Source organism: Gastrolobium bilobum, unplaced genomic scaffold (genome assembly GCF_033153095.1).
Source record: "Gastrolobium bilobum isolate Gb01-03AN ecotype WA unplaced genomic scaffold, APGP_CSIRO_Gbil_v1 utg33563, whole genome shotgun sequence".
In the NCBI taxonomy this organism is placed as follows: domain Eukaryota; kingdom Viridiplantae; phylum Streptophyta; class Magnoliopsida; order Fabales; family Fabaceae; genus Gastrolobium; species Gastrolobium bilobum.
In genome coordinates, this window is record NW_026896599.1 from 158,565 (window position 1) to 230,653 (window position 72,089).

A 72,089-nucleotide genomic window follows, 5' to 3' on the forward strand; every position below is an offset into this window, starting at 1 on the left:
ATTTATAAATTTTTAACAAATTAAAAATAATGGAGTGGAATGCAAGTTTTGTTCTAAAAGAAGGATTTAATGCCTATGATAAAATTATTTTTTATACACATAAAAATAGGTTTTTTTTATCACTGTAGTCCTTATTTAATAATTAATTATTAAATTGACCTTAATTATAAACTATTTCAAAAATTTAACCTTGCTTACAAACATAACATCAATTTGTTCCTGTTTGACCATTGACCATCAAGCTTATCCGGGCATTTCCTTTCTACTCGGATATTTTTTGAAAATTTTATCCGAGTAATCAAAAAAATATCGTGATATATTTCAAAAATCTAAAAAATAATTAAATTATTTACCCGATAACCGAAGTATTAGCCGAGTAAATGTTCTTCTTAGAAAGATCGTTTGTTATTATCTGACCTCTGAAAAATTATCACAAAGAGAGACAAAGTCTGAAGAAAGCATAAAACACATGCAATCAAATCAAAGAGACTGTTTATTTACTTTGCCTTGAAAATGAAATAACAGTGCCTCATTTTCGATGCCACGAAGTCATGTTTTTCCTTTTTCTATGGGCACGGTGGATTTTCCTTTTTCTATGGGCACGGTGGACCGTTGGAAATAATTATTACAAGCTGAAATGTCTAAAATAGTATTTTCATTTTCGATGCCATGAATGAAGTCACACTCTTCCTCATTCAATAAGTTGTGCATTTTACGATTAATTTTTGGGTTTATCATCTATTATTTAATATGATCATAAAAATTTTCTTATACATACAATATTTTGTGAGGCCCGCAACAAAAAACAAAAAACTTCAGCACGCAAAACGAATCTTTATAACATAACACAATCACTTTTCCTACAACATAACTGTTATAAAATCCTAATTTTTGAGTTATCATACAAATGGAAACATTTGTATTAATGTAAAGTTATCTCTATCACACACGGTACCATGGTTCCATGTCACTCCAGAAAAAATATACCAAGTAGTTGAGATGGGAGAGTGTAATATAAGAGTTTTAATGGATTCTAAAGGAGATATTACTGGAATGCTCTTTACCTCTCCTTCAAATCATGTACCCCAAAAAATAAAATGTACGGCCCTTTTAAGTTTTAATGGGGTTTGAAGCCTTAGTTTTAGATATTTCACGAATGAGTTGAAGGAGAGAGGTAAAGAGCATACATTTTACCATGGTTGAACATGGGCAAATAATGTATGGCCCAAATGCTTGAATTATTTACCGTGTCATTCCAATTTTTTGAAATATACCATGGTATCTTTTGACTATTTGGATAGAATCAAATTTTCAAAAAATACTCGGTTAGAGAGAGAAATATCCGGATAGACTTGATTGTCAACGGTCAAACAGGGGCATATTGGTATTATATTTTCTGGAGAGTTTAAATTTTTGAAATAATTTATAGGGTTCGATTTTCTACAGTTGCTGCAGATAAGTTATCTGCAGTAAGCCCAATACGACGTCGTTTTGGGGCAGAAATCATAGTGTTTTTGTAATTTTAATTTATTTCAGGGTTATAATAGTCTTTACATTTATAATTTTTTAAGATTTCAATATCAAAACGACGTCATTTTGGCAATAAATGCAGATAACTTATCTGTAGTAACTGCAGAAATATTTTTCCCTAATTTATAATCAAGGTCAATTTGATAATTAATTATTAAATAAGTGTTATAGTGGTCAAAAAGCCCATAAAAATATGTGTATGATCTATATATTTTTTTTTCTCTTTTTTTCACATAATTCTATAAAAAAAATTTATATATTCAGAAGATAATTTTATCTCGTGGAAAGACCAAACCCTTAGAGGCAGTTTGGTATGGAAATTTTTTTAGAAATCTTGAAAATCATCAAGATTTTGTGACCCGCTACCGAACTTATTCCAATTTAATAACATATCTCAATATTATGCCTTGAAAAATAGGATGGGGCATATTTTTTTCTAACTTTTGGCACGAGGAAACTGAAAATATTCATGAAAAACTTTTTTCTCATCATTTTAGTTTTAATTACAGAATTCCAAATGAAAATATTATCTGATATATGATATTTTTATTTTCCATCATTATAATTAACTCAATATTCCTTGAAAAAATTTAGATCTATCACACATATTTTCGTAATTTACCCCAAAAATAAAATTATCATATTGTCAGAATTTTTTTTTTTTCTCGATAAAAAATATCATCTCTGCCAAAATTCAAATATACTTTTCTTCCTCGGTAAGCAAATTCTCAACTTTGGGACTTGGAAATGAACAACTATCTGAAGACTGAAGTTCACAATCTGATCACATCACTATCTTCAATGGACCTGTCATTGCCAGGCCCAAATGACACAGACGACGACGTTTTCTTCGATTTGCTTCATCACTGCCCCTTTCCCCATTGCTCCGACAACGCCGATAACTCGCCGGAATCTTCCGCCTCTGCTTCCATTGTTTGCGGCCCTGACCCCCACCCTACAACCTCGGCAACCACAATCCGGCGCCGTTCAATTCGCCGTGGATCACTGGTTAGGGAATCGACAGACGCCGATTCCGAAAGCCATTTGATCAACGGTGCCAGCACCAGCTCCCGGAGTATTCAAAATATTGAAAATTTGAAGGAAAATGAGAATTCTGAGGAGAAATGCGACTCATATGAAGGGAAAGTTCGTTCCTTTCCATCTCCAAGTGTTGTGACCGAGGAATCGACGTTAACTACAGCTGCAAACGATGATGGACCCGGCAATTCCGCTGACTCGGCAGCGGAACTCGGCGATTCCCCTTCGAATTGGCTTGAATATGCAGTAGGGTTGTTGATTAGGGCAATTTTGTTTCAAATTAAAATTTTCTTTGTGTTGATAAGGTACCCTGTGCTGTCAATGTTTCATGCTTGCATGTTTTTTATGGACCCATTTGGAACATTGAGAAAGGGCAAGGGTTTTTTGTTGGGGATGTTTGGTAGAGTGTTGTGTTGTGTTGGTCCTTCAGCTCAGAGATGGTTCAGGGAGCACAAGTCATTGTTGGATGTTGCCTTTAGGTGTGGATGGGGTTACTTGTGGTCAATCTATGTTTGCTGCATTTTGTTTGCTCTTTTGGTTTCCTCAATTGTGGTTAGTGTGTTTTTGGTCATGTTCTTGGTGGAGAAGCCATTTCAGATGAGGCAAGTTTTGAATTTTGACTACACCAAGCAGAGTCCTGTTGCATATGTTCATATAATATCATGTGCTGGTGTTGGTGTCGGGCAAGCTTCTGAAAATGACATAATAGTTAGTAAGTGGATGGGTGGAAGGGTTATACCTGCTAAACAAAAGGTGCAGGTCACTGTTTCATTGCTGGTGCCAGAGTCAGATTACAACAAAAATCTTGGGGTGTTTCAGGTATCTATCTAATTCATTTCAATCTAAAGAAGCTTTGGCTTGACATGAACTTCTCTGCATATTTGCTTTTTAGCCTGTCATTGTGAAGTTTTACTAGTTCTGCATCTTCTCTTAATTCAAATGCGAATGGGAAAGTTCTATGTTGGTGTAGGGAACTGTGATGGCGAATAAGCTATTTGTGGTCAGTAGTGTATACTTTTGAAGTGGCAAGTTGGTGCTAGTTCCAACTCCCAATAGAAATAGGTACATCTTCTCTATATGGCAACTTCAAAAGGTTTGAGTGGCAAGTTGGTGCTAGTTCCAACTCCCAATATCTTCTTGTTTGCGTTATTTGAGTATTTTGTAGTGTTGTAAACATGATTTTAGAATTTCACGAATTAGTTTTATTTGAGATGAGTTCAAAAGCTTCTATGATGGCTGTGCTGCTGTGGCTCAAGCGCAGCCATTGGAAGGGTTTCTCAGACATTGAACTCATCTGGAAGGGATTCAACAGGCTAAGAGTCCAATTCTTGGCGCCCTGGTCTAATTGTTAAATTTTAATAGATAACGACAGGGTAGGTAGTTATCAGCACAATCCTCTTCCATAATAAATGTCAAGTGGACTTTCCTGTGAAAGTTGTGTTGGAGACTAACACATTTCTTTGGCCTTTTCGTAATAGCTAAAACCTAAAACTTTTAGCTGAAGTGTTTTTTTTTTTTATTGTTATTTTGTGTGTATTTGCTATGTTTCCTATCATTATGGTGTGGGTGCTTTAAAATAACAGTTAGATTTATTGGACAAAGAAGGGGATTAATTGTACTTGTGGACTGTTTGATCATGATTTCTTTAAGCATATATAGGTGCATTCTATCGAAATTGTCTTTTCCTTGTACTTGTATCTTCCTGCTTAAAGAATTAGAACTATAATGAATTACAGTTCATAGTTTCCCGTTGCTTGCTTTTGAGTTTCTTCTTTGACTTGTATCATTTTATAGATCAGGGCAGACTTCTTATCTTCTAATGGTAAAACAATTTCAAGTTCGAGCCAACCTTGCATTTTAAAATTCAGAAGTGAGCCTATCCGCCTAATAACAACTTTCCTCAAGATTGCTCCTCTTGTTACTGGTTATATATCAGAATCCCAGACCCTGAATGTCAAGATAAGAGGTTTTGTTGAAGGGGATGTACCTATTTCATGCTTAAAAGTAACCCTTGAGCAGCGAGCAGAATATCTACCTGGTGCTGGCATTCCTCAAATATATGAGTCATCTATATTTATTGAATCAGAACTTCCCTTATTCAAAAGGATTATTTGGCATTGGAAAATAATCATATTTATATGGATCACAATGATGGCATTCATGATGGAGTTACTCTTTGTTCTAGTGTGTTGTTGGCCTATAATTATTCCACGAACCAGGCAAAGAAGTGGTTCTGATCGCAGTAGTGGTACCCAAAACAATCTTCAGGCACCAAAGGTGAGCCATCATCTTCACTTCAGTATGCACTGGATCATGATTTGCTTAAGTATTATCTGTTTGATGGTTTCCTGTAGTTATCTTGATTTTAAATATTAGAAATTCTTATATGTGGCTTTCTGTTTTTTTTTGTTTTTTTTATTTTTTTTTTATATATCTTAGTGGGATACTATTCATCTTGTTGTTTATAATGATTTGTTCCTTTTTTCCATTAGCTCCCAAACTATGATTAGTGAAGCAATAGCTAAGATTTTTCTTTTGTTGTTTCTTATACATTTGGTTTTGATTCCTGATAGAATAAAGTGAGTTGATTTTTCAAATGAAAAATATGATTCAATGTTAGATGATGTTTGTTCACTATCCTCTCTCCCTTTTCTCTCTTAAAGGATTATCTGGAGCTACATGATGATGCCTATCCTAATGGAGCCGAGCCTTCTTTCTCTACTTGGAAAGAAACAACAGGTTCCACTGCTGTGGCCGAGAAAACTACCTCTGCTACTGAAACTGATGTACAGGAGATTCCCCCAGCTTCCTCTGTAGTAATGCCATCCAAAAGTTTTACAACAGATGGTTCACCTCCTGTTAGGTCTGCTGATGGATCTACACTTGGTCAGAAGGTTGATGTACCAACCTCCATAAGTTCATCTATCCCTGATCCTACTTTTAAGCCAACAACAGGTGCAGTGACAGTAGCTGCACACACAATTGTGGGTTCTGACAAGTCTAATTCGCAAAATGGATCAGTTGTTAATCCTCCCCTGTTTAACTTTGGGAATGAAGTTGTTCAGTCAACAGAGGTGACTGCTGCTGATGCTCCATCAAAGGAGTCTACTAAATCAGGTCCAATATTAGGTTTGGATAAAGTTGCATCGTCAAAGAATCCTGATGCTGATGCTCCGTTAGTTAACTTTGGCATCAACGAAAATGTTGACAATGTTCCCCAAGTCTCATTTACTTTCTCATCATCAGTTGGTGGTGAATCTGGTGGACTCAAATTTGGTTCTTCTTCTGACTCAAAGCTGACGAGCTCAATCAGGTTAGTGTATGTAATTTTGGCTTGTTTTAAAAACTATCAAAATAACTGTTGTACTCATCTAGATATTTTCTAGTTTAATTATAGATTTGTGTCTGTTCTGCCTGTTCTGTTGATTTCTTTTCAGTAAAAAAAAAAGAAAAAAAAGATTTTAGCTCTAATGAGTTATGGGAGTATATTTTTCTTTCACAATAACTTCTACTTTTCCCCATGTTTGCTATAATAAGTTGTCTTAATTTAATACTTTTCATTCTTCCCTGCTACTGTTCCGGTGTCGTTTGATTTGTAAACCACTTTTTGCATTCACTGTTTTATGGTCGTAGACACCCCTAATTTATCAAGTGGTGATTTATTGTTATCTTTAACTTAGGTTCTCATTTTTAAAGTGAATTTTGAACTTCTTTTGTGTTTACTTTTTGCAATTTGACTGTGATTTCTGTGATGTATCATAATTCTACTGTTCTTATCGACGCACTGTTGATTTGAATTTGTAAAGAGATATAAGGGATCTTACATCATGTTTATTGAAGTGTTACAATGAACAATATATTAAATGTCCCCTTCATTTGCAGCTCAACTACTGTTCCTGTTGCTGTTGATTCAATGCCAAAAGTTCTTGAATCCGATAATGGTGATGCTAAGACTAATATAGTTACTGGATCTTCTGCTCCCTCATCAGAGCCAGCTGTTTCATCTGCAGCATCGACGTCATTGTTGACATCACCTGCAAATACATTTACTTTTAGCAACAGTTTAAATCAAAATAATGGACCTGTTGCTTCAAGCGCTACACTTGCCTCTCCATTTCCATCTATTGGTACAAATAATTTTAGAAGTCAGAGTATATTCAGTAGCTCTTCCCTTGCAGCAAGCAGCAGCATTAGTGCCATTGCAACTTCCTCTAGCACCCCGGCGTTAATTGCATCCAGCAATAGCAGTTCCTCCACCCAAGTGGTGGCATCTTCATCTCCCACAACTTCCTCTTTCAAATTTGGATACACTCCTTTATCATCGACTGGCACAGAACCAGTGGAAACCATGACCAGGCAGGATGGAGGAATTGGTAATCTAGGCAGCACTGTCTTTGTAAGCTCTTCTGCTGCTGTTGGTAGCACAGGGAGTGGCATTCTTGGGTTTAGTTCCCTGGCAATGACCACTATAAAAAGCCAGTCTCAGGATTCTGTCTTTGGCACTACAAGTGGGTCTGTCCTTGGTATGCTGGCACCTTCTGCTACTAGTGGTTTTACAACTTCTACTCAGAGTCAGTCAGTGGGATTTGGTTCATCTGCATCATCCCCATTTTTTGGGTTGACTGAGAATATAGCTTTTTCTACAGGGAGTTCATTGTTTACTTCTTCAAATACCAGCGCAAATATTTTCAACTCGGGTACAACTTCTAGACAAAGTACCCTTGCTTCCTCTTCGGAAGCCAACCCTGTTACTGTTAGCTCCAATAGTACTTCAAGTTCTACTTTTTTTGCACTTTCTAGTTGGCAGCCCAGTACTGGTGGGGGTGACAAGTCTGGTCGAAAATTTGTGAGAGTTAAACATAAGCAGCGTAAGACGTAAGACCATTTTTTATGAAAATTTTCTGACACTGCTGCAGTCTGCACTTAGTGCTACAAATGAATAAACTCTTAAAGGTGACTGATTCCTTAATTTGGCTGTTCAGATAGCAATCTGGACAAATGATGCTATTAAAGCAAATCAACATATGCAAGCTTGTCATTGCTTCTTATAGAATGCAAGGCTTAGCTTTTCACAATTTTGTAATAGTATGATGTGATTGAACATAATCTACTGTACTTGTAATGGTTTTAGGTAGTTCTAGATCAAGATTTGGTCAGTTATGATGTTGACAAAATCCCTGACATTCTCGTTATTTGTATCATGGGCAGAAATAGGCATGAATTTATGGCTTAGCTGGTTGTCGCATAACTTACTTTTTATGGTGTAGCAATTAGTACTCGTGTATTCTGTGTTGTAACTTTGTATAAAGAAGGCCTTTTAAAAACAATAAAGAAAAAAGTACCCAAAAAACAAGGAGGGAGAAAGAACCTACTTGGGATAGTGTGAGACATTATATAAGAAGTTACTTACGGTGATCAATGGTTTCTCTAATTATTTGCAAGACCAAATACCAGATAAACCAACAGGAAGATGCAGAAATGAAACTCTGCAGCGACAGGTCCTGGGGTCAAAGATCTTTTGCTAGGTGAGAGATCAGGCTACCAGTTTCTAAGACAAAACCCTTCAAGCTGCAAATAGAAACTAAGAGCCTGTTTGGATCCTCTTATTTTTAAGCTAGAAGCTACTTATAAGTTAAAGTTAAAAAAAAAAAGCTTAAAAAAAGAAGCTAAAAACTGTTTGAAAATTACATAAAAATTTTAGCTTAAAAATTAGTTAAAGCACATATTTCAAGAAAATTATTTCTCTCTCTATCTTTATCGCTCTTCATTTTAAAAAAAAGCACACAATTCAAGAAAAACAGATAAGAGGTTAAAAAAAAACTCCTAGGAGGAGCTTTTTTCTTCATTATAAAAAAAAGAGTTTTTCGTTATAAGAGCTTTTTCCAAAACCTGTTTGGCCTAGCTTATGCTTATAAGTAGTTTCTAGCTAAAAAATAAGAGGATCCAAACTGACACGAAGAATTGGAGCAGGTCAAAACACAGAAGAATCTTTGGTGCTCTGAATCATCTCCATCACAATAAAAATGTAAAATTTCAAGCTCAAATTTATGGAAATATATTTATGTGTTTTGATGCTACAAGTTGAATATTTAAATTTCATGACTGTGTATCTTTACAATTCTCTTCCAAAGACATTGACTAATTGAAAAATCTTATTTATGCTTTAGTTATCCATACACTAAGTCATGGAATAATTTTTGTCCAGAATTAAAATCACCATAAATCAAAAAAATTAAAATATTAATAACAAAATTACTTTCTTCTTCCTCCACAATCATTCATATCACCATCTTTAATGTGTCCCTAACCCAACCACCGCGTCGCGTCCATTGCAGCTCCAACCAACCTTGCGCCGCCAGATCTGCCAGCAATAGCGCGAGCTTGAACTGAACCGCTGCAGTCTGGTCGCCGCACTGCAGGTTTGTGTTGATCACCATCCATCCAAAGATGAAGCAAACATGTTCTGCTCCACGTTTCCACTTTCTTACTGTTTAGGGATTAGGTTTTTTTCTTCTTTTTGCTTTTCTTCCTTTTTTTTTTTTTTAGTTTTCTAATTTCCTTATTAGCCCAACCCAAACTTTTGAGTGAGTGGGCCGTTTGTGTCTTTTATTATTATTCTCACATTTTGGTTTTTTTTATTAGTTTATAAACATAATTGATCTTCCTTTATTAGATTTAAAAGCTCAAACTAATGGGTTATGATAAAATAAAAGGTTTGATGTTTGTCATTTTAAATGACATAAGTAGGGATGAAACTGGGTCGGGCCGGCCTACAGGGGCCTACGGCTCGGCCTACATCAGGCTAGACCTGACCTAGTATATTTTGTATAATAGGCCGGACTCAGTCCTTAAAAAAGTCTGTTTAATAAAAAGGTCGTAGGCCTACTTTCAAAAGGCCGGCCCTATAAGCTTACAGGCCGGCCTATATTGTAATATTTATTTTAAATAAAATAAAATAGAGTAAATATGCCTTGAAGAAAAAAAAAGATATAAATTTAATCAATTGCAGTTATTTATAACTTAATTATATTCGATTATATTTAATAGAAATCTTACTTTATTTCTTATATAGGAGGAACCAACATCTCAACATGTTAGATTGTGTATATGAATATATTAAAAGATTTTTGGGAGAGGTTATACTTACTACAAATATCATGATGTGTTTGTTTGTGAGATTCATGTAGTTATTTTAATTTACATAGTATGAATTTGTTTGTTGGATCTAATGAAATATATGTTATTTAGTTTGAGCATTTTGCTTTTGAAAATGACTTAAATGCATATTGTATTAGTTTTGTTATGATTCATGATTCTGCTTGGACGTTGAAATTATGATTTCTGGTGTAGCAACATAATTTGAGTACTTTTTAAAGTTGATTCATGGTTCTGCTTAGAAGTTAAAAATTAACAGGCTAACAGGCCAAGTCAGGCCATTTGTTTTTTTATAAACGAGTCAAACCAGGCTAATAGTTAGACTCATACTAGGCTTGGGCCAGGCCAAATTGAAATTTTTTGACGTAGGCTTGGGCTTTTCAGGGCAAAGCTTGGCCTAGCCCAGCCCACTTTCACCCCTAGACATAAGTTATGTCATTTTAGTCATTTTAGGAGAGAGATAGACACAAAGAATAGAAATCATGAGAGAAAAAATAGTTGATTTTTTTAATTTAAATTTTAAATAAAAAAATTATTTGTCTATCTCTCTCTTAAAATGACACAACTTTATGTCATTTAAAATGACAAATATTTTTTCCTAAAATAAAACAATAAAAGAATAAAATTAACTAGTCTAGAATTAAACAAAAGACAAAAAAAGAAGTTTAAAAAATTAGACCGAAGGAAATATATTATGCTGTTATGTATTTATTACCTTTGGTTTATATATATATATATATATATATATATATATATATAGGGTTTTGCATCTATCATTTAACATGACCACAACAACTTTCCTATACACACAACATTTTGTGGGACCCGCAATTTTTGAAACTAAAAAAAAAAAAAACTCCGGCACGCAAAACGAATCTCTATAACATAGCACAATCACTTTTCCTACAACATAACTCTTATAAAACCCTTATATATATATATATATATATATATATATATATATATATATATATATATATATATATATATAATATATTATGATGTTATGCATTTATTACCTTTGGTGTGTGTACTAAAAAGTTTGACATCAAATCTTAACCGTTGATTTTCGTCAATCTGACGGTTATAATTTATAAGATTATATTTATTTATTAATTAATAATTTTCAATAAATTATAACCGTCGATTATTGAAAATTAACGGTTAGAATTTGGTGTCAAGAGATCATATCTCTCTCTCTCTCTCTCAATTGGCGCATGGGAGCTAAGCAGGTATGAATGAGAGCATGTGTTCGAATCTCTCCAGTATCACCTTTGGGAGGGGTTTAAAGCCTTAATCCTGGACCCGCCCCGAATCGAATTAGTTGCGAAGCAATGAACCGATTGGAATATTTTCCAAAAAAATAATAATTTCAATATAGTTATAAATGGTATTATATTATTTTTAAATAATCTTTTGATTATTTAACTTTGAGGATTGTCTTTAATTCAACTTTGGGTAAATTATAAATACCTTTCATTTGGTTTACTCTAAGATCACTTACCTTCTAATCGTTTTTAAATCATCTCCATTTTTTTTCCATCAAACTCCGTCTAAATTCTGATTTATAAATGGGAATATGAAAAAATACCATTGGTTATAGCATATGATCCAACTTTTTCTTTATTTTCAACGATTTGAAATTCAGCCTTGTACAAATATATATGCAATTATGTTGTTTAATATTTAGGAGTGAATATTCGTTCTCTGTTTATGCATGGGAGGAAATGAACAATTTATATAATTTTAAATGACGTTTGGCTCAACTTGGGTGAAAAAAAAAATCGCTAAGAGGTAAGTAATAAAAAAAATTAGAGTAGACCAAGAGAAATATTTAAACTTTACCCTTTAATTTTTAATAATTTCACGTGACAATGAGAATTAAAGAATTTCTAGTTGCGGATAAAGTTTACAATAAAAGGTAATTAAAAAAAATTGAATTTGAAGATGACAAATGACATAGAACCCACATACAGAAATTTTGTTTTATACAAATAGCAAATATTATATTAGATTATAGTTACATTTCACTTCAAATAATATGTATTGCTATAATTTAATCTAAATATTTTTAATGTTGTAGATAACTAAATCACGTTCTTTGGGTCAATAAACTATTGTTCATACTAATATCCAGCAAATATCAACTCATGCATTTTGGGCGCTTATAAGTTTTGAATAGATTTGCATAATTTTAAGAAAAAAGTATTTCTGCAGGCAACGAACATAAAGTTATCCTAGTGGTGAGAGATATGGGTAGCTATGTAATAAGTTGTGTATTCAATTCTGGTAAAGAATTTTTTCAAGCAGTAAAGATAAAGTTATCTCAAGTGAACTCGCTCAAAATGACGTCATTTTTGGATTATAAGATTAAAAAACTATAATGATAAAGACTAATATAATCCTGCAATATATTAAAATTATAAAAACACTTTGATTTTTGCCTCAAAACAATATTATTTTGGGCTCACCGAAGATAACTTATTTTCATTGCCTGAAGAAATTTTTTACCGAAATTGAACACACAACCTATTACATAACTACTTATACCCCTCACCACTAGACTAACGCTAGTCGCTTATCTTTTTATTCATTAAATGTAAAATTGATTGATTGCATTTGACCACAACCAATTTAAGTTAATTTTGATGATTATAAACGATTGAATGCATATCATCATAACCCCACACACACACACACAAAAATGCAAAAATCACAAATGTAGTATTCTTTTGTAGAATTTCGGAAGTTAAATTAAAGAAGCCTGTTTTTGGAGGAAAGAATGATTGGGGTGGTAACGCATAGCATAGATAGAAAAATGCATAAACGTTGTTTTATATGATATATTAGATTATTATTTTTGCTGGCAAATGGAATTGTGTTAGTCACGAAACTTCTGTTATAAGTGAGTGCGTTCCACTTCAGGATTCCAACTCTATTAGTTTACTTATGTTACCCTTCTCCACAAAATCTACGCAAAGATCAAAGACAAGTCTCATTCTTCAACTATGACTACCTTATGTCCTTATGCATGTACATCTTTTATCTTTTTGTTTGAAGAGTAGAGGTCTCCATAAAATTTAAAATTAGAGAAATCTAATACAGTAATTTAATTTTAGAGATGTATATCATAGACGGAAAATACAAATTGAATACTGTGAAAAAACAATGATATATATTTTAATGTTATAGAAATTGTTTTAGTAAATATAGAGAGAAATCAATAACAAAATTAGAAGTTAAATACTTATTTGTAATTACAAATTGCATTTTTAATTGCTTCGAACTCTTGAGTTGACCGATGTGCCAAGTGGCCTATTTTTAAGAAAAAAAAACTACTACATAGTCGTAGTCGACGCGCAACTTATGATTCATGAATTTCCTAGAGTTAGGCCAAGAAAAAAGGAAAAATAATATGTACTAAAAAAGGTGGAAAATAAACCCATAAAAAAATATTTATATAGGGCATGTATATAGATATAGCCCAAAAGTAAATCAAAGTATAACAAGTGGATTCGATATTAAATCTTAATTCAAATTTTTTAAGATATAGGGTTAATGACTTCTTTTATTTATGTGATCTTGTTTATTTTAACCTAACCAAATTATTCAAGTAAAAAATTCAAACCGACGACATATGTTTTAATCCAAAACTTAAATAATTAGGTTTATGGGTTTTTACTTAATCTTCAATTTGATACAGCTTGTTGTGACTGAGGAATCCTTATAGCTAGGTTACGGTGAACCTTAACTTACAAATCTTAATTATTTGGTGAACTTTTAAGAGGTTTATTCGCCATTTTCCCTTATATAATATATCCTTGGTTAATCATTCCCAAGTGACATTCAACTTAATTACTCATTCATAGACACTTAAATATCTAAGATTAATTTTAAGGGGATTATTTCAATGGGAAATAGGTGTGTAAATGGGTAAGACGGTCTAAGAAAACTTATGGCTCTACATTATGCCAAACTCGGCGTATTACATATAGTCTAATAGATAAGGCTCGGGTTTTTAAAAAAACATATTTAGAAAAGAGGCTATAGGTTTTCTTTTACATATCGGGCCTATAAACCTACGGCCGGCCTATATCAAGTTATATATTTTAAATAAAATAAATAAAATTATTATTTTAATAATTTTGAATAATGAAATAATATTATTTTAATTATTTTTTAATTATTGAATATCTAATAGAATTAAACCTATGTCAAGTCTTTTATTTTTAAATATAAATTAGACTAAACTTATAATTTGAGCCTGAACAAAGATAACAGACTAGGTCAGACTAAAGTATTTTACACAAGTCTATTAAGCCAAAGCCTAGTCTAGTCCACCCATTTACACCCCTAGTGGGAAACAAGTTCTCTTATGTTAAGAGACAAACAAAGTGGAGTCCACTGATTTTAAAAAAAGAAAAAGAAAAAGAAAAAAGGGAGGCACATTTATCTATGTGAGAGCAACATGAGACTATATGTAATACCTCAAATTAATAATAACAATATAATAATAATAATAATAAAGTAATAATAAAATTAATAAAATAAAAATTAATTAATAGTAACAATAAAAATTAAAAATTTAAATAATATTATTACGTGTATCTTAATTCAGCAATATCTAAGTTAATAAGAATGAGTCAGCTTTTAGTCAATCATGAGTTGGAGATATTCTGAGCCATACGAAAACTAAAAAGAAAAGGAAAATAATCATAAGAAGAAAAAGAAAATATTTATAAAAATTGTTAGAAATTTTAAAGTGTTACACTGTCATTTCCCTAATTTTAATACATATTGAGTATAAGACTCAATCTTATAAAATCGGACCGACCCCGCCAGGTCGACCCAGAAATCGGTGAACCGGTCATATAACTAGTCCAGTTTTCATATTGGACCGGTCATGTTACAGAACTGGTATGACCCAGTGCGAGCCGGCTGATTTTCGTAAAAATCGATGACCCGATCGGTTCAACCGGTGACCCGGTCCGGTCTATAAAAAAAAACTAATTTATTTTCATAAATTAATGTCTTCTATTTTTTTACTCTAAAACACAAATGATTTGTTTTCTTTTGAAATATTTGAATGATTTGTAGCTTATTAACTTACATAGATTATGTACCTACAACACTGATATTATCTTGATTATGCAATATACAGAGAATTTTGATTTGATTTATAGTTAGAGATGTCGTTTACTGAACTTGAAACACTAGTATCATAAATATTATATGTTTGATTGATCTTTTGTTGGACAATGATGTGTAATTTATTATTTTCATACTAAAATATTTGAAATTGATATATTTTTTTGAGGTAAGATCCTTTGACACCGATGTCAAATTTCAAATTTGACACCTCATCTTATAGTCGTTAGATCAAAAAAGATCAACGACTCTGATTTGTAAGCATATGACTCCATTGATCTTTTTTGATCTAACGGCTATAAGATGATGTGTCAAATTTGAAATTTGACACCGGTGTCAAAGGATCCTACCTCTATTTTTTTTACAAGTATTTAAGTATATTTATAATTTTTTAATATAAATTGTAGATTTACATATACTTACCGGGTTATGCGGTTAAACCAATGACCACTAGTTGAACCAGTGACCCAGTACCTGGACCGGGTTAATAACCGAGCTGGGTTAAATAACATTGGTAAGACTAGTTATAGGGAAAGTGGATTCTCTCATGTTAAAAATTCACATGATATAATCATATAAAAAATTTGTATTTATTTCTCTCTTCACAAACATTAAAGGGGTATATTGGATTGAGATTTTAAAGAATTTTTTTTAAAGGATTTTAATGGATTGATTTTAGACAAAAAAATGCATTGATATTCAATTAGGATTTTAAAGTATTGAAAAAAAATCACATGGAATTCAATTAGGATTTTAAAAGATTATTTTAGAATCTATCCAAATCTGTTGGTATTCAATTAGGATTTAAACAAAGACAAAATAATATTGTGGTACTCAAAAATCTGACTGTTTTGGTGGATTTTTTATTGGTATAGATTTCATAAGACTTTTTAGTGAGAAGTATAAATAGGATGCATTTTTCACAATCTCACCCTAACGCCTAGAATTTCTTGAGATTTATATATTGTAGTGCTTCAATGCTTTTTCTTCCTTTGGCGGGTCAACTCGCTCACAATCGGGTTCTGCCATTGGAGTTTCTTCAAAGCTCAAAAATAACAGATTTTTGAGCCATTTTCATCACAAAACAACCCAGAAATAACAACCCTACAAAATTCTAATCTAATCCATATCAAAAATAGCATATTTTTTAGCGATTTTTGAGAGATTTTGAAAGTTTAAAATATGATTTTGCAAGTTATGGGTCGCGATTTTTTTAGCACGAAAATGTATGATTTTTGTATTAAAAATAACATAAAACAGTGGGTAAATAACAGGTGAATAAAATTCCTCAAACTAATTTTCCTTTTATATCAATCAAACAAGATCGATTTAAAGAAATATTGAAACTTTCATAATATGAACCCTATGTTTCGTAACAATACATTCATGAATGAAATTACTTCGCTATAGGAAACAATTTTAAATAATTTTTGTGCCAATAGATAATTAAAAACTTATTTTTCAAAAGTCTCGAAGCAATTTAAGGTTTTAATGTATCGATTGAAAATAATTTAGTAATTTTCTAAACTTTCATGTAATAAAATCCAGAAATTCATATTCGAAATTTTCTTAGAATATTCAATGAAAAATACATACAATATTTGGTTAGAAAACTCTCATCACGTATAATAAAACCCCTAAGATTTCCAATATCAATAGCAAAAAATTTCAAACGAAATTTTATCATGAACTATAGGTTTTATATGCAAATTTTGAATTATTTTAATAAATAAAAAAATTGTTGGTCTCATAATTATATATGCAAGCTCTTATATCAAATGAAGAAAATAATTTTTAACCCATTGGTCAAATCCAAGAGCAGTAATTAGAAGATGCTAATGTGTGGAGGGCTAGTATAGATATTTGGAAAGCTATTGCTTAATAGGACATAAGTTTTACTGATTGAGAAAATTATATTAAGTTTTACTTTTTTTTATTAATATCATTGCATTTCTTTATTTATTTTTTATTGACTCTTGTAATTTTGAATGTTTGTTACAAATTCATATAATTTTTTAAAATCTTATAAATCTATATTATCATTTCAAATCTTATAAATTTTATTAAAATCCAATTTTATAAAATATTGATTGTAAAAAAAGTAGTTTAGAAAAGTCTTCAAAGTCAATGTTATTAAAATTGGCCCGGTGTTTGATCCGGTCTAGGTATTGGGTCTCTGGTTGAACTGCATGACCCGATAATTATATGTAACTCTATATAATTTATATTAAAAAATTATAAACATAATCAAATATCTAAAAAAAATATAAAAATTTCAAATATTTTAATATAAAAAATAATAAATCACACATTATTATCCAATAAAGGATAAAAAAAATATAATGATCGTGATACAGAGGTTCAGTAAACGACATCTCTAACTATAAATCAAATTAAAATTCCCTAACAGTGCATAATTGAAATAATATTAGTGTTGTAGGTATATAACCTATGTAAGTCAATAAGCAAAAAAAATACTCAAATATGTCCATTATGATTTATTTTTAAAAAAAATTGGATTTTTTTTTGGGATCGGGCCGGGTCTTCGATTTTCACAAAAATTAGCCGGGGTCGCACTGGATCGCACCGATTCTAATACATGGCCGGCTCATTCTTTGACATGGGCCGATTTTATTAACATTGTGTAAAGTCACTACATTTCCACATAATTTTTTGTAAATAATCTCTAAGGATTTTTTATTTAAAAGTAATCTTTTAAAATTCCAATCCAATACAACCCTAAACAAATGAGATTCAATTATAATCTCTCAACATTAATAAAAATAAGAAATATACACAAAATTTTTAGGAATTTGATAGATTAATCAAATTACTCAAAACTAAAAGCATAAAATGAAATAATTGAAATATAATGTGTTTGGTTTTGTTGTCATCTGCATGGCAAGCAGCAACACGGTTGAGGGAGGTTGTATACATGCGCTCCTTTTTTCCTTTCTCTGAAGCCCTTTGAACTCATCCACGCCTTTTAACTTCGTTATTTCTTCATGGTTTTATCACTTGTACAAAATCATGCTGTGTGAAAATCATCACAACTCAAGAGATCTATCTGCATTCTGCAAATCATCATCAGGTAATTGCCTTCTTTTCTCTTTCAAATTTCTTAACAAAACAATGTATCAAGTTAGGTATATTGCTGCCTCTGATTTAGCTTGCTTATATAGCCTCGTGTCGTGTCATTCTTTTTATCCATTATTGCAAATAGGTTATGATTTTTTTCTTTTTTTCAATGCCTCTGCAAAATTTGCTCTAGGTGTGTTAATGGGTATTTTGTTCCTTGAAACTGTTTTCTTTTCTTTTCTTTTCTTTCTTTCATTATTTTTTTTGTGAGTTGTTGTGAATGTTAAATACATTTATGCTTTCATGATTCAAAGTGAGTTATTGAACATTAATAAACTAATAACTCTATTCAGTTTAAATTGCCAGCTTGTTCTGCTATTTCTCTAATGTGGTAAGAAACGTTGCAATTTGTCTCATGTTTAGTTCAGATGCTTGGCTTGTAATCAATAAGAATATGATCAGTAAGATTTCTTTCAATGTCTAATAAGAAAGTTTGTTTCAATCTATAAAGACATTTAATCTTGGATCATAACATGCTTGCTATTTTTCTTGAGTGACAATTTCTCTCATTTGGTGAATAATTGGAATGTGACTGAAACTTTGAAAACAAAATGTGTAACAAATTAATTGGAGTGTGCAATTATTCCTGTATTTGTTTGAGTATGTGATTGAGCATTATCAATTTTTGAGAGATTATATTGTCTTTGAAGAAATCAATTTAAGTGAAAGGACTTGACTTGGAAAATTTTCAGGCCAAGCGTATATGCCAGGGAACAATTATAACTGCACTCCTTTAACACCAAGATCTAGATTGGAAAGGCTTTTGAGGGAAAGAGAGCTAAGGAAATCCTCAAGGAATTCTCAACCGACCGATGAGGCAAGAGATGGCAACAAAGAGGCAGAACAGTTTTATAGTGATTCATTCATAAGTGAGAATGAAATTTCGGGTACTAATAATGAGGAAGAGGTCTCGGAAGTTCTTACAGATAGAAGTCAAAGGCAAGATGAGCGGCCATACAAACAACGTTTGTTGGTGGTAGCAAACAGGTTGCCTGTCTCTGCTGTTAGGGAGGGTGTGGACTCATATCACCTTGAGATCAGTGTAGGCGGGCTAGTCAGTGCACTTTTAGGCAAGAAAAAGTTTGTCACCTTGCATTAATTGATTTTTAATTTTTATTGTTTTGGTGTGGTTCAATAGCTTGTTTCTGATTTATATATGTATTGTAACTCAGCTATGCTAGTCACCTTTGATGATGATCTCATAGAGGTCACGACAATGATAACTATCTTCAGAACTTTCTAATAATAACTGGTTACTTAGAGAAATAGATTGGATTTTTCTACTTTTAAAGTGGAGGTTGAATGAAGTTTGTTATATCTGTTGAAGGTGTAAAGGAGTTTGACACCAGATGGATTGGGTGGGCTGGCGTGAATGTGCCTGATGATATTGGGCAGAAAGCATTGACTAAAGCTTTAGCTGAAATGGTATTGAATCTTCTTTTTTCTTTTCTTTTTTTATAATTGAAGTTTGTGTCAATTATAATCCACATGCATGAAGGTACATGGTCTCCGATCATTGTAGTGATTATCAAGCTGGTCTTCTCTTTGCAATATACAAGACATATACACAAACCATCAAATACATTGTCCTCCTAATTATGCATTGTTAACTGCAGCGATGTATCCCAGTGTTTCTTGATGAGGAGATAGTTAATCAGTACTATAATGGTTACTGCAACAACATCTTATGGCCTCTATTTCATTACCTGGGGCTTCCGCAAGAAGACCGACTTGCTACCACCCGTAGTTTCCAATCACAGTTCGATGCATATAAGAAGGCAAACCAAATGTTTGCTGATGTTGTGAATAAGCATTATGAGGAAGGAGATGTTGTTTGGTGCCATGATTACCACCTGATGTTCCTTCCAAAATGTTTAAAAGAGTACAATGACAAAATGAAAGTTGGCTGGTTTCTCCATACACCTTTTCCTTCCTCAGAAATACATAGGACTCTGCCATCCAGATCAGAGCTGTTGAGATCTGTACTTGCTGCTGACTTGGTGGGGTAAGTTATTCATGCATCTCAGTGTTCGGAAACTCGTGCTATTTATTTAATTTTGATAAGGCAAGTAGGGTGGATTAGCTTTTATGTAGTATGCATACAGAGGGCATTGAAATCCATAAGCCCTCTCCCTAAAAAAATTAATGGAACTTTCTTATTTATACTTGGTGACTGTGCAATGCTTTGGTTGTTCTGGTGCTAGGATCTGTGCCTTCAAACAAGGTTGTTCCGCTTCCTTCAGAATATGCATATTGCATGAGACACCATCATGCTATAGCATTGACTCAATCTGCTCTAAAAGTCTTATGCTTTATAACAATGATGCAACACTTTTGTCTCTGCGTCCATATGGTTCACTATCTCTGAAACAGTTACCATTTGAAAGTGATATGTTTTCGTTATTTGTATTAACAGCTATTGTGAAAGAGTCCAACTTGATGTTGATTAGTGTAGCATATTTACTTGATCAGTTCCTCTTATAAATAGGCATCAACAACATGCACTTATAACAAGCAAATTCTGTTAAACAAAATAAGGTGTGCACACTGTGATAAGTACATAAATGTGTATCTAAATTTATCTTCCAGGTCAAGATTTACTGTTCTTTGCTTATTGCTTGCACTATTTAGTCAAAAATATGAAGCGGCTACTCTGTTGCAATGATTTTTAAGAACTAGAGACAAGTTATATATTGTGATATTAATATTTACATTTGTCTGCATCCCAGATTCCATACATACGATTATGCTAGGCATTTTGTTAGTGCTTGTACTCGTATTCTTGGGCTGGAGGGTACACCTGAAGGAGTGGAAGATCAAGGGAGGCTAACCCGTGTGGCTGCGGTATATCTGAACATATTCTCTTTCTTTTCTAACTCTATTTATCTAGCAGCATAACCGAAATTCCATCTTTTCTGTAGAATGTTTATCAGCATTAAGTACCTTACCATTGAATATCCATCCCTGATTTCCTTCTCATGATGGCAATGTTTTATTTTTGGGACTGTGAAACTTCAGTTTCCTATTGGGATTGACTCTGAGAGATTTATTCGAGCCCTTGAACTCCCTGAAGTCCAGGAGCACATGAAAGAACTGAAAGAAAGATTTGCAGGCCGAAAGGTAAGAGCTATATATGCTAAAGTCCCAAGTTCAACAGTTTGACAAATTGAGATTATTCCTTATTTTCTTTTTTCTGTTCAACATCTGCTTGTGTCTAATAAAAGTGCATCATTTGAATCACTTATTTTTAAAATCAAATGGACAGGTAATGTTGGGTGTTGATCGTCTTGATATGATAAAAGGAATTCCCCAGAAAATCTTGGCATTTGAGAAGTTCCTCGAGGAGAATTCACACTGGCGTGATAAAGTTGTCTTGCTGCAAATTGCTGTACCTACTAGGACAGATGTTCCTGAATGTATGTTACTTCTCTAGACATGTTAATTATTCTTCAAGCATTTTTATCCATTGATTGAGACTCTTATTTTTATTTATTTTGTTTGTGATCTAATTTATTTATTGGCATTGTTTTTCATGGTTGAGACACCGTTTGTCCTACAAATACAATTACTGCTTATATTGCCTAAGATTTTGAATTTTACAGATGTTGCTCTCAGAAAAAGTAAAAGTTAGAGTTTCTTTAAGATAACTTTAACATATTTAGACTAGATTACCAATTTGGTCCTCCAAAAATTCACTTGACATCAATTTAGTCAACCAAAGATTTTGATATTAAATAAGTCTTTCAAGGATTAAAAATGATCCTTACTTTTATGTACAGTAGCTTGATGAAGGAACATTTTGATGTCCCATTTTATTTCTTGGAGGACAAATTTGATGTCAAAATATTCAAAGCACCAAAATTGATTTCAAGTAAATCTTTAGAGGACCAAATTGGTAGTCTAGTCAAATTTACTACGAAGACTAAGAATGTAACAGCCCCAAACCCTGTAGCAAGATATTGTCCGCTTTGCCCCGCGCACAAGCACCGTCGAGCTCACGGTTTTACGTTTCGGGTTACCCCCAAAAGGCCTCCAACAAGGAAAGGTATCCACACCCTTATTTAAGGCATGCTTCGTTCCCCTCTCCAACCGATGTGGGACATTACATCCTCCCCCACTGGGAATACAGCGTCCCCGCTGTACACACCGGTCCAGGGCCAGGCTCTGATACCATTTGGGACGTTTTAGCGCGCAGAGACAGAAACATCTCCTCCTTCAGTGGCTAAGGGCGCTCAAGCGCGAACCAGGATATCGCGCTTAAGCGCCCTGGTGCGCGCTTAAGCGCCCATTTACACTGAAAGACCTGATGCTCTCTGCCTCTGTGCGCTTAAGCGCCCAGATGGAGGCTTTAGCGCCCGATAACGCGCGCTTGAGCGTCCCGTAGCGCGCTGAAGCGCGCGGGGCCTGTGTCCAACATACACTTTTATTGCTCTAATTTGTCATAACGCGAGGTACAGTGCTCCAAATGAGATGCGGTTCGAAGCCACGCGTAGCTAATGATTAGAAGAAGACATTTAATAACCTTTGGTCTAAGGATATAAGAGTATGATGTTAAGCTTAATTCATTTTATTCCGCAATGTAATATGGTTATGATCACGCAATTGGGCATTATAAATTCGGCATGTTTTAAAATGAAAAATTTATCCGGATTTTAATTGAACCCATGTGATTGTAACTGCGCTTAATATCATAATGCGATGTTAACAAACCGGTTCTAGAACGGGGTGTTACAAAGAACATGGATTCAACTTCTGTAGGTAAAGGCGCACATTGCCTCTATTTTAAACCCGAACCTTTATTATACTAGTGGGAAGAGTCGGATTTTCAATCAAAAGGAATCAATCAATTAGAACCACTCAACCCCACCCTCTTCCCGAACACATCATTTGTTTAGATGGCATGACTTTCCTTGGTCATTTTGTATCCTCTTAACATTATCAAAATCTTGTTTTCACCAATTACTAAAAAAGGGCAATCGCCGGTGCAAAAAGGCTCCTCGATTTTGCGAAGGTAAGGGTCAATTGTACTCAACCTTACCTTGCATTTTTTCAAAGCGACTATTTTAACCTATTAGTAGTCACTCAAAATTTCATATCCATGAATTGTAGTGCATTTTCTATTTTCCTTTCTTTTCTCCCTTGTAGTTTCTTCTTTATTCTTTGTTTGTTGGTTAAGATATTGTTGACTTAATGCTTTGACAGATCAAAAGCTTACGAGCCAAGTGCATGAGATTGTAGGACGCATCAATGGAAGATTTGGAACACTTACTGCTGTCCCAATACACCATCTGGTTGGTGTTATAAACTTCTACTTATGATTATAGACATATATGTCTTGCTTGGTGCTTGGAGATGCTATGAGTTTGGATGCTAGTATCAAGTATCTATTATTCAGATTCTCATTGAAAACACAAAATTTCTCATCACTTCTATGTATTAAATGCCTTTATTAAACATACTGATCACCATTACTGAGATTTTAACTATTGACTGTACATATAGTTAGAGAAGAATCTATCTATGTTGTTGAATAACAAGAAACAAGAGGCATATGATGTATTCCGTGTGTCTAATTTACATACGGAGGCTCTATTATATATATTGAATAAAATAATTACATCATAAAGAGTCACCGACGTGGGACTCTAACAGTTACAACATTACTACTCTATTTACTAATACTCACAACACTCCTCCTCTAGCTAGAGTTTGTAAATCATGATTTTCTTCTTTTTTTATCTTAGAAATATTCATGTAACTATAGTGGTTCTTTGCACACACTAGTCATGCATTTTGACTTGTTCATCATGCGTCCTTGTCCAGATTCCAGAAGATGTTACAAATGAAGTGAAGTCGTTCTGATATACAAAAAACAGTTGTTATTGTTATTGTTATTTAGCATATCATGTGAAGATTCTGAACCATCTCTTTCTATGGTTACAGGACCGGTCACTTGACTTTCAAGCATTATGTGCACTCTATGCTGTCACTGGTACTCATTTTCTGCCCAAACATACAAGATTTAGACCCAAGCTGGAGGACATTCTTTTGCGATATTTGGAAATAGACTTCATTTATCTTTCAAAACTCTTCCTCTATTGTTTATATGCTCTACATGCTTTAACTCCTCTGCTTATAACATGCAACTTGCTGTAGGAATAATTGAAAAATTATTCATATTTATTTTTGCTTTTTGGAAATGAATGATGGATTTCATATTTCTTGCACTGATATTTGGTTTTTTTAAGTTCATCAAGAAAAGAATAATTGAAGTACAACAAATTTATAGTTGTTTGAAATACTTTGAAAGAAATACTAGAATATATGAAAAACAATGTCAATATTTTTTCTTTGTATTCACCTTTTTTGGAGGATCAAACTTTGTGTTCACATTTGAAATATACTTCCTGCCAAACAAATGTCATGTTTTTCTTCCCCTTAATGCATTTAAGGGTTGACCTTAACTACTCCAGGGTATCCGAAAATGGCAACAGGTCCAGCAAATATTCCTTCCATTCATTATATTATAAAAGTCATCTTAAGTAGTTTTATTGAACTAGTATTGAGTATCCATTATATGAATCAGTCTGATTTACATGTTGTTTAGATGTAGCACTTGTTACATCTTTAAGGGATGGAATGAATCTTGTCAGCTATGAATTTGTTGCATGTCAAGCTTCCAAGAAAGGGGTTCTCATTTTAAGTGAGGTAATTCATTTTTTTAATGTCTTTTTTTGGGCTCCTTCTCTTGGGATACTCTGATATTTAATTGCTCTTCATATTGAGAAAGCTGTACTTTGTGTTTTACTTAGATCACCATAATTACAAATGATACTGTCATTAAGTATAGTAATTGTTTAGCGGTAGTGCAGGTTTAGCTCTTTTTGCAAAATAGTAAAGCATGAAAGCAAATGTATTGTCATTTAATGAATAAGACTTCCCTAACCTTAACTGGGCCAAGCATGCCAGGTCCTAAAAATACTAACAACGTGTGTTAGTCTCTGCATGGTGTCTGGGTTCAATTATGGGATTCGTGTGTATGAAAAAGTTACTATTGGAAGATGTCTCCGCATTCGGCGCCTGACCCTATGCTATGAGATTAGTCTCTCACCTATCGAATCCAATAAAAATAACTTGGTTTTAAAAATTTTCCAGGCTCCAGATTAGAGCTTGGCTTGTTGAAACAAAATTAGCTAACCTAAGCAGACAACTTCAGTTTTCTTTTTATTTGATTTTGTAGCCTGTTACTGAATTTTGAATGGAAAGTGTTGATTATTGGCTTCTTGTTCAAGACTCTAGCAGGAATGCAGGATAAAATTGTAGAACATTTCTTCTATAAAATGCATGTCTGTCTGGAAATATCATTTTGTAAAAATGAATTTTTATTATAACATTAAAAATCACTAAGTGACTGAGCTTTCAATATCGTTCAATTAATTTTGAATTCTTTATTTGTTATCAGTTTGCAGGTGCAGCACAGTCTCTTGGTGCTGGTGCAATCTTGGTAAACCCATGGAACATCACAGAGGTTGCTGCTTCTATCGGTTATGCTTTAGATATGCCAGCGGATGAAAGAGAAAAACGGCATCAGGTTAATTTCAAGCATGTGACAACTCACACGTCACAAGAATGGGCTGCAACTTTTGTGAGGTTTTAATCCCAGAAAAATGCCCTCATTTTGCTTTTCTTGAATCAATTATGTTCCTTACTTTATTTTCCCCGTAAACCCACCGTCCTACCTGTAATAGCAAGGATGTGGTGGAACAGTTACAGATGACAACTTGATGCCTTGAGACTGCTAATAACCTATTTTTTCCATTACATTGTTTTGACGAGGGCTATGGCCTGCTATAGCATGACAGTAAAAGTTGAGAAATTCTGTTCTATGAGATGCATATGTAATATCATCAGAAATGTTTAACGTGAAAGAAGATGTCAGAGAACTATAAAATCATTGATGTAACCTTACTCAACAACTTAAGTTTTTAGGTTGAAATAGTTCTTTATATGATATCAGAGCCGACGTGACTAAGTGGTCATGGATTCGATTCTCACCACCCCTATTCTATTAATATTTAATTTCTTAGCACAATTAGATTGTGTCTAATGCATCATCCACCCTTAGAGCCCAATGAGCTCTCGTGTGAGGGGGCGTGTTAGAAAAATAACTTAAGTTTTTAGGTTGAAATGATTCTTTATAGAAGATAGAAGAGAGGTTTAGTAGTTCTTTTTCTTTTTCTTTTTTCTTTTTTTGTATTCAACATATCAATTTAAGATGAGTAGTTAATTGACTATGTAGTTGTCGTCAAGAAGTATCAATGGATAATTGGAAATTCTGTCCTTGAAATAAGTAATAACTATATTGGTTGGTGCATTGGTCTAGATTCTGACCTTACCTTTTATGGTGTCCCATGCCACTTCTAATGCATTTCGTGATTTTTTAATCTAAACACATGGTTTCCTTTTTACACAGTGAACTGAATGATACCATTGTTGAAGCTCAGCTTCGGACAAGACAAGTTCCTCCATTACTTCCCAACAAAGTGGCAGTTGATTGTTACTCAAAATCCAATAACCGATTAATTATACTGGTAAGCTGTTAGATAACCAAACACTGACTAATGAACTGTTCCAAATGATTCTTCCTATCTTGTGCAATATGTTTTGCATTTGTAAAATAGAAACCAACTTGACTTTACAAGAAGTACAAGTGCACAGCACATGTTAAGAGATATTCATATGAGACCTTATATATTTCCACTTGCCTTTTGTGAATAAGTGAGAAGACCGCCTCTGATTTTCCATGTTTTATATCTTTTTGTTTTATTTATTCTTTTGTGTTTAAATTTCATTCAAGGAGACCTCACGCTATAAGCCTTTGCATTGATTCTTTGTTACCTCTTCTATGATGAGTACAATTAAGAATAATAATTTTGAAGATAAAAGCAAAACCTACCTATAAACACCGAGTTAAGAACACTAAACTGACTATTGTTACTTATCCTATGGTTGTTTTGTTTTGGATATCTGGCATAAATAGAATCTCAGTTGTATTTGTAGAATACCCTTTGCAGTAGCTGCTATATTTAAAGATTAAGAATGAGAACTTCCCAAACCTAATAGGATACCTAACCATGCAGATCTTTGAACCTGTATACCTAGTAGAAAGTGTTAACTTGGCCGCTTTTGTTTCTGTAAACACTTGGGTTTAAATTACTCCTCTTACCCATCTTCATTAGTCATCTTTTACCTTTTTAATGGAGAAACTGTTGTTGGACACCCCTTAATCCACCTAGAGGGATATCTATAATTTACCCTATTACATATTTTATCATTCTATGTAAACGAACTCCGACTTTCCATTCTTATTAAATTACAAAGTAACACGTACCTATAAATTATTAATTGAATTGGAGCATCGCATGAAGAAGTAAGTATTGTTATAATTACGAAGAAAATATTGTCAAGTTTTTTAATTTTATTTTTTGGTAAGCGAAAACATTGTCAAGTTTAATATGGTATATTGGTTGATGAGTCTTTCATTTATCTTCATTTTGTTTTATGCGTTGTAGTTCAATGTTGAATTGAATTATTATATTAAATCGTTATTTTTCATGTTTAATGTTATGTATGATCCGATCATATAATTAATTTTTTAATAATATAAACTTTTTACATTTGGGTTTTATATGAGTAATTACTTGATTTGAGATGTAATTTGAAGATATTTAATCAGTTTCAGGTATAAAAACTTGTTCTCTCTTTTTGCCTCTTTCTCTCTCTACATCAGAAAATCATAGAGATTGATCATTGGATATTGGACTAATATACCTGAGTGCAATTTGTGTGCAATTTTGTCCAATTGGTGGTGATTATTCTTCTGAGGGAAATGGATGTTCAAAGAAAAAAAGAAGAAGAGGTTTTTGTGAAGTGAATGTCATTGTCATAACTGCTCACAGCTTGTGTGACGCTCTTGGTATCATTATATGTAGTTCCTTTTCACCAACATTATAACATTTTGCCACTATGGCGCTGCAGGGTTTCAATGCCACTTTGACTGAACCAGTGGATGCCCTTGGAAGGGGTGGTCAAATTAAAGAACTGGAACTTACATTGCACCCAAATTTGAAGGAACCTTTAAAGAAGTTATCTGATGATCCGAAGACAACAATAGTTGTTCTGAGTGGAAGTGATCGAGCTGTCCTGGACAATGTACTCTCCAGAAAAGTTCGTCTGTTTTTGGATTTTCAGCAACATTTTCTTTTGCACTAACAACTACTTTGTACAGAACTTCAGTGAATACAATATGTGGTTGGCAGCAGAAAATGGGATGTTTTTGCGACTTACTTCAGGTGAATGGATGACAACCTTGCCTGAAAATTTAAACATGGATTGGGTCGATAGTGTAAAGGTAAATTGGCTACATGAAAACTAGTGTTTCATATATTTAGTTTCTCTGATTTCAAGTCTGAATTTGTTCATATTTTTATAAATTTCAGCATGTTTTTGAGTATTTTACTGAAAGAACACCACGGTCTCATTTTGAGCTTCGTGAAACTTCAGTTATATGGAATTACAAGTATGCAGGTATGTGACAATGTTCTTTGTTCTTCCCTATTCCTTTTCAACGTACTGATTTTCTTCTAATAAAATATTTGTGCTGATACACATCATCTTCGCTGCAAAAGTGAGCCTTTTATGGTATATTGCTAATTTATTTTGACTATTAATATTAGATGTTGAGTTTGGAAGGCTTCAAGCAAGAGATCTGCTTCAGCATCTTTGGACAGGGCCAATATCAAATGCATCTCTTGATGTTGTCCAAGGTGGTCGATCTGTTGAGGTCCGGGCAGTTGGTGTGTCGAAGGTACAAACAATTTCAGTTGGCCAGCAGAGTCTCTACTCTAGCCTTTTCTGTTCAGAAGCTTTATTTCTACATGCTAAGACCTGACCTTTTCTTTTTGCCTTCCTACTTGGAATTTTGATATAGGGAGCAGCTATTGATCGTATCCTGGGAGAGATAGTTCATAACAAAGGCATGAAGGCACCAATTGATTATGTCCTATGCATTGGACACTTTCTAGCAAAGGTGCTTTTTATATGATTTTCTATTATAAGTTGTGGCTTTGTGTTGTTAGAAACTCTTAAGCTTGCACAATTTAAACAACTAACACATGCATGAGATATATCATTTATTTTGTATTAAGTCTATCATGATTGACGTCAATAGATTGTTGCCTTGTCACATTTTGGTAGTTATACACAGAACTCAACAGTTTCTGTGAACCTCTATTATAAAGATTAAAATTAAATTCTCAAAGGGAATATTGATTTTAGATTGATCAAAATCAGTACAAATGACAAGTTATAGCTAAGACTTCGTACAACCTTCTATTAATTGATTAAGAAAAATAATGATTTACAAATTTATTGGTGGAAATCAACTGTTTCAGGATGAAGATGTCTACAAATTTTTCGAGCCAGAGCTTCCTTCTGAATCATCTTCAATAGCAAGAGCTATGCTATCCAATTCTTACAGGCCATCATCTCTGCCAAAATTTTCAGCCAACAAAAGTGGGTCTAAGGCATCTCGTTATAAGAAGCAACATTCATTGTCAAATATAGAAAAGAGTCAAATTGATTATGCAAGCGGTGATGCTTGGAGACCAACATATCGCGATCGAATATCACTACATGAAGGTTCTTCAGTGCTAGATCTTAAAGGTGATAACTACTTCTCTTGTGCTGTTGCACGAAAGAGATCAAGTGCACGCTATCTTCTTAAAACCTCACATGATGTTGTCAATCTTTTAAGTGACCTAGCGGATCATTCTTCATCACCATCAACTTGACTGACACACTCTTCTTTCATTTTAACTATGTGAAGGTCAGAAAGTTTTGGAAGGTCTTCTGTTGCCTTATTGCTACAATTTATTGTTTTTTCTTAGTGATTGTCTATTGCTAAAAGTGCTGACTTACTACCTACTCATATATCAGTTGATTCAGCAATGCCCTAGATGTCTCTTTGCTAGGCATAATCTGGCTAATATTTGTGTTTAGGATGCAGTAACCTTGACAATTACAAGACCCTGTGATTTGATTGCAGAAACCGGCAAAATACTTATGACATTGGTCAGTTACAGGGTGAGGGATACCCCTCTTCTCTCTCTTTCCAAATATTATTTTGAAGACAAATCTTATTTTGGTCTCTTACTAATCCTTTTAGCTGTTAATATAGTCTCGCATAATTCAATGTAATTTAATCCCTCACCAATCAACGTTCATTTTAATTTAGCTCCTTGATAGTATGAATGGTTGTCGCTTTTAAAATCCTACGTTGCATATATACACAAAAAAAGTATTTCTGCATCGTTAACAAATAACAACTAAAGAAGTAAAGCGTCATATCAGTAGCTTGTCACAAAATGTAACATACTGCATGTTAAAATTTCAGCTGCACTTTATAAATTGCAAAGCCACATCAATGAGATCTAGTCTTTCTATTGGTATAAGACACGAACATCAATTACAAAACCTGTAATCTCAACCTTCTGTAACACCCCGTTCTAGAACCGGTTTGTTATCATTGCGTACGACATTAAGCGCAGTTATAATCACATTGGTTCAATTAGAAAACCGGATAAATTTTTCCTTTTTAAACAAGCCGGATTTAAATAACCAAGTGCGTGATCATAACTATATATACTTCGCGGAATAGTGGGACTAAACTTAATATTATATTCCTGTTCTACTTGACAATACGTCGTTAAATGTCTTCATCACTTTAATTATCAAATTAATTCTAAACTCCTTTTATGATTCACATCTTCTACTATGTTATAGGATTCTTCATTAGCTACGCGTGGGTTCAAACTGCGCTCAAATCGGAGCACCGTAGCCAAAATTATGCATTTTCTAAGAAAAGGGTGCGAAACCTCCAGAACCCTCGCGTCCGTAGCGTGAGATCCACGCCCAGAGCGTGGGAAAACAGAAAGTTGACGCCCCAAGCGTGGGAGTGGCGCCCCAAGCGTGGATGCTACTGGCTGATCTCGTAATTTGGCGCCCCAAGCGTGAATCTGGCGCCCCAGGCGCCATCCACAGGGCTGGGTGACCCAAAACAAGGTCATTTAACCTACGTATGGTTTTCCACTCATAACTTGAGCTATACTCACTCAAATTACACCATTTTGGTCTCTATGGAAAGCTAAGAGAAATGTCTACAACTTCCATAGAGACATCAAAGTCCAATTCCATCACATTGGGTATGAAAATTGGTCAACCGGACAGGATGTATTTGTTTTCTCAACATTTCCCCATTTAAACAAAAGGTACCTAATTGATTCTCAGCTCAACCAATTCAATAACTCACTACCTAGAAAGCATGCATATATTGAATTTCAAGTAGGCATCATTTACAGTACATATTCATTACAAATCATGGAACTTAGCTCACAAAACGCTATGATCACTCCCTTGGCTCCCATCAACAAAGAGATAACCAAAGGTATGAGCATAGGCTAAGTCCATTCCAATATACAAATCGTAAATCTATCATTGCCTATTATTTACAATTCTATACATGTGAGCTACAAAACAACATGTATGATATCAAAATACTGGATCCTCATGCATCAACACTAGTCCAAGTATGGCCACTTGCCACTGGTGGCTCCTGCAGCATCCTTACCTGAAAGGGGGTCCCCACAACACGGGGTGAGATATACGAATATATCCAGTAAACCAGGGGTCCTTGGAGCATCTCTCCACCCCACAGTTCCATATCAGTGTAATAGCAATAACAATAATAATGCAGTAAATACATATCTATGCAAAGTGCAATACATCTCCAGGAGAAATCCCTCGAGCTCTCAAGCTGTCCTAAAGAAACTCAGATGCAAATAGTCCTACTGGCCAGCTAAACTACCAAGTATGATTTACGCATCGTCATGCAACATACCACATAGGGAACACCATCCTATGCCACACCAAATGCATACACATACGTATAACAAAGCATTACACTATTTCATTGCATTTATATACACTATAATTACCACTACCCTTTCAGGACTTGGTGGAACAATCAAGGGAATTACACCCAAGGTCCGAAGGCTTACCTCAATGCTTCAGTCAACCTTTGTTCACCACCAACGGTTCAGCAACCAATCAACTTTGGTTTCAACGATGACTTACAAGTAACACACCTACACCAAGGTGCCATAGCATCAATCACACTATACAATGAATATTCATATATACTCATTAATACCACAACAACTCTACATCCCAACTTAGCAAGAGCTTACCTATTCCAAGGAGCTAATCAAGCTCTATAGTTTGCTCCAATGGTTGATCACTCACGGTTGGTCCAAATGTCTCAATCCTAGACATCACAAGGATCCAATCATCAATCAACCAAGCCAACCCATTGATCATAATTGCAAGAAAACTCTTCAACAAGCATGATAATCTTGCAATATACCAAGTATAGTCATTTAACTAACTAGGCTCATTTTTACCGATTAAATGACATTCCTAGCATTTTTCTCAACATGTGCTAAGTCTCAATTCTACCACAACATAGCCAATTTACTCAAATTCTCAGAAAACCTATAACACTATTCATTCAAAACCCTATATCATGAAATTTCCAAGAAAACATGGTTCAAGGGTTAGAATCTTACCACCAATGGTCACACAACCAATGATTGATAGTTCCTCAAGCTTCAATGGAGGTTGAAGCACTCAAAATCCCAAATTTCACCAAATGGGCGAATTTTTTAGAGCCAATATCCCTCTCCACAATGCTCCTCACTCAAAACAAAGCTAGGATTATGAAAGAGGAGGAGATTTGGAGTGATTTAGGCTTTGGAATCACTCAAAATAGTTGAGATTAGCAATCTCTAGGCTTTCCCTCCTTCTTCCTCTCTTCTCCCTCTCTTCTCTTCTCCTCCTTTCTGTCGACGGGTTTCTGGGGGGAAAGTGGGTTCTTTTTGCATTTTATCACTTAACATAAGTTAAGTGGTGACATGTGGGTATCGGTTCATCTATCTATTTAACTCAAATAATTACCAAACTTTACCCAAAAGTCCGGAATATTATTCTAGGAATATTACTATTTTTATTTTTATATTTTGGGCACTTTCACCAGTACCCATTTATACCCCTTAATTTTCACTGAGTACACTTTTTAACTTCAAAGTGACTCAGATTCATTTAATTAAGCCTTATACTTAATTTTACTCACTAAAACATGCTTAATTATTTAATTACATGTAATTTGCTAATTAATTGGGTTAGGGCTATTATAACTTCCACCGTATTACAAGAGGCAAGGTACCAACGAATCTAAAGATAAATAGCATGTTGCGCAATTTGTAGATGACAAAAAACCAGTTGAACACCTTATGACCTTAAAGCCAAAAGTACTATGATACAGTAACAAACAGAAAATTAACATTTCTATTCGTCAATAGTTATCAATAAATGAAAACTTGAAATATGGTGACATACACATATTCAGTGATATACAATTAGTAAGGAAGGTGACCGCCTAACCAAAGTCTCAACTCTTTAATAACGCGCATGAATCAAGTTTATCCTAGGTGTGGTATTGAATGAAGAATTCAAGATAACCAATTCCCAAGCAAGCTGGGTAGTTAGATCAAGAATACAATTTACAGCTGCCAAAAAAAATTAACTCAATAAGGGTGCTGGCTAGTGCATAATGGTGTTCAAAGGACGACATAAACCACAATCAAGTAAGGTTCCACTTAAACAACTTGAATTTATTCCCAGGAGCTATTCTGCTAGTCTTTCTTTGTTTTGTTGGCACGTATGCATATTGTCTGAAGTCTTCAGCGGTTGTTGGCCTATGATAAAGAAAGAAGGTATATGGTCACAAATCATGATGTTGATATAAAAGTCAAAGGGACAATGAATGCCAGCATTATGCTTGAAATACGTTACCTATTATTACAAGTGTTTCGAACATCTTTCAGAGGAGCACGGAGGCCACTTGCACGAGAACCAGAAGAGCATCTAAAGGATGATATCACAGAGACAAATCTTTCCATAGACTTCTCAGCTATTTCTGAATAATGGCCTAGATGGGAAATTTTTGTCCCAAATTTTTCTTCAGCATTATTCTCTGTAAATGGTCTATCATCACTGTGATCACAGTAACCTAAATTCAAGAAGTCAGAATTCAGAGATACTTCCTTTCATGATTCTTTCAAAAGCAAGCATATGTATATTAACTACTTAAATATTTGACTCATAATTTCCTACAGGTAGCATTGTATCATCTATTTTCTTTAAATCATTTGTCTTATCATGCATAAATGTACCCAAGATTGTGGTGTTGCTAAATGAAGGAAAAGTTAAATGTTTATAATATAAATAAACCATGTCCAATAATAGTAATGTTCATGTTAAGGTAACTTTATTTGCTAGCGATAAAAAGCAGACCTTTCCTATTCCCTCTTATTCTCAACAAAATTTCCAGCACAAGTTTATCATACCCACAGGAAAACATACATATAATGCAGTGATCAATTTGAAAGAACAGCTACTCAAGCATCAAATGTCTAAAGCAAAAATTTATAAACCCTGCTGCTCTTAAGTACGATCTGACAACCCAAAATACTTCCTTCTAGGAATTACAAACCAACTCGTACTTCAAGGAGTAGCTGGAATCAATTTCATGAACTAACAATGTACTTCTATGTTTCCAAAAAAAAAAAAAAAGCAATGTACTTCTATCACTTTTATCATCTGTATTCTGTACTGAACATGTCCTTCTATCACTTTTTCCCCCTTCTCATAAGGAGTATGTATTTTCATGAAATTCATCTCCTACTTTTCCATTAGGGTTTATAGTCAATACTGATGAAATATCTATCTACTTCAACTCAAACAATTCGCTAAGCCTGTACTTTATTCTCCTAAAACACAAGTGGTCAATATTAAATTATTAATTTTGTTCCTTAAAGAAAAACTACAATTTAGAACCAATGAGTATTACATTATCAGTAAAAGTCAAATTGCCATGAAAATAAAACTAAAAGTGACATTTATAAATGAAGAACTAGTCAATCAGTGTACATAGAAGCTTATATTTGAGTTGCAAACACACTGTCATAACATATGATAATGCAATAATAACAACAGTAGCAGCCACCACTTTGAAAAGCAAGTAAAATGACAATAAAAACAAACTTCAGCAAAGAACATAATTGCGGGAGTAGCAAGACAATTAATACTAGCTAAACTACATAGATAACAGTATCAATTACGTAAGACATAATATATTACATCTCATTGAAATTCTGTGAACTATTTCGGGGTGGAAAGAAATATTAGCTAACAAATAACTTTTACTTGTGAAGGTGAAACCCACTAATATTATACCATTTTTATGAGGAGGTGAAGCAGGATGCATTTGCTTGGGCTGCAAATTTTCCTGGATAAATTCAAATCATCAGTAAATGAATATAATCAGAGAAAATGCTAAAAAAATAAAAGGTTACAAGTGGAAAAAAAATCCTACATTTTGAATATTGTCATTAGGGGAAATCTTCCTTTTCAAATTTTTATTCTTCAACTGGTTGTTACATAAATCACTGTCAGATACGGCATTTTTTCTCTCATCAATGAAAATGCCAGAGGACAAGTGATCTCGGTTCTTGTCGCAAACATTCTTTTCTGCTTGCTTGTGTTGAAAATAAGCGCTCCTGACAATTACCTTTCTTGTTGCCTCCCTGGTTTTTCCTTCAACTGTGTCAGGGACATTTGTGTCCTCAGAAACATTCTTTTCTACTTGCTTGTGCTGAAAATAGGCACTCCTTACAATTACCTTTCTTGTTGCCTCCCTGGTTTTTCCTTCAACTGTGTCTTGAACATTTGTTTGCTCATGCTCCTTATGCAACCCCAGACAAGGTTTATGAATTGGCTGCCTGGGCTGTTGCAGTATTGTATGTTCAGGACCTTTATTCTTCTCACCCACCATAGATACTTAATTGACATAGACAATGAAATGAGCATCCACTGGCACACTCAAAGGCATAATGGATTACAGTTTTCCATCCAAAGCAAATTAGACGTTTTATATTCTTACCTTGACATGGAGATTCCATAAACTCCGAATTTTTGGTGGCAAAACTGTTTTCAATCTGAACAAAGAAGAATATGTTAAAAAATACCTAAGAGCTTAACTACCAATGATGAAAACAATTTTCACTATTGTATTTCATTAGTTTAGTTCAAGCAACTTACACAGCTATTAGGAGGAGGGCCACTGCCACAATTCTCAAAGTCAACTACGGATGCAGCAGAGTTCTTTGTTTCACTAGCAGCAGCTTCTAAAGTCTCATGTTCCAGGGGACTGACAGAAGAGGAATCCAATGTACTTTGATTAGCAGTAGTAGGTGACATCCGAGGTGCTCTGAATTCCTTTTTTGCTTCAAGAGATGCAATACCTTCCAGGGCTAAGGAAAAATTACTTTAAGGAGGAATAGAAGAAAGGCAGCTAGCTGAAAAAGGCAGTATGTCATAAAATGCCACCACAATTATTGTTTTTTATACTTTATTGCCTCATCTTGACTATTTTGAATGTCATATAATTTTGTATCTAAATTTTTAGAGAATTGGTAGCTAAATCATCAGCAGCAGCAGGCAGTAGTATCCCTGTGAACCATGGAATGCAGCCCTGTATTCATCCCTTTTAAACATGCTAAACTAATTGAAATCAATCCAAGAAGAATGCTTCGGAGGATACAAAAATACTTGGTCAAGAGGTTCTTCTGCAGAGGCAGATCAATCTTTTTCTTCACACTTTCGGAATGAAGAGTTTTGATTTGAAAAGTTTCTGCAATTGCTAAACTGGCTGTAAGATTCTCACCCTGCCATTTCAAAAGAAATAGACATCAACCAACAATACCTTTAAACGAGGAGAAGACTAAAAGAATTTGGGGGAGCAAACATCCATGTCTAATGCTTACCTTGCTATAAAACATTTATTAAAAAAAAAAAAAAGGTTAACCATCTATTTATATTTTCCTTAAGTTTTAATTATGACTTCTTGAGCATGTAAGCATGTATCTCACAAAGCATGAAAAACTAATATGATGAGAGATAATAGTTGACTGAAAACATGTATGATGATGATACCGAAGAAAATCTTGTACTAGAACATCATAAGAAGGGAAACATCATCTAATTTATATGTAGAATTCACAAAAACTCATGTAGACCCATGCAAACACAAGTGCAACAGTAATAGAATAGTCTTTTCAGTTGTCGTCAATCCCATTACTATGATTTTCAAAATCCATTTTCCTTCCCCATCATTTGAATTATCCTTCATATTCCAAAATTGAACAAATGAGATAAGTCATTATATGACCAACGCATGCACACAAAATAAGAGATTTCACTTAACTAGAAACTAATCCAATGATTCAAAACACACACAGACACACAGTTTCTACAGATGAAGGTAAAGAAGAAATTGACGATGTACCTCAAATGGCATTTTGGTAAATGGATCAAGATCCCCTTTTGCTATTCCTTGTGCAATATTTTTTGGCATAGGTGTATCCCAGGTTAAGGTATGATTTCTAGTAAGATCTCAGATAATAGAACAAAATGGAGCAGAGTTATGTCGATACAAAATGGAAAACCTAAAAAATAAAGGATATGGGCCTAAAAAGTCTAGCTCGCCACCGATATCATCAGGTATATGAGACAAATGGACAATATTTTCATTAATTGGATCATAAACCCTTTGATATTGGAAAGTAAGTATAGCCTTCTTGAATGACTCTTCATAAAAGGGAGGCACAGAAACACCACTGTATCTCAAGTGCTTAAGAACCTGATACATTGCAATTGACATTAGGATTACAACAAATTTCATATAGAACTTTCCAAAACGATTTAAAGGAGATATATCATTAACAAAGAAAAAAAAACCTAGTAAAATGTATCAGCCACACTTACCTTGTCATAACTTTTGAATCTTTTAATGCTTGCATGGGCCCTTTTGAGGCCCATACCTGGCAATGACTGAAGATAGTCACAACCACTCAAAATACACATTTCAAGAAGCATTTGTCGGTTGAACCCTTCAAAACTAAGCTCCTTATTCTTTTGTAGCATGGAATACTGAAACTGAACACCTTGACCAAACTTGTCCATTTTAAAGATAATCTAAATTTTAAAGGAAGAAACAAGCCAGTCAAAAACCAGTGAGTTTATCAAAATAGGAAGAAATATATACTAGTAATACAGATAACATAAGACACTTATGTGCTAATTTAAGCCTGGTCAACTCACTCTTGGGCAACCAAAAGGTATAAGATCAGAGTCTTCAGTTATAACTGCATCAACCTGTCCACTAACTGCCAAGAATGTCATCTGGGCATCTGCCTCATAAGGAGCAACAACATAATGCACATTCTCCTGCTTCAAGACCTTCCACAAAAAAACAACTTTTAGGAGAAGATGTAATTGTTTCATTGAAGAAAACCAAATGATTTATGTTTGCGTGTGTGTGTGTGTGTATCATCTCCTCCACAACAACCACAACAATATATTGAACTCCTTTCTACCTGAATTAGTTCAAGTGCAACCAGAGGTGAAATATCAACAGCTTTCTGGTAGCACTCGTAGGCAGCAGCAGAATTTCCATCTGACTCGTGTTCAACTGCACGTGCAAAATTATCCTTTCTTACCCTGCACTTATAGTATAGAAAATACTTGTTTCATTGGCAAAAGCACAACAACAATAAGGATAATCAGATTTTTAAGTTCCTAAGACTGCGCAGAAATCAAAGTACTCCTCACAGGAGCCCGTGTAATAAAGCTCATAACCGCTATCTCTTCCTATCCTTTAATAGTTAATAAAATAAGAAAAGAGAAACTAAAAATTTCAGGCCCCATGAGAAGGTGCTATTTCAATTACAGGAAAAAGATTGGTTTTTCAGTTGCTTGATTTGGATTTTGGAAAATTATTGAGTTATTTATCAATTCCATTACTGGGTCACTGAGAGTATTCCGTCCTCTATATTACTCAATAAACCCAATTCATTTTATATCAATATTAGAAGCAACAAAGAAATCAGACAATGACAAATAGCAAAGCAAGCAGGTGTGGGTGTGGCCTTTAGAACTGAAGCAGAAAAATTGAGAAATTCAAGTATCCATAAAGACAGTGAAAATTCTGGTTTATGCACCTCAAGATCATAAACCTGACACTAACGCTATATTTTCAACAAATTTGGCATAGGCATAAGAACCTCGTGTACACTTGAACACAAACACAGAGACAATTTAAGAAAGTTTTTGTTCAAAATTCTCAGCCTATATCATTTTGGAAATAGTCCTACATGCAGATCCATAAGTGAAAACCCAAAAAAGGAGCAACTAATGCAAACGTGGGCTGTTGTAACAAGCACAATATTGAATCCTACTTTAAAGTCCGAAGACAGTTCTTTACATGATTAAGGAAAAATAAATTAATAATAAGATTAGATAACTCACATATAAAAGATCTGAAATTTAAAGAATAAATCAATAAAATATATATAAATTCATGCTAGTAACAATTAAGGCATCACTCCACTCAACAAAACATCGGACTACTTTTCTTTAGCAAAAAATACTTAAAAACAATATCAATTAAAAAAATACAATAAAATTATGTTGTAAAGACATATGTAGTACCTGGCACGCTTGTTCTCTTGTTCACTCTTCATTGGTAGAAGACCTCCATCGAAGACTAGAATAGGCTTAACACCAAAGTGGCGCAGCAAATTTACTCTATGCATGCAATACTCAATGTGCCTTAATCATGAGATATAAAAAATTCTCAGTTAAGCCGTCAATAAATTACAAAAATCATTTCTTATATTATTCTTTTCCTTTCCTTTTCTGCAGTTTCAAAAGCCCTTCTATTATTACACTATTAGGACTCATTAGTTGTAGCTTTGCAGCTACATATATAAAACACCACACCTGGTTTGCAGTTAAACCTTTTTTGGTTGGCCCTATAAATTCAATTCAATCCCATTCAAAAAAAAAAAAAATAGACAGATTTAAAAATAATAATAATTACTAGCTAATTTTCTCCAAATAATAAATCTAATAAAAACCCAACAAAATAGTCATAAACCAAACACTAAAAATCGGGTTTTACACCTTTGAAATGCGAATCACATTTGAACACACAATGAAACGAATTACATTAGACATTAAAAGATGCTAAAACGAAGACAACCCATTTGCTTATGTGCATTGATAAACCCATTGGTAATAGCAATAAACGGAAAGGAAGCAAATTTATTTATGGGGTTACCCCAACCCACTTTGTGGGAAAAAAAAAAGAGGACTTGACCTAGAAGTGGGTATCCCTTTGCAGAGGTCAGTGCTGCAAGATAATGCACCTTTGTGGAGCCAAGAATAGGTGTCTACGGCTACGGAACAACCCTTCAAGTCTTTGATGTGGGTTGGAACCATGATCGATTTCAATTGCGGCAAAAGACCCTGAATTCCCATTCTTCGTTTCAGAGTGTACCCTACTTCACTACACGCCCCTTCATTTCATATATGTGCGCACACAATAATTTAGCGGGAACGCGTTTATTAGGCTTTTTTTGACACGAGATTTCCCCCAATTTTTTTTCTTTTTGAAAATTATCACTATAATATGTTTACTGTTAATCTTATCTGATAATTTTTTTATATAAAATAACCAAAAAATGTGTTTTAGATAAAAATTATTTGGATATGAATCATAATAGACACTCTGGTATATAGTATGTACGAATGTGAAATTTTAAATATGTTTTAGTTTATAATTGTATTTGAAGGACTTGATACAATTTTTTGTAAAATTAATCGTCAATAAATGTTGTACCAAATATATAAAGGTAATAATAAATGAAATGTTTTATTTATTTTGAAAAGTAAGAAAATTATTTTGTTATGTGTTTTTTTTTTTTGGTAATTTGTTATGTGTTTTTTAGTCCCTTGTGTGTGGTTTGCTCCGAAAGTATTTAACTCCTGTATTTTTTTTTTATCACTTATCTCTTACGTAATTTTTTTTAAAAGTAGAAACAACACGGGGGAGATGAGTGATTGAAAAAAATAAGGGAAATTTAAGAACCATGTTGCAGGAATGGCACTGTTCATTCCTGCAACAAGGATACGGCGTCGTATCCTGACTTTGGTCTGATTTTTTTTTTTTAAGCGTGGGACCCACACTTGATTTGTGTGTGTAGGAAAGTGCTCTTGTCATGTCAAATGACAAAAAGGGAACCCAAAAAATAAATAAGAAAATAAGTGATGAAATATCAAATCATAAGGTTTTTGAACATTTCCCAAACTTGAAGTGAAAAATAACCCAACAAGATAATGAGATATATAACTAGGGTTTATGTCCGTCCTGTTATATGATTTATTTTGGATTCTCTGAATATACAGCTTTTACGTGAAGCCCACTATTTTAAGAAGAAAAAAATAAACAAAAAATGTGACACGTCTTTCAATGGATCAGTAGGATGGAGTTTTATCTTTCATGTAACATAATAGTTGCATTTTCCATATAACTATTACAAATTAAGGGTGTTCACTTCAACATCCACTATAATTTGATGTCCAAGAAAACACTTTTAATGCCTCCCTCTGTAAAAAAAATTAGAATTGAAATAATCATTGTTATGTTTTTTTTTTACACTCTTACGGTTTACTTAAATTTAGATTAAATAGTGTAAAAAAATTTAATTATATTTTAATATAAATACATGGGGTAAGTTATATTTACAAACTGCGTTATGTATTTTCGAGAATACATTTCTAGCCGAATCTATTTCCAAAAATACATAGTGTAGTTTGTAAGAGTTTGTAAATGTAAAATTTCCCTAAATAGATTTGTTGCTTCTATTTTTGATATTTTAATCTTCTGTTTTTTAAATATTAATTTCAAATTTATTAAAAAATTATTAGATAGAATTAAAAAGAAATAATAAACAATTAGGATAATAATATTTTTTATTTAGCAATAAATATATATATATGATCAGCCCAATAATTATTGGTCTGAATCACACACGTTTGAGTTTGCTTCAATTGATAGAGATATGAGTTGGATATGGTTCTACTAAATGAAGGGTAGTGGGCGAGATGATCTTGGTACTCCTACGAGGTGATTGGGATGGTGTGTTGGTGCTTGGGTAGTATGAGGAGATTGGAGGCGGCATCTGCAAGGCACTTTGACACTCAAATCAGTTCAATATTCAAGTAGTTCAAGTATTGATGGATAGATAATCTTACATATGCTAAATGTCTCTGTATTTATAATGAAGTGGTGCCTAGTTGATGCAGTCTTTGTATAGCGTATTCATTTTCATTGGTTGGGAGGAGTAGATTTCTCATGTTATAGAAATGTTACTACTAGGTTAGGTCCTGGTAGATACTGCGGCAAGCTTTTACTGTCATTTAGTCTTTGGTTCATGTGGTGATAAGCTATTATGAGTAACTGATCTTGCCAGATCCCACTTGCTTGAGCTACTGGTAGCGTATGTCAGCGCGAGATGCTCAGCTTCATGCGAGATAAACGCATTCTCTTGATGGCTAAGCAATGGTTTATGGGCTTGTATAGCCTTTCACGAATTAAGCTTCCATCTCGTGTAGTCAGATATGGATCAATATATAACAATAATATATTTAAATATACAATTGACAAATATGAAAAGATACATATAAATAACAAACATAAAAATAAAGGGGTTTAAGTTCCTCGTGTTATAGGAAACTTAAACCCCTTTCCGGCAAACATAGCCCTTCGTGGGCTTTATTGAAAATTTAAAAAACTAAAATAAAATAAAATGAATAGTTGGTTTTTTAGGGCAAATTATATAATACCACCTTGTACTTAGGTACTTTTTAAAAAAATCACCTTGTATTTTTAATTAAAACAACTGTTCACTTTATATTATAATATTAAATCAATTAACCATATTTACTAATTTTAAGACAAAATTAACCTTGTATTCAATCACCACACCTGTAACTGCATCAACCACCATTTTCCTACTGTTAAATGAAAAATAAAATAAAAAATTGGTGATCACCATTGTAAAGATAAAAAGGGAATGATTGTGAAAATTGGAAATTAGCATATGCAAAATTAAACAATTGAACTACTTCTAACACTAAAAAATGAGAAGTTTTCAATAGGCAAAAATAAAGGGAGTTGAGATATGCATCAAAGCATATTGCAAATCTAATATGCTGGTGCAATTAGAAACATTCTTTGTTTTTAATTGGTTGATGACAATATTTTACCTTTTTTTATCGTTTTGTGTGTGCTTCAAAATTGTGATTATGAGAATCATTTAATTGTCTGTAAAATACTTGATAAAAAACCTAATTCAAAGCTACATTATTGACTCGTGGCAAGGATGGTTCAAATCTGTAGTCTATAATATATGCACGGTTTTACGGTAGAAACGAAGCATCTGAAATGACATGGAGACTTGTATTCTCAAGGCATGTAGAAAACAGGCCTTTTTTTAAGTTAGATTTAAATTTTAATTCAAATTGAAAATTTCTTACCCTTGCTAACTTTTATTTTGTAACCATTGTTCCCTTTCTATTTTTCTGATGATGATCACCATTTTTTAATTTTTTCATTTAGATGGACGATGGACTGGCATTGAAAAATGGTGATGGATAAGAGAGATGGAGAAGTTACGGGTGTTGTGTGATGATTGAGTATAAGGTTAATTTTGTCCTAAAATTAATAAGGGATAGGATTCGTTTACAATTTTTTTTTTGCAAATTACACTAAGTACGACCGGTCATACACTGCATGATTAAAGTATGACCGGTCGTACTTAGTGTAGTTTGTAAGAGTTTGTAAACAAAAAAGTTTGTAAATATAACTTGTCCTAATTAATAAATATATTTAATTGATTCAATGGTATAGTATAAGGTGAATAATTGTTTTAATTAAAATTACAAAATGACGTTTTGAAAAAGTACCTAATTACAAATGATTAAGTTTCCCGTAATACGAGCAACTTAAACCCAAAAAATAAAATACCCATTTATTTGTAATGCATAGAACATTATTGAATTAATAACCTATTAGCTTGATACCTCAACAATGTGGATAGCGTATCTGAATTTAATAAAATTATTTAACAATTTACCTAATAATAGCTCACCGTCCTCTCCATAGGTGTCTATAATCCTCAAATGTAGCTCAATGTGCGCGTGACTTACTTAGGATTTGTTTGGATGGATTTGTTTTTTTCAAAAGCTATTATTTTCAACAACAAAAAATATTTCTCCCCATAAATTCGTTTGAATATTTGTTTTAGAAAAAAGTAGAAGTCACAAAAAAATTAAATTTTTTTGTAGCTAAAAATTTTAAATTATAAAAAGAAGAAGTTAAAAGTTAAATATTTTTTAAAAACACAAATATGAACAATTTTTTAATAACCTAATTTCTTAATGTTTTCTGCTATTTTCCAAGAAAGGTTACATATTATTCATCAATAAAATCCTTACATTGTCTAACAGTAGCAAGATTTAAATATACGTTCTTGTAGGATATAAACTAAACACTTAGCCAACTATGTTCATCTTTGTTAGGGTTGGCAAAACGGGCCAACCCGGCTCGACCCGGCCCAACCCGCATTCAGCCCGAAAAAATGGGTCGGGTCGGGTTGGCTCGAAAAAAAAAAACGAGCCAGAAAACCCAACCCGGCTCGGGTTAGGGTTGGCTCGCGGGTTGGCTCGATAATCAGGCTCGCGGGTTGGCTCGTAAAAAAGTTCACGGGTTAGCTCAAAAAAAACTCGCGAGTTAGCTCGAAATGATGCTAGTGGGTTGGCTCGCGGGTTGGTTAGCTCAAAATATTGGCTCGCGGGTTGGCTCGAAAAATTTAATTTTTGTGGTTTGTTCTCCTGTATAAAATTATTGTATTTTGCAGTCCAACTACAAGTAGAGTAGTTTACAAAATCCAAAAACATTAAATGAAACACAAACCACTCCACGAATCACAGGAGTCAGTTATCATGATTTTCTGAATTACTCTAACTCAAGATAACGATAAAACGTATATAAAGCCAAAAAATAAAAAATAAAAGAAATTCATTATATATTTCAGCGATAAGCATCTAGACTCAAAAGCCAATCATGAAAAAAAGGACCTGCAAAAGCGACCAATATAGTAAAGTCCATCAGTGGAGAATTCATCAGTAAAGTCCATTGTATTTTATTAAAAAAAAAAAAAGAGTAACCCGCGAGCTGGCTCGTTTGAGCCCGGGTTGGCTCGGGTCGGGCTAAATCGAGCTAGCAGCTCATTTTTACCAACCCAACCCGACTCGTTTTGTGTGGGTTACGAGCCAACCCGACGGGTTGACTCATTTTTGCCACCCCTAATCTCTGTTTGCAAAAGTTAGCGTTTTTTAGTCCATATAATCATGTATTATGTTTTATTTGCTTTCACTTTGGTGTCTTCTAAGTATATCATAAGAAATAAATGTGTCTTTTGAGTTCATGTAATTTTACATCCATTGCTTCCATTTTTTTTTTTTTTTCTCTTATAGATATGTCTCTCATTATAATATCAAGGGTCATAATTTCTTCTACAGTAAATATCTCGTGTTTCGTTATTCACTCATTATATTGGTCTTGTATAGGAAATTGCACCTTAATTCATTGTACATTTGTACTTAATATCGTCACAAACATGGCTTAAGGTGATGAAATGAAATATGTTAAACGGACACATTCTTCAATGTATAATTTAATTACAATATATTATAATATAACAATATAAATAACAATGGAAAAAGCAGAAAAGTTGTGAGGAAGGGAGTAATGGGAACATTAACACAGTGAATCTATTTTCTCTCTCTCTCTCTTCTTTCACAACCGACAACCCTATTCTTCTTCGTTCTGATTGATTTTCCCTTTTTAAGGGTTTGCGAAAACGAATTCCTCTTCATATAAATGTTCCGATTGATTCATCGTCTTGTTTTCTGCAAATAGGTTTTGCAGCTTCCACCACGCGTTGATAATAAGGAGCTCCATTTCGTTCGGTTGGTTAACGGGGGCTTAGCACTTAGCAGAGCGCTTCGCACGTGGCTCTGATGAGTCTCTGCAGCCGTTAACTGTTTACACCAATCCCATTCTGCATACGACATGTGCGAATTGATGTTTTACTGCGAGCTTAGTTTCAGTTTCAGTTTCATTTCCTTGAATCTGATTCATTTCTTTCTAATTGAACTTGTGTATTTTTTAGTTTTGCTGGGAGACCATGCCTCGTAAAGGAAACTATAGACTCGATTACGACGATGATGATTATGACAACGACTATGATTATGATGTTGACATAGAGGACTATGGTTAGTTTGTTTATTTTAATTTGTTTTTTATTGATCAGAATGATGCATGCATGAAGATTTACTTCTATTAATTGCAATGTGGGTTTAATCTGTATCATTTGTTATGCTTATTGAAGACACTTCAAATTCTTGAATGTTGGTTGTAGTTATTAAACGGTGATGCGTTTTTAATCACTTGCTAGACTTAGTTTGTTGTTGTTCCAATTTGAATTTGAATTTTGTTGTAGTTATTATTTAGTGTGGTTTCAGTTCATTCATTGTTTAGTTATCACGTAAGTGGTAATCCCCCCCTCCAAAACAAAATAAAAGAAAAAAAGAGCTTACAAGGTGTACTTTAAATCTCCACTTGCCCTAGAAAGGGCCGGGTTACAAGATGGTGGTTATGTTTGTTAGACATCCTGTTATTGCTATTTAAGTTTTGTTAGATTGACTCTTTGAGTTTTGACTCTTTTTTTATTGTTCATAATAAAGTTATTAATGGGATTATTAGTTATGCATGTTTTTACAAATTTGTAGAGTTTTTTCCATTGTACACTCTATCTTTAGAGTAACAGCTGCTCTTCAACCCACTATGCCGCTATAGCGTTTTTGGAGGTGGGGGATCCCTTCTGTACTCTGCCATCAACTGCTTTGTCTAAAAGGCATTACTCGGGAGTTCTTTGATTAAGGATTATATTTCCTTTAGCAAGTATTTGCTTTTGCATATATTTCGTCCAAAGTGTTGCTGGTGCCAATAATTTAATGAGTTATATGATAAATTTCTATATAACAAAAAACACAAGTGATATGGATTAAGCAATTATTTTTAAGGTGAGATCTATTTGGTGTTTCACAAATGTTGTTAAATCTTTTTATTGTACAAACTTGTAACATTTTTTCTGCTGTAACAGGAGAAGGACCTGATACAAAGCAACAGACTACTAAGCCTGGGCTCTGGCAATGCTCCATTTGCACTTATGACAACGATGAGAGTATGACTTCGTGTGATATTTGTGGTGTTGTACGTCGTTCCTTGGTTAACATTGGAACTTCCAAGACTAACAAAACAGGTACTCCAGTTATTGAAGAAAAATTTAGTTTACTGCTGGGATTTTACTTAGTTTGTATTTTGTATGACGAGGGGATTTCTTTTACATGGTCTAAATTACTCTCTATCTGTCCCTCTTCCTTTGTGGCTTAGGGTTTGGGGGAGGAACAGTGAGGTCTGAATATGGTTCATAAAGTTATTTCATCATACTGTTCTGATATGGGAAGATGGAACTTTTTATATCTTGGAATAGGAAGTTTCTAAATTAATCTAGCTTCATTAATATGGAAAATGAGTTAATGTGTGAAATAATACAAATCCATGGGATATTTTATTTCTATCCTCCATCCCGTGGAAAGATAAGCTGAGTTCAAAATCTTATCTGAAATTCTGGTTTGTTTAGGTTTAGGACCTCTAAGGCCAAGCATGGTAGTAGATGCCAAAAAACGGAGTTGTTAAAACTGAAAAATGATTGTCATCCCTCTGGCATGGTAGGATTAGATGTGGGGAGGAATTAAATCAAGAAAGCAGCAAGGCTTTCCTGTCTCTCTGTTTATCAGAAATGGCAAATTCTGGGAAATGGCCATGTGCAGGACTGTTAGAGGAAGCTATATACACAACCGTATAATCCCAATACAACTTTAGGGGCAAAGAGTCACCGGGCAAAGAGTCACCCTTAAAGATATGAGCATTTCTCTTCAATCACATTCATCAAAGAGTTGCATAAACTTTGCCACTAAGCTCATGTTTGGTTCAGCTTAAATCTGGGGAAATGATCACCCCCCCCCCCCCCCCCCCCCCAAAAAAAAAAAAAAAGAAAGAAAAAAACAACCTACCCTCCCAAAATAAAAAAAATCTCTATTAGGAAGCTGCCAGTAAAGCAAAAAAAAAGTGGTTCTTTTCCCAAAATAAGTTAAACAAAAAACGCATCAAGTTTCAGCTTTATTGTTTTTTACCAAAATCTTTATAGTGAACTGTGGAGAACTGATCCAATAAAAGGATACTCAGTGCTTATCAAGAGCCCCTAGAAGATTGTGCCATAAGATATTAGCCTCTTTACAATGCAAAAATAAGTGATCTTGTTTCTGAGCTATATCTGCACATGACACAAATGATATTAAAGTGGCTTGTATTTAATTATGGGCTTGACCCCAACATGTGTACTGAGTCAAAAAGCCCATGGTGCAACTCTACAAAATATATCCAGTGGTTGGTAAATTGTTCTGCAATTACTGTTCCTTCATGACAAATACACCACTCCATGAAACCCCAACTTGAGAGGGTAGGGGTGGGAGAAATCCTTGTATGCAAGAAGACTTTTTTGGATTTGAGCCCATTCCTTTGTGACAAATGCTTCCACTAAATAAAATTGTAGTTTCAGTGGAATTAGTTAACTATGATGATGCTACAACCTTTCTAGAGAGTGATGACTATCATGATGCTGCATATCATGTTCATGGAGCGCTGTTGAGTGGATCCAAAGTGGCAGTTTGGTTTAGATGCCTATTACAGGAAAAAATGCCAAGCTGTACCTCATAGGTTTCTTACAAAGCAAAAGAATGACCAACAGATTAAAATAACTACGATAAATTGATAAGTGATAGAACTCAGTAACCAAAGAGAATCTGGGAGAAAGTTTACTGTAGAAGATAAGAGAGAGGAAGATCTAGTGACTGAGTCTGTAACTATATATTTCAGATATCTAATTCTGTTACACTATATATATATATATATATATACACACACACACACACACATAACTGTAACGAAGTCTACCTTTACTGATAGCTGTCTGTTAAATTGAAAGCTGAGACTCGTTTGTTTGGTTTTGAAAACTTAAAGAAGGAATTCAACTCGGTCCTTGAAAATTTATCATTTTACGTCATCCAGATAACAAAAAATATTGAACTGAATGAGGATAAAGAAATTGCAATCAAATTTAAGGGTGGAATATAAGATCTAAACTCTGAGACAAGGCTAAAGGAATAAAATCTTGCCAAAATTAAGTGAATGCTGACTTGATCTTGTGATATAATTCACGTGGTAGAGTTACCAAAAGGGGGTTGCCAACTTGCAATCATGAAGAGCAGAAGTTGCTTCAGTTTCTCACCTTCAATAGTTCTTTAAGAAAGAGGGTGCAAATGTGTTTATTATTTCCGCTTTAGGGCCATATGGTCTATGAAATTTAGTTGAATGTATGAGGGATTAGAGAGACAGATGGGGAAGATAGAATCTACAAGGGAAGGAGACATTTGTGTTATTGAGCTTGAATTTTTGTGGAGGGAGAGAAAGGAAACTTGGAAAATGAGTACGTTATTTTATAGTTTAAATCTACCAGAGAATTTCTGGAAGCAAAAAAGGTGTATTGGGAACATGAGAGAGGGCAAGAGGGGGTTAGGTAAGGCAAACGGTCTAAACTGTACGAAATATACATATATTTTTTATTGTCATGTCCTTAATAAATAATATATTCTATTATCATTTGTTTTTAATTTCTTCAACTTAAACGAGACTGAGTACATGGAATGAAAGTGATGACAACTGTGAAACTGATGATTTCTAGTGGCTGTTTTATGGTTGCTGCTATGAATTTTAAGGGTTTCCGTATTCGTTACAGAACTTACAGGAGTTGAAAGAAAATTATGCTTTCTCTATACATCAATCTTTTTTTCTTTCGCAATTTTAGTGCCATACCTTACAGGTGCTTTTTTAGGATTGGCTTTTACATTTGACTTCCTTGCCAACTTATCAGTAGTTTAGGGAGCTTTCTTTACTAAAAGGAAATGCTAGGGCAGATAACTGTCGTTTAAATCTTGCCAATGCCAAATAGCCATCTGTTCATGAGACTTGAATGCACTCCTTACTTTTTTCAGAATTTTAGGGATAGGATCCCTCACTGTTTCTGGTTTTTTGTTTGGTAATTCCCAATTTATTTATTAAGGAAATAAGGATAATTATCAAAGAATTTACTAAGAAAGAGCATAGCAGGAGGATATGGAATCCTTGATGGAGGAAAAGCCAGAACAAAATAAAACCAAATAAGCAAACATTATAAGAAAAACAACAAGATCTCTTTTCATATCTGATAAAGGTGGGGAGGGGGAAGAGGCAGAGAGAGCCAAAGAATATGAGAACTCATATATCTAGCGCTCTGTATATCCCACATTGCTTAGTGCTAGGTTTACAACAATGGCCATGATATACCTATAACCCGTTGAACAATCTCTTTGATGCAGTTGAAGACACAAGCAAAACTTCTGGAGCATCCAAGTTGGCAAGGTCTCTTTTTGCATCATTGCCACAACAGATTCCCAAAGAGATTGTGTTATTTCCAAAGCGGGGTGATGGTTTTCAGATAGATGGAAGTAACTTCTACAAGCTTGAGAATGTCCAAGGAGAATTTCATGAATTTCATAAGCTTGTTAATACTCAAAGCAATCCCCATTTAAACATAGGTCTTCACTAGTTTTGATTCAGGATGTGCGTGTGTAGTGTTAGAATAGTTTATATATTTGAGTGTTATGCAATAATAATTAGAACAAAAATATTTATTAGTTGTAGTTCAACATTTGTTTAATGACATGCCATGTTTTCGATTTTGGAACTCCTTGCATATGAGAGCAAATCTTGTTTTTTCATTTTTAAATATAAAACCATGTTTTTCTTGGTGTGCAGCTCCTTTCAATTTTGATGTTCCATCCCCAGATGATGTGGTTTGTACTGGCCTACATTCTTCCAAAATGGGTTTGAAAGGTATCCCTCCATCAACCAACCTGATTTCCCTCTAGCAGCTCAAGTTAGATGAAATATGTTTAACCTTTTAGAGAGCTAGTGACCATTATTTTGAAACTGAAAACTCATGCATACCATTTCTTTGTGGTTTACTTTACCAATCTTTTTTGAGAACTTCCAAATTATTAAATTATTATTATTTTTTGGACAGAGAAAGAAATATTATTAGAATGGCTGGGAAAATTGCGAGAGGATAAGTAGCATGTTTGGATTAGATTAATTTTTTGGTAAGAATAGTTTTTTTAACCCCAAAAGCTCTCTCAGTAAGCCATTGATCATAAACTATTTTGATTATGGAATATGCAAACTAAACACTCGCAAGATATCCTTCAAAGTAAAAAAGAAAAAAAAAAACCTGAAAGAAAACAAAAAGGAAAATTTCAACAGACAACCCAAAGAAAAAACGAAAATGGAAATCACCACAGCTACCCCAAAACCCTTATAGATAACTCCCTCCAGAAAAATATCTGAAAGAAGTGAAAAAAAAAATTAGGAGAAAAGAATAGTTTTTCCATTTTTATTATCATAATGTTTTAATTCCTTGTGCATAGATATTAATCTATCTTGTTTCTTTATGCTTGCAGACAAATTTACCAACTCTAAAACTTCTCGAGTTTCATCAAGCATCACAGAGAGGAATGAACTTCCTATGCAATCATATGGTGAAAGTTCTGACAACTTATCATCCATGATGCGGAAGAGCAGGCAGGATAGTTCAGCTGAAAACAAGCTTTCCAAAAATGTGGCAATTGATCTTGAAGCAAGTGATAAAGCTTCAAACAGCTTACCAGCATCTTTACCAAAGGGCAAAGATAGCAAATTGAATAATGTAAATTCTTCCAAAAATGGTACAGTTGATATTCAATCAGGAGAAGAAAAGTCAGGTAGTTTATCTGCACTGCCAAAAGTAAAAAAAAGTGATGAGATTAGTTTCGCTTCTATCAAAGTTGGAAAACCTGAAAGCCTTCCCAGCGATTTTGACAACATGGTTCTTGATGTAAGATCTGGAAATTCAGATAGTACTAATGCTAAGGGAACTTGTCCACAAGTTTCTTATAAGCCAGAAAAATGGATGCTCCCACAACAAGCTGAAGATACATTGACTCAGCTGAATCTTGCAATTGTATGCCAATAGCTTGTTCCATCGTATGTTTCAGGAAAATATCTTTTGGAATCAATGTCTTATAGCTTTTTATTTGTCGATTGTAGGTTGGCCATGTTGATTCTGGAAAATCAACACTATCTGGTAGGCTACTACACCTATTAGGACGAATTTCCCAGAAAGAGATGCACAAATATGAAAAGGAGGCCAAGTTACAGGTAATTTCATTGTGGTTGTCATTTTTATACTTTTAAAGCTTGATGCTTTTGAATTCATGTGCCAACTTCCGCTCCCCTTTTTTGTTAATCAGGGCAAGGGATCCTTTGCTTATGCTTGGGCACTTGATGAAAGTTCTGAAGAAAGGGAAAGGGGAATAACTATGACAGTGGCTGTTGCTTATTTTGACACTAAGAAATATCACGTTGTTGTGCTTGACTCCCCTGGCCATAAAGATTTTGTCCCAAACATGATTTCTGGGGCAACACAAGCTGATGCTGCAATTCTTGTTATAGACGCTTCACTTGGTTCATTTGAAACTGGTATGGATGGTAGCAAAGGACAAACAAGGGAGCATGCACAACTTATTAGAAGTTTTGGTGTTGACCAGGTTATAGTTGCAGTGAATAAGATGGATGCTGTGGCATACTCCAAAGATCGATTTGATTTTATACAACAGAAGCTGGGAATTTTTCTTCGCTCATGTGGATTCAAAGATTCTTCTATATCATGGATTCCTATGAGTGCCATGGAAAATCAAAATTTGGTGGCATCCCCTTCTGATCCTCATTTCAAAAACTGGTACGTCTCTGATTAGATCTTAACTTTTCTTGGTGGGTAATGAAGGGGATTATGGAATTGTGACAGAAGCAGTAGAATAGAATTATTCAAATAAAAAAACCTAGGCAGTTTTCCTCTCTGCTATTTAACAATTTGGGGGAGAAGTCAATAACAAAGAGGGATGGAAGGGTGCTTTTAATGATAATTTATGTTAGAAACCATAGTTTTGAAGTCTGAAATCATAGATGAAACTTGATATTTAGTTCGTGGTGTCAGGGGCCCAAAATTAACAATTGCAATTTACCTGAACAATATATAGTGAGTGACTTGTGTTTTATGGAGTAGATATTGCAATTATCAAGAAACTAAATCAGTAAGCACTTTATATTGAATTGGCTGCATGGTCACTACTAAATCTTAATCAACTAGAAAATACTACAGTAACAAATGGTAATATAGGGGCAGTTTGGCAATTCTCAAAACTGGTTTAGGACTATTTAAGATAAACTACTTATAAATTCAGGTTATTTTGTTGCTAGTTTTAATTTAAACTCATTTTGGTTAAAATTTGTTTTAAACCAGTTCTTATAATCCATTTTAATTTTTTTTTTTAAAATAAAAAAAATTACTATGCTTATTGACCATTGAATGAATGAGCAGTCCCTTCAATTTTATCTTACCCGGTAACTACCCTTAGATCTAGTTGAAGGAGAGAGAAAGGGAGAATAAAACGGAACAGAGAGTTTGGAAAAAGTTGGACCAGAAAAAACCAACTTTAACAGAACATCAATTAAGAGGACAAGAACACTCATTTGAAAGTTTAGGTATCAAGTCCCATATTTTTTGAAGTTTTAGGACTAAGGTGCACATGAACCTAAGGTGGAGGGGGTGAAATGGACTTTTCTCTGTTAGTTATTTTCTTCATCTTCTGTTTGCTCTGCTGATACTTAAGTGAATTTTAGCACTGAAAATTTAGAAACGGAGAAAATAGAGCTCAATTTAAATGTTTTATGAGATTAAGCTGATTGATGACATGATTTTCGAAATTTAACATTCAACTTTAATGAGAATAATTCAAAACCAACAAATCACTTTGAAAAAATTGATCATTTTTCACATATTCTGATGGGCCTTTAATAAAACATCCAAGCCCATTAGATATATATAGATACTTAGGGTGTGGTTTCTTTAGGCATGAATCGAGTATTTGGTGAAAGGGGATTTGGTGAAGGATCTCTAGGGATCTCTTGGAGCCTAGGTATTTGGCCTTTGAGGGTGAGTTGAGATCTTTTTGGTGTATCTTTTCTATTTCATAGTTATTCCTTTTGTAATTCCTTTTGTATTTCATTGTTATGTTTACTGGATCTTGTCCTTTTAATTCTGGGTTCCATCATATTCTAAGGTATTCTATTGTCTGTCATTAGCAGGTTGAGTATATTAAGAAGGAAATGGTGATCGTGAGTCATAACTTACTACTAAGATCAAGTTATGTTTGTTGTGTCTTGCTACATAATCTTTCTGGTTGAAACGAATATCTCATCATTATCAATATAACATAAAAAAACAGTGATAGCTTGGTAATATCCTTGATTCCTGACTAATTTCATTGCAATCTAGGTTTGTATTTGGTGTGATTGCAGTTTAGCAATTTACTTTCATTTTAGTTTTGAATTGTATGCAATTTATACTTCTAAAATACGATGGTTGTGCTCAGGTATAATGGACCTTTTCTGTTAGATTCAATTGATTCACTCCAACCTCCTACTAGAGAATTCTCAAAACCTCTACTAATGCCGATATGTGATGTCATCAAATCACCTACACTTGGACAGGTGTCTGCTTGTGGTAAACTGGAAGCAGGAGCTCTTCAGAGTGGATCAAAGGTATACAATTGGGTAATGTTATGGCTGTTACTGAAAAAAAAAAATCAAATGAAAGATTCATATTTTTAATTCTCCAAATTAGAAGTGTTTTGTACTGACCTGGAACTAACTGAATTTCTGCTAGGAATTAATAATTTTCAGTTTAAGTTTTTTGTTTTTTTTTTTGTGTGTTTTGAAGTCATTATTTTTAAAATGTTCATTTTAGTACTTCAAGTTACAACTGTCATCAATTTATCAGTTCAATTGTTGTCCTTATAATGATTTTCCATTCAAATCTATTAAATAGTGATGTGGCACTGTTGCGGTAAAGTTTTTTCCGAAAGACTACTGCATAAATAGCCATTTGGTATATAACAAAATAATCTGGATGAAAAATTACTATATGGACCACATTGTATGTAGTTGGTAAACTGAGTGCTAAAATGAAAAAGTTGAAAAAGGACACCCGAAGTGAGAATATAAGGATGATAAACTTATATAAGCCTTAATTTTTTAATGAAACATTTGTTTACTTGATGAACTCATCTTATATTGTTCTTCACAAGTGTGCCATTTTTCCTCTACATATTCCACAAAGGGATGTGTTGAGATATATAGTCTCACATTGGTTGTATGTGCAACTAATGTGGAGTTTATAAGGCCTTGAGCACTCTCACCCTTTGAGCTAACTTTTGGGGTGGTGTATCCCAAGGTTCTTTACATGGTATCAGAGCCTCGCCGTCCCCCACTTTCTCTCGTGGAATTTCTTAGCACAGGTAGGTTGGGCCTGTTGCATTATTCACTCTTCAAGCCCAATGGGCTCTCGTGTGAGGGGTCGTGTTGAGATATATAGTCCCGCATTGGTTGGAGGAGCAACTAATGCGGGACTATATATCTCAACACGCCCCCTCACACGAGAGCCCATTGGGCTTGAAGAGTGGATAATGCAACAGGCCCAACCTACCTGTGCTAAGAAATTCCACGAGATTAAATTAAAAGGAATTCCTTTTACATGGTATCAGAGTCTCGCCGCTCTCCACTTTTTCTTGTGGCGTTTCTTAGCACAGGTAGGCTGAGCCTGTTGCATTGTCCACTCTTCAAACCCAATGGGCTCTTGTCTGAGGGGGCGTGTTGAGATATATAGTCTCACATTGGTTGTATGTGCAACTAATGTGGAGTTTATAAGGCCTTGGGCACTCTCACCCTTTGAGCTAGCTTTTGGGGTGGTGTATTCCAAGGTTCTTTACAGGATGTTACTGAGATTTTCTTACTAAGTTTAGGAAAGTTATCCTGCATGAAAAGACTTGAAGTTTAGAGAGTAAATCAGATAGGATGAAATTGTGTCGGTCAGCAATAGACCAGTGTGAGCATTAATTACAATGATTCAGTCCCTAATGTACGCAATCCTAATTTGGTTTGTAGTTGACTCTACTGTATATACCTGATATGGTATAATAAATACCGAAGATATTCTATAACATATTCTAACTCCCCTCCTTAATATGATGCACATATATATCATATGTGCGAATTCGCCGCATATGGGGACCTTGATATGAACCCACCCCTGCAAGTCTACCAAAGGAGTAAAAATAGGAGGATCTGGGCTTCTAGTGCAGAGGATGGCCCAAATGAAAGAGCTGATGATGGTCCAACGGATGATGGCCCAAGTAATTATCCTGTTGTTGTTCAAAGTGCCCTCCAACAGAATGCAAGCGTGGAAGAGTGTGGGAGAGCTAGTTAGTTACGGGTGTAGTGGTTAAGAGGGGAGGAGGGGTGATGTAGGAGGACATCTGAGAATATTGTTGTAATTGGAACCTTGGGAAAGAATGAGGCCTCTCCAATTGTCTCTTAACTATCCTTACTTTTTCTGCATTGTTATTTTCCTTTTCGAGATCTGTGTATTTTTCCTTTTTTCTTAACTGTCTCTGTTTAATAGTCATCGGACTGTAATCGTTCCTTGATGAATATATGGAAATCTGATTATTCAGGCCAATATTTCCTTGTTATTTGTGGTGAAATCTGTATTTGACTTGTTGGTCCGTATAAGACCTCTAATAGCTTGAGTGAAAATATGAACAAGTTAATGGATCCGATGGTCAATATTGCAGGTGGTAATGGTGCTGCAAAAGAGTACCATGGTGGCCTTCTTTTTAATTTTGTTTAATTTTTTTCAGTCTTCGGATGGAAAGTATTGATGTGATTGGAGTTTGAATTTTGTTTTTATAGCCTGGAAATTTAACCTTTTTGTATGTGGTTACTGTATAATATAGCAGTGCATGGAATGAAATCACATGCCTAAACTCTTCTAACACGACATGAAATAAAACTATTTTCTTTCTATAACTGTATCATTTATATATTGTAGGTCTTGGTTATGCCTTCAGCTGTTGTGGGGACAGTACGCTCATTGGAGCGTGACTCTAATGCCTGCAAGGTTGCAAGAGCTGGAGATAACGTAGCTGTAACATTGCTAGGTGTAGATGGAAGTCATGTAATGGCAGGAGGTGTACTATGCCATCCTGACTTTCCTGTCACAGTTGCAAAGCATTTGGAGTTGAAAGTACTTCTCTTGGATGGTGCAAGTCCCTTATTGGTGGGCTCTCAGGTGTGTACGATATGTATGAGATATTCTTGAAGTTTATTATCCAATTTCTATTCATTGGGGGAAAAAAATTCAATTTTCTTTTTCTATACGTGCAGTTAGAGTTTCATATACACCATGCAAAGGAACCTGCTAGAGTTTCAAAAATATTGTCAGTACTTGATCCCAAGACTGGTAAGGTAACCAAAAAGTCCCCACGCTGTCTCACTGCAAAGCAAAGTGCAGTAATTGAGGTAAATAAACAATGCAAAACTTGCTTTTTAAATAATCTTACTCGAATTTTTGTTCTTCTTCGATGCCATAGACTCAAAAAAACTTGGAATGACTTTTATTGTCTCTGATTTCAGGTGATTTTGCACGAGACAGTCTGTGTAGTAGAGTTCTCTAGTTGCAAAGCTCTTGGAAGGGTGTCCTTAAGATCATTAGGAAGAACAATTGCTGTTGGACTTGTGACAAGAATTATTGAAGATGAAAATTAGTTTATGATATTCGTCATAAAAGATTAGATGATGATAACATGGAGAATTTAATGGTATTTTCAATGAACATCTTTGTTTGCCATCTAAGTCTAGAATTAGTTATGCTGGCAGACAACGGGCGGCTATGTGACTCTTGTTGAGTTTCTCGGGTCAATATGTGAATTATGTAAGAGTAGTCCAGTTTTTTTTTTGTCACTATATATGTATCATAGGTGAGCGTTCCTCTTCATTAGTCTGGAGTTCTACTATAGCAATCTAGTGGGATTAGAAGACAGAAAAATGATGTATCCGTTGGATGTAATTGCTTTTATTCTTTGATGCCTAGACTTCAGCATAGATTGATCTGCTTATAATAAAACACTGCATCACTTGTTTATATTCGGGGCTTGCAAATCATGAAAAACTCCCGGTGTTGTTCTGGGGAAGGCATTATTTTTCTACTTACGGTCTCTGGTTAAGGAATGTGGTCTGGGACCATCCTGTTGCTTGTAGAGAATCAATGAATGATCCAAAATTGGATCAAATAATGTCGGTGATTTTTTATTTTTGGTGAGGCTTTGGACCTATGTTGCGGTTCTGGGGGAGGAGTCTTCTCTAGTGGAGTCGTTGTGGCTCCCTAATGGCCTAATGGGTTATGGGAAAGCGGGGAAATGAATTTTTCCATATCTGAATTTGACCTATGTTCTGGTGTGAGAAGATTTTATTCATTCATTATTAATCAATCCTCATGTTAGAGTTGCATAGAAGCTTGATTTACCTTAATGAATATATATAGTACTTGTAAACCAGAGAAGAATAAATGAGTCATTTAGATGATTGACCGTTACAAATTTGTAATTAAAAGTTATGAGTGGTCGAGATTTTTTTATTTTCTTCTTAAAATGAGATATGTTTATTTTTCAAACTTTTTATTTTTTAATTTTTTTAATTAACTAATTAGTTGCTCTTATTTTGTTTTATAATTTTCAATTAATTGTTTGTTCATTCTTATTGTGCTCTTTCCAACTTAGCTTCTCTTACTTGTTTCTTATTCTCGAAATATTTTGAGTTTCTTGAAGCATTTCTATGCACAAATGTTTGCATATAATTTCTCACTCCTATAGAATACTTTTTTTTGTAGCATATTTATTTGTACTCTATAAAAAAAAATGCTAGAATTATTTAGTTAAAAATTAGAGAGTTGAGGAATCAATTATAAATCTTCTATTTTTCTGAGAGATTCCTAGGTCGGTTATGCAATGAACGCGTGTTTATTTTTTTGTAGCGCTTGTTATTTATCATGATAATGTTAAGTTTACTACTTTTTACTTTTGTTTTTAATTGTAATTCTAGCTTAACAATCTTTTATACTATCATCGTTCTTCATGGTTGATCATTTAGTATTTGCAAATTGCAACATACGATCCTTTACATTCTGGTATGCAATGCATTTAGAGTTTTAGATGAGTAAAAAAAAAGAAAAAAACATAAAAACCATGATATGTGATGCAAAGAAGCATGTAACACGTACCTCTCAAGAGTTATAGACTTCATATTTTTTGACGAAGTCATGAATTAAGTGATTATAGTAAACTGTATTTATTAAGAATTCCTTTTGAATAAGTGTATTTCTAACACTACTTTCGTAATATTACACATATTTAATATTAATTACAGTAATATAATAAACAATGTCTATCAAAGAATTTCAAATAGAATCAAGTTTGTGTTTTTTGAGCTGCAATTTAAAAGATGCAAAAAGAATAAGATTTGTTTTTTCAGCATTGATGGTTTAATAAAACATAGAATAAAATGTTGAGCACATAAATTTTAAACAAAAAAAGAAATTAGAATATAAAGCATGTGAAGTGTGAACTATAAGAGATTCATGTTTGATTCAATATATACAATAGTTTAAATGAATTATTACCGGCGTAAACAAAAACACAGATTTAGGGTTTATTCACAAGAAAAAATCACTCTAAGACCGATATATCCCTTATGGAAATGCCTCCCCTTCTTTTAATAAAAAGGATTTTAATGAATGAAAATATTGAAAATATTTAAATTAAATTGGAATTGAATCAATTGATATAAACAACTATGAACCAATACTTTAAAAATTAAATTGAAATTGAATTAGTGAAATTATAAACTAATTATGTACCCGTTAAGGTATTATATTTTTTCAACTAATTTTGCATAAAGATTCAATTTAATAAGTTGATTTAATCAACTTATGATCTATAAATATGTCAATATTTGATTGGTAATGTTCGATTGGTAATGATTGATTGGTAATATTTGATTGGTAATGATTGATTGGTAATGTTGATTGGTAATTTGATTAGATATGATGAGTCAATAATGAGTCAATAATGAGTCAGCCTTGAGTTAGCAAATAAGTTAGCTGTAATCTGAGCCATAAGAAATTAATAAGAAAATAGTGTATAAAGCCAAAATCTGAGCCAGATACATCAATAAAGAATAAGGAAATAAATGCACGAAATCCATATCTGAGCCCAAAACATCAACTATAAATAGAGGTCTAGCCTAACCAAACTAATTCACTCTTCAACATTTCTCATCTACTATTCTCTCTTCTTAGTTCAAAAACTTAGTTTAATTTATTTTATATTCTTCTGGTTACCTGTCGGTTCTCTGCCCCAAATTTCTCTAATCTCTAGGTGGTTGTAGAGATTATAATCTATGCTCCACTAGTGAAAAATTTGAAAAATTTGAATTAGGTTATATATACGGTTAAAGCTTAAAACCCTGTTCAGAGTAAAACCCTGTTGTGAGTAAAACCCTATTACATGCGTGGTCCCTCCCTGCGGTTCAACGCTCTGTCTCTCTTTGTTGCTCGGGTAAGATGGTTTTTGTTTTGTCTTATTTTGCTTTGCTGGGAATATAACTTCTCAGTAAAATTGTCTGATACAATTAGGAAGAAGAATGAGAACGAGTTCCTTCCACCCATTTTTTTGGAGTGGATCATCTCATGTGTAAGAGTGGTCATGTGGTCATGTTATTTGATCACAATCATTCATTGATGATGAGATAAGAGAGAGAAAAATATATAATTTTTGAATGAGTGATTGTGATCAAATAACATGACCACATGACCACTTTTACACATGAGAGGATCCACTCCCCATTTTTTTTAAGGGGGAATGAATGCTTTTTTAAAGGTAGAAACTTTTTGTGTGCCTCGAAAGAGAAAAAATAGAGTGGGGTCTATTTATCATATTTATAGTTTCTCTCTCTTCTTTTTTTCTCTTCACCGCAGACAAATGATTTCGAACATGCCCTTTTTTTTTAATATATACACGATACAGTTTTGTCATGAAAAATTATTATTATTATTCTTTTTTTGTTTTCTCATAAAGTTGCTTCTCTCTCAATAAAATTGCTTACTCAAAATTTCAGTTTTTTTTTCTTTTTAAGAAAAAACCCTTCCGTTCTGATATGAATGGCAAACTGGGCGGGATTAGGGACTTCTTGGTTACTTTCTGTGTTTTCCCTTTTCTCCTCTCTTTATTTTTTGAATAATTTTACTCTTAAAGTTTGCTTTTGAATAAAAAAAATCCAGTGTAGAAAACACCATACTCTTCCTTAACAGTTGCGTGCCCCTCCTCCATTATTGCTCTTATTTAAACCCTTCAAAGTGTGATTATATTTGTTGTTTAAATAGGGACAATAATAAAAGAAACACATAAATTTATTAATGGTGATAAAGAGGGTATGTGTATTTTCTATATCACAGAGCCATTACTGTTTAAAAAAAGGTTAAAGGGTATTTTTGATTTTAAAGCAAACCATAGGAATATTATTAAAGTTTTTCCCAAATTTTTTTATTTCTGGTGTCGGGGAATATAGGTTTTGGATAGTTTTGAGTTTTTTTTTGGCCTGGGTTTATGCAAGTTGTAAAAAAAAATTTGTCCGAATTTGGTGTTTTGATGTCAATTTCTTTTTTAATCTAATTCACTGGTATATGCATGCCAGCGTTTGTGTTATAAAAAATGTGATTTTTTTTTTGGTAATTTATAAAAAAATGTGATTTACTTTGCGCAAAAATGTGTTTGATATATGGTGTTATTTAATATTTGATTTTTTTCCTCGTATAGTGCTATATTTTATCCCTAAATTAATTATGCTTGTTGAATTGGGTTACATTAATTTTGCTGGGACTGTTGCTATCTTTTTTTTTTTGGCACCTTGTTTGGGCTATCCAATATGTGATTGATGTATTGTTTCTTTGCTGCCTTTGCAGCAAAGTGTGCCTTCTGGATCCTATGAATTTGGAAATCAAAACATTATCCTCAAACAATTTGTTTTAATACATCGTTATGGGTGCTACTAAAACAACAGTACAAGGTAAGAAATCAAATTTCAAGTTACTACTTACTACCAAAAGGGTTGAAGTTGATTTTGGATTGAAAAAGTATGAATTTAGAGAAAAACCATCCCACTTTGATGAGAATGAGTGCTCTAATTCAAAGGAAAAATCCTCTATGACAGGTTCCATCAAGAGAGGACCACAAGGTATTATCGAGGGCCATAAAGAGAAAAGGCAGAAGATAGATCAGAAAACATCTCTTCTGTGTACTGCCATTCTGAAGTGTCTAACATCCCACAGATATGGGTGGGCTTTTAATAAGCCAGTGGATCCTGTGGCATTGAATATTCCAGATTATTTTACAGTCATATCTCATCCCATGGATTTAGGCACTATTAAATCCAAGCTGGAAAAAAATATTTGCTTTAGCATTGAGGAATTTGCAGCTGATGTTAGATTGACCTTTTCAAAAGCCATGACATATAATCCTCCTATGAATGCTGTTCATTTAATGGCAACGGAGCTCAAAAAAATATTTGAGAGAAAATGGAAAGACTTGGAGAAAAAATGCAAGTGTGAAAATGAGAATGAAAAAATTATGACTGGAGCAGTGAGGGGACATGTGAGAAAATTTTGTAATAGGATGCGTCCCCTGCAAAAGGATACCTTGCCCAAAAAGATGCAAGTACCTGAAATGAAAGAAATGAAAGAAATTCAGAAGATTAGTTCATTGGATGGAAGACATGCTAAAGTAAGTATTGTTTTCTTCGAGGGAAGTAAGCCTCATTGGAATTTGCAAAAATGTAATACATGTGTTGGAATTGATGTAACATAATGTTGCTTGTTATTGTATTTTGCTTGTTTTATGTATGTTCATAATTTTTTTATTTGTGGCAATACTTTGATTATATAGGTTGAGGTTCCTAAGTCGTTACAGACTCGTTGCAAATTGATTCAGAAAAACTTACACAAAGGTACAAAGCATTAAGTCGTTACAGATTCGTTGCAAATGATTTGTGATATGTGACGTTCTACCTGTAACTTATTCGATAATTTGGAATGCACTGATGATGTGGATAGTATGTGAAGGGGCTGCAAGTTGTCTCGATAGTGAACATGGATGTTATACTTCTCACCTTACATCACCTGTTACTGATTCTCTTTCTAGAGAAGGCCAACTTTTCCATTTATGCTTCATTTAATTGCTACTGCACTTTATATTGTGAATTGGTATGACTCTAATTGCTATTTTTTTTTCCAGAATGGAGCACTCCTGTTTATGATGTACTGTTATCACCCAAACAGGTTATCTGTGTTGCTACACTGAAGCGCCGCTTTGCAGATACTATCCGTAAAGCACAAAATGAAACACTTTTGGACCAGGTAAGGCTTTTGCATATCTTGGTTATGGTACTTTCTCCTTGTGTTTTAATAGTTTGTAGTTTTGAATGTAGCATTATTCCCCAACTCCTTTTGCCTTTCTTTGTTTAGGGTGTGAAAATGAAGATGTAAAAGGAAAGGGAAAGGAAGCAGCATGAAGGCGAATATCGCATCTGTCATTTCCATACTCGGGGAAAAAAATTAATTTGGTTTAATATAACTTTATGATTGTTTTCATATTTAAATGCTCATTATCTTAGTTGATTTTTGATTTGGGGACTATGAAGCTTTATTTCTAGCTTTTATATAATATAAATGCTGCATTTTGCTTCATTTACACTGTTGTGGTAGCTGCAAGAATGAAAGCCAATGAAGCGTTTAAGCAGCAAAGAGAAAAAGAAAGAGAAGCTGAACGAGTCAAAATACAAAAGGTTTTGTTCTTGTATAATATATTTTTTATAATGGTTTTTCAAAATGACAACATGAAGTTTCACTCTATGTGTCTTCTTTGGTAGATTGAAAGAACTGTTGAGATACAGAATGACTTGACGATTTGGGAGGAGCTTGAAATGTTGTGTAGGGGTAAGCTGTGTACTTGAAATAAAAGGGTATTTGAAATATTATTGAATCGTATTTGAATCTGTACATAGGGGTCTCTATTTATAGAGACTTCTTGACCTAATTTTGACCTAATGGGCTTGGCCCAATATACAAGTAACGGACTAAATAAATACAAATAAATGACTACATAATTACTAATAAATGAATACATAATTACTAATAAATGACTACATAATTACTATTTACAACACTCCCCCTCAAGCTGAGGAATAAATATTTATCATTCCCAGCTTGCTAGCAAGTTCTTGAAATCTATCTGAAGGAAGCCCCTTTGTCAATAGATCAGCTAATTGACGCCCAGTGGGAATGTATGGAGTGGTAATCAACCCGCTATCAAGTTTCTCTTTGATGAAATGGCGGTCGACCTCAATATGTTTAGTCCGATCATGTTGAACTGGATTATGAGCTATACAAATAGCGGACTTATTATCACATAGCAGCTTCATAGGTCCCTCACATTTTATTTTTAGATCATCAAGTACAATTTTCAGCCACAGTAACTCACAAATGCCTTGAGCCATAGCTCGAAATTCAGCTTCTGCACTTGATCTGGCGACTACATCTTGTTTCTTACTTCTCCATGTCACCAAGTTACCACAAAGAAACATGCAATAATCAGTGGTAGAACGACGGTCAGTCACGGATCCAGCATAATCAGCATCTGTGTAGACTTCTAAAGATAGATTGCCATCACGTCGGAATAACAACCCTTTACCAGGAGTACCTTTCAGATACTGAAGAATTCTCTCTACTGCCTGCATATGTTTCTTCTTTGGATCGTGCATAAACTAACTGATAACACTAACAGCATAAGATAAGTCTGGTCTAGTATGGGCCAAATATATCAATTTCCCAACTAGCCGTTGATATTGTCCTTTATCAACTGGAGGACTCTCTTCTTCATAGCCCATCTTGTGATTCTGCTCAATAGGAGTATTAGAGGGTTTACACCCGAGCTTTCCTGCTTCTTTGAGAAGATCAAGAACATATTTCCTCTGGCTGATAAAGATTCCTTTGCTCGAATGAGCTACTTCTATCCCTAGGAAATATCTCAGTTTCCCAAGGTCTTTGACTTCAAACTCAGAGGCAAGCCGTGTTTGCAGAATCTGTCTCTCCACAAAATCATCACCTGTGATAATAATATCATCAACATATACAAGGAGCACAGTAAGCTTCCCATTTTGGGAGTGCTTGAAAAAAAGAGTGTGATCTCCTTGACTTTGTTTATATCCTAAGGTCATCATAACCTTAGTAAACTTTCCAAACCAGGCACGAGGTGACTGCTTCAATCCATACAAGGCCTTTTTTAATTTACAAACTTTATTTTCTCCCTTCACAGAATCAAAACCAGGCGGAATTTCCATGTAGACTTCTTCTTCTAACTCACCATTGAGGAAAGCATTCTTCACATCAAATTGGTTTATATCCCAATTGTAATGGGCTGCAAGGGATAACAAAACTCTCACCGTATTCATCTTTGCAACTGGAGCAAATGTTTCTTCATAATCAATGCCATAGGTTTGAGAGTAACCTTTGGCAACTAATCGAGCTTTGTATCTCTCAAGAGTTCCATCAGAATTATATTTCAGGGCATAAACCCATCTGCACCCTACTGCTTTCTTTCCAGTAGGTCTATCAATAACCTCCCATGTTTTATTTTTCTCCAATGCATTCATCTCCTCTTGCATGGCTTGAGCCCAATTCCTATCTTTCAAGGCTTCATGTACTGATTTTGGGATTGCAATAGAGTCTAGTGTTGAAACAAAGCTTTTGTGCTGCACAGAAAGATTAGCAGAAGAAACAAACTGGGAGATAGGGTATTAAGTACAAGAGGGACAGGAGGGACAAGATTTCTTGGGACAAACTCTTTTTTCCTTTTCTAAGAGCAATGGGTAAATCATCAGAATCAGTAGTAATGGGTAAGTCATCAGAAGTATTAACATCATGATCAGAAATATGAGATTCAGGACTTACCAGTGGTTCAGACGATTGAGGTTGCTGCTGAGACAATGTGGGTTGTTTCCTTCTTTCAGGTGTCATAATCTTTCGTATCTCTGGTGTACTTGATGTATCAATCACAGGAGAATCAGTCACAGGAGGATTACTCACAAGAGGATCAGACACAGGAGGAACAGACACAGGAGAAACAGACACAGGAGGAACAGGACCAGGTGGAGGATACACTGACATAGGTAAAGGAGTAGACACTGATGATTCAAACTCAAAGAAGGGAGGTGATGAGATTTCTGGTGAAGGATTCTCCCCCTGAAGATGAGGACCTTGGAAAAAGGACTCAGATTCATGAAATGTAACATCCATAGAAACAAAAAATTTCCTACTACTAGGGTGATAGCACTTGTAGCCCTTCTTATCAGGAACATAACCAAGAAAAACACATTTAATAGCCCTAGGGTCCAACTTACTGCGATGATGTTTATGAACATGAACAAAAGCAACACACCCAAACACTCGTGGAGGGAGACTCATCATAGTTGGAATAGAAGGGAAAAAAGAAGTCATAGTGAATAGGACTTACATGGTTAAGTACCCGAGTGGGTAAACGGTTGATCAAGAATGCTACAGTAAGAATAGCATCTCCCCAATAGTATTTGGGTACATGTGTCTGAAACATTAATGCACGAGACACTTCAAGAAGGTGACGATTTTTTCTTTCAGCAACCCCATTCTGTTGGGGGGTGTCAACACAAGTAAGTTCATGAATCATACCGTTATTTCTTATAAATTGGGAAAAGCTATGATTAACATATTCAGTACCATTATCTGTTCTTAGTCTCTTGAGTTTTTTACCAAACTGGGTCTCAATCATTTTATAAAATTGAAAGAACAGTTGTGGTACCTCAGACTTTTCACGCATTAAGTACACCCAAGTTACACGAGTGCAATCATCAATAAAAGAAACAAACCATCTATTTCCAGAACCATGAGGGACTTTAGAGGGACCCCAAACATCAGAATGAATAAGATCAAAAGGTTCAACACTCTTAGTAATACTAGAAGGAAAAGACACACGATGATGCTTAGCAAATTCACAAACATCACAATGAAAAGACTCAACAGATTTAGACAAAAACAATGACGGAAATAAAGATTTGAGTAAACTAAATGGAGGATGACCTAAGCGCTTATGATGAAGCCAAATCAAAGAATCAGCAGTTGATTGACCATGAGACATCAAGATGTGATTTGTTACTTTATTTGCAGGAGATTGTGATACCAGATAGTACAGCCCACCTTGCTCTTTAGCACTACCAATCGTCTTCCCCGTGGCGAGATCCTGAAAAACACAATGGGTAGGATAGAAGGTTACAGTACAATTCAAATCTTTTGTAATTTTATGAATAGAAAGAAGATTCGTGGAGAGTTTAGGAACATGAAGAACATCCTTAAGATGTAAGGACTGCTGTAAGTTTATGTCACCAGAACCCGCAACTGATGTATGAGAGCCATCAGCTACGGCTATTGTATGAGTTCCAATGGTAGGATGATAAGAGGTAAAGGAGTCAGCACAACAAGCCATATGATCAGTAGCACCAGAATCAACAACCCAAGAATGTTTAAAATCATTACATGAAGAAAGGAAAGAATAAGTTTTAGAGCTCATACCTGTAACAGCTCGTTGTACACCGGTATTGTTAACATTAATTATGATATTAAGCGCAGTTACAATCACAGCAGTTCATTTATAAAAATGCGAATAAACTTTTTCCGATTATTACGCGAGCATTTAAAACATAAAAAGGCGTAATAATTAAAAGCTGTGACCGTAACTGTAAACTCTTGCGGAAGACTTATTTAAACTATTTTTATAACTCACATTACTTATTATAAGTTACTAAGGAGTTCCCATAAACTCACTTAGCCAAATTCCAAACTTTACGTTTTTACCTATTCAGACATGTTTCACTCTTAATTTTTCTGCGACCACACCGCTCGCAACCAAACCTTCTTCTCGGATTAGATCTTTGTCTTAGTTCCCTTTTCAACAAGCTATCATATGCTCAATTCGGAGCTCATTAGCTTCGGTTATCGCCGTTTGAAGTTGGATCAGCAAATAGTCAAACAACCCCAAAAACAGCTCCAAACCACTCACCTTACTCGATTTACTGCACTCAATCCATTCAACCATTTGCTCTCAAAGTTTTATCCTACAAACTAAACATCTCAAACTTCATTTTGATATATCACACGCTTAATTTGACTGAGAAACGAAGCGGGAATTAATTTCCCAAATCCGGTCCAGAATCTGCCTCAGGTGCAGGGGCACATGAGCAGTCCGTGTTTCTCTATTTTTTTCAGGCCGAAGATCAACCCAGAATTTCCTCAAATTTTTACACAAGGTAGAGGACATCTCAACCTTCAAAATGGCGTATGGCACGTCCCTATTGGACCTCTATGGAGGGAGATATACTCTCCCAAAGTACGCCTAAAATCTGCCAATTCTACAGAAATTTCGCCAGAGTTTCCTTTGTTTTTCCAATAATCCCAAAATTGTAACGATCATTTAAACCTCAAATGTACCTAATAAACACATGATAATACAGTAATAATCCAATGGGTGGCACACACAAGGACCAACAACGCCTTGGGGCACTTACAACCCAATCCAGTTTATAGTTGTTACACAGTTTATACAATAAAGCTCACATTATATTTCTTACTTGTTTCAATCACATAGGTCTCATTCACATGTAGTTTCACAATATAATAATGTAATCATAAATCTAACATAGGCCTAAAATCCTTCCATCTTGGTACATCATGCCTCTCTTACATTTACAACATACACTTAAATATTACAACTTACGACTTTAACTTCAAATTACCTTTTACAATATTACAACACCAATTACAAATTTAGACATAAATTTAAATGATACAAACTGCTAGACCTAGGCATGCCAACATGAACAATATGCCAAATACTGAAAATGTTCCTCTATCACCCTGCGGGCCTCTTGCCCGCTGCTCCAACGCTACAGGTACATCCTGAAATAAATGCCCCGAGACGGGGTGAGATATACGAATATATCTCAGTAACCAAGAGGTTCTGGAGAAAACTCCACCCAATGATTCACTTCGATGCATATCAATAGAATAAAACAACCACTTTGAAAAAGGGATATTGCAAGGGATTTAGAGAAATGAGGAATATAAAGAAACAAACTACGACGATACGGGATGGTAACCCCAATTCCACGTACGCCCTGGGCATATATAAGCCTATGGGTATCATCCAAGGTGTGTTCACAGAAACCACAACCATGATGCCCAAACCAACCAAAACGCCAAAGACATTCCTAGTTTGCTCCTACCCGGATCACACACCATGACACGCAGTCAACTGGAACTCCCTCCTGGAGACCTATCCAGCGGAAGTCCGAAAATGCCCGAAGGCTAATAAAACTATCTACTGGCCAGAGACTCGGTACCGCAGTACCCATAGCAATAATGCATGCATGCTCATGTGTTCTATACTATTCATACACACTTCCTACCGTTGCCATCAACTGGCAAGGTGGAACAGAAAAGGGGAACAAGTCCCAGTACCAAGAGGTTACCTTAAATGTTGTTTTCACAAGCTCCGCAGCAGCTTATCCCACAACTTGGTACACAGTAGAATGCCTACACAGAGGACATTCCCAATCACTTATAATTCAAACAATACATGCTAATTTACAATTATACATGCATTGAACCAATTACATACCTCAATCCACTTGGTCCAGGACCAAGGGCAACTCCCAGATTCAAGTTTCGGGGTTCAAGTCAACGTACGGCAACCTATACAATTACGTACATCCATCAGTACGCGTCAAATATTATCAAAACGCAAAATCACAAAAATCCTCCCCATCCTCCCTTGATGGTTCGGCCATTCAAGTGTAAATTTGAGATTTATTTTTCTAAATTTTCTTTCTCATTTTGTTACGCCTCATTAGGTTGTCAATAGGCCAATTCAAGTGCCGGTTCGTCATTTTCGCGTCGGATTACATCAGAACGCGAAAACCGCAAAATCCCCCATTTTCTCCTTGGAGGTTCGGCCATATAGGTGTTATTTGGGGATTTATTTTTCTAAATTTTCTTTCTCATTTTATAACACTTCCTTAGGTTGCTTAGAGGCTAGTTCAATCGTCGTTTTTTCGTTTTATGACATTTACGCATCGTTTTGCGAAGTATTTCACTTTAGGCTCATTTAGGTCTCTAAACACAATTCATTTTTTCCCATTGATTCAAACACTTTCCAACCACAACACAACCCATCTAAGCAGTATATAACTACACAAATCATCATCCAATTCATTTTTCAACATCAATTTCTCAATTTTTCCTCAAAGGTTCGAATTTTACCCTATGACATTCCAAGGAATTTCCATTCAATTTTAATCACTCTAACCTTCACACAACCTTTAATATCATCATACCATCATGCCACAATTCATCATACAAAGTCTCAACACCAAAATTCAAAAGTCCAAAGTCATGATCATCAATTTTTCTAAGTTAAAAATCCATATTTTTCACCAATAATTTTCATGGCATTTCTAGCTCTCACACATCATTCTAAGACATTATCATCTAATACACATTTTTCAATTGAGCTCTCTAATATCACCAATCACGAAATCAAGGTGTAGGGTTCATGAAAATAAACTACAATCAAACCATGTAAATGGGATGGAAATATACTCACAACCAAGGCTTGATGCTACCCCAAGACTCCTCCAAACAATGGAAGCTCAAATGACTCCATGAACCTCAAATTTCTCCAAAAATTCGCAGCTGTAAATGGGAAATAACTCACCAAAGAGAGGGTTTCAAGGGAAACTAATCGGTGGAACGGGTTCGGATGATGATTTCCATCGAATTTCAAGACAAGAATCGATGGATTCGGTGGAGAAACGACCAAGTTATGGTGAATTGAAAATTTTGCACAAAGATGGTGGTGGAGGGGTTGTCATGCGTGAAGAAGAAGGGAAGGAGAGAGAGAAGATCGTGAGTTGTGAGGAAAAGTGAGGTGATTTAAGTGGATTTGAGTGGGATGGGTCCCACACGCGATTTAACTTTAATCCAATCATCAATTTCAACTACAAATCCATAATCTACGTATTTTTCTGGTTCATGACATATTTTTATTTCCTAAAAATACTGATAAAATTTTTACGCTTATCGGTACAATTATACCGCAGTATTTTTACACCGGAAAATCACTATTCATCAATTTTTCCCAAAATGACTCAATTCCATCAAATTTCATCAAAATCATATTTCCTAACTCAACAAACCATTTATAACTCATATTTGAAACCTAGAGCTCAAAACTCAATCGGCACGTTTTACGGTGCAATCGTACCACGGTATTTTTACCCGCGAAAAACACTATTCACTGATTTTTCTGAAACTTGCCTGTCCACTAAAATTTTCGTTCTTAACCCATTTCCAGGGTTATTTTTACCATCTGATACCTTCTACTCAATTTTTATCTTCCTAGGGTTGCGTGTTGGCTAATTACCGTTTTGCCCTTTCTTTGTATTTTGGCCTAATCTTTAGGATTTTCACTAATCCATCACTTGATTGCTCACTTAATATTTTAATTACTTGATTTAAAATTGTGAGGTGTTATAATACCAGTCATAGTCAAAGCACTAGTATCAGATGGCTTACTCATAGAATCAAGAATGG

The 72,089-nt window shown here is 34.3% G+C and overlaps 4 protein-coding genes and 1 long non-coding RNA gene across 6 annotated transcripts; 3 read left to right on the forward strand and 2 right to left on the reverse strand.

Annotated features, from left to right (window-relative positions):
- The first annotated feature begins 2,331 nt into the window (after positions 1–2,331).
- On the forward strand, positions 2,332–8,828 carry LOC133300826 (uncharacterized). The gene is made up of 4 exons (XM_061500413.1): positions 2,332–3,387; positions 4,363–4,845; positions 5,232–5,881; positions 6,451–8,828. The coding sequence occupies exons 1-4, from the start codon at positions 2,332–2,334 to the stop codon at positions 7,445–7,447; spliced, it is 3,186 nt and encodes a 1,061-aa protein (XP_061356397.1). The 3' UTR covers positions 7,448–8,828.
- A 9,884-nt stretch (positions 8,829–18,712) lies between these two features.
- Positions 18,713–29,861, forward strand: LOC133300824 (alpha,alpha-trehalose-phosphate synthase [UDP-forming] 1-like). Its single transcript, XM_061500410.1, has 17 exons — positions 18,713–19,079; positions 19,337–19,434; positions 19,626–20,014; positions 20,739–20,853; positions 21,028–21,129; positions 21,275–21,425; positions 23,212–23,300; positions 23,953–24,001; positions 24,617–24,717; positions 25,472–25,659; positions 26,483–26,600; positions 28,048–28,221; positions 28,298–28,420; positions 28,509–28,596; positions 28,746–28,876; positions 29,000–29,098; positions 29,463–29,861. Exons 1-17 carry the CDS (start codon positions 18,713–18,715, stop codon positions 29,859–29,861), a joined length of 2,781 nt encoding a protein of 926 aa, XP_061356394.1.
- A 1,526-nt stretch (positions 29,862–31,387) lies between these two features.
- LOC133300831 (uncharacterized) lies at positions 31,388–32,966 on the reverse strand. The gene is made up of 4 exons (XR_009750105.1): positions 32,694–32,966; positions 32,316–32,392; positions 32,127–32,213; positions 31,388–31,696 (listed from the first exon to the last, which is right to left on the reverse strand). It is a non-coding gene; the product is annotated as an uncharacterized LOC133300831 (long non-coding RNA).
- Positions 32,967–33,752: 786 nt separating this feature from the next.
- On the reverse strand, positions 33,753–40,566 carry LOC133300830 (exonuclease 1). The gene is made up of 15 exons (XM_061500417.1): positions 40,406–40,566; positions 39,736–39,855; positions 38,622–38,745; positions 38,347–38,484; positions 38,011–38,220; positions 37,714–37,933; positions 37,532–37,638; positions 36,796–36,911; positions 36,286–36,511; positions 36,134–36,182; positions 35,867–36,024; positions 35,561–35,755; positions 35,422–35,473; positions 33,979–34,195; positions 33,753–33,881 (listed from the first exon to the last, which is right to left on the reverse strand). Exons 1-15 carry the CDS (start codon positions 40,564–40,566, stop codon positions 33,767–33,769), a joined length of 2,208 nt encoding a protein of 735 aa, XP_061356401.1. The 3' UTR covers positions 33,753–33,766.
- Positions 40,567–45,901: 5,335 nt separating this feature from the next.
- Positions 45,902–58,450, forward strand: LOC133300825 (uncharacterized). Of its 2 annotated transcripts, XM_061500411.1 has the most exons (12): positions 45,902–46,227; positions 46,326–46,428; positions 47,319–47,477; positions 50,692–50,910; positions 51,131–51,208; positions 51,832–52,370; positions 52,457–52,567; positions 52,660–53,147; positions 54,841–55,009; positions 57,357–57,596; positions 57,692–57,826; positions 57,941–58,450. In XM_061500411.1, exons 2-12 carry the CDS (start codon positions 46,341–46,343, stop codon positions 58,070–58,072), a joined length of 2,358 nt encoding a protein of 785 aa, XP_061356395.1. In that variant the 5' UTR covers positions 45,902–46,227; positions 46,326–46,340; the 3' UTR covers positions 58,073–58,450. The 2 variants fall into 2 exon arrangements, with proteins under 2 accessions (XP_061356395.1, XP_061356396.1); XM_061500412.1 differs by lacking the exon at positions 50,692–50,910.
- Positions 58,451–72,089: the final 13,639 nt, after the last annotated feature.

Bases quoted from the DNA above. Each gene is read 5' to 3' on its own strand.
- LOC133300826 (XM_061500413.1), top strand. From the start codon at position 2,332: ATGGACCTGTCATTGCCAGGCCCAAATGACACAGACGACGACGTTTTC. The intron at 4,846-5,231 runs GTGAGCCATCAT...TCTCTCTTAAAG, and splicing joins ACAATCTTCAGGCACCAAAG to GATTATCTGGAGCTACATGA. The intron at 5,882-6,450 runs GTTAGTGTATGT...CTTCATTTGCAG, and splicing joins AAGCTGACGAGCTCAATCAG to CTCAACTACTGTTCCTGTTG.
- LOC133300824 (XM_061500410.1), top strand. From the start codon at position 18,713: ATGCCAGGGAACAATTATAACTGCACTCCTTTAACACCAAGATCTAGA. The intron at 20,015-20,738 runs GTAAGTTATTCA...TCTGCATCCCAG, and splicing joins CTTGCTGCTGACTTGGTGGG to ATTCCATACATACGATTATG. The intron at 25,660-26,482 runs GTTTTAATCCCA...CTTTTTACACAG, and splicing joins TGGGCTGCAACTTTTGTGAG to TGAACTGAATGATACCATTG.
- LOC133300830 (XM_061500417.1), bottom strand. From the start codon at position 40,566: ATGGGAATTCAGGGTCTTTTGCCGCAATTGAAATCGATCATGGTTCCA. The intron at 38,746-39,735 runs GTACTACATATG...CTATAAGTGCAG, and splicing joins CAAGAGAACAAGCGTGCCAG to GGTAAGAAAGGATAATTTTG. The intron at 35,474-35,560 runs GTAGGATTTTTT...GAATTTATCCAG, and splicing joins CTAATGACAATATTCAAAAT to GAAAATTTGCAGCCCAAGCA.
- LOC133300825 (XM_061500411.1), top strand. From the start codon at position 46,341: ATGCCTCGTAAAGGAAACTATAGACTCGATTACGACGATGATGATTAT. The intron at 47,478-50,691 runs GTACTCCAGTTA...TCTTTGATGCAG, and splicing joins TTCCAAGACTAACAAAACAG to TTGAAGACACAAGCAAAACT. The intron at 55,010-57,356 runs GTATACAATTGG...TATATATTGTAG, and splicing joins CTCTTCAGAGTGGATCAAAG to GTCTTGGTTATGCCTTCAGC.